We start from the raw sequence: 72,089 nt of genomic DNA on the forward strand, positions 1-72,089 counted from the left end.
CGTGTGTGTCCTTACAGTGCTGTGTGCGTGTGTGTCCTTACAGTGCTGTGTTCGTGTGTATCCTTACAGTGCTGTGTTCGTGTGTATCCTTACAGTGCTGTGTGCGTGTGTCCTTACAGTGCTGTGTTCGTGTGTATCCTTACAGTGCTGTGTTCGTGTGTGTCCTTATAGTGCTGTGTGCGTGTGTGTCCTTACAGTGCTGTGTGCATGTGTGTCCTTACAGTGCTGTGTGCGTGTGTGTCCTTACAGTGCTGTGTGTGTGTGTGTCCTTACAGTGCTGTGTGCGTGTGTGTCCTTACAGTGCTGTGTGTGTGTGTCCTTACACTGCTGTGTGTGTGTGTCCTTACACTGCTGTGTGTGTGTGTGTGCGTGTTCTTACAGTTCTGTGTGTGTGTGCGTGTCCTTACAGTGCTGTGTGTGTCCTTACAGTGCTGTGTGTGTCATTACAGTGCTGTGTGTGTGTGTGTCCTTACAGTGCTGTGTGTGCGTGTACTTACAGTGCTGTGTGTGTGTGCGTGTACTTACAGTGCTGTGTGTGTGTGCGTGTCCTTACAGTGCTGTGTGTGTGTGCGTGTTCTTACAGTGCTGTGTGTGTGTGCGTGTTCTTACAGTGCTGTGTGTGTGTGCGTGTTCTTACAGTGCTGTGTGTTTGTGTGCGTGTTCTTACAGTGCTGTGTGTGTGTGTGTCCTTACAGTGCTGTGTGTGTGTGTTCTTACAGTGCTGTGTGTGTGTGTGCGTCTCCTTACAGTGCTGTGTGTGTGTGTTCTTACAGTGCTGTGTGTTTGTGTGCGTGTTCTTACAGTGCTGTGTGTGTGTGTCCTTACAGTGCTGTGTGTGCGTGTCCTTACAGTGCTCTGTGTGTGTGCGTGTCCTTACAGTGCTGTGTGTGTGTGCGTCTCCTTACAGTGCTGTGTGTGTGTGTGTGTGTGTGTGTGCGTGTCCTTACAGTGCTGTGTGTGTGTGTGCGTGTCCTTACAGTGCTGTGTGTGTGTGTGTGTGTGTGTGTGTGTGTGTGTGTGTTCTTACAGTGCTGTGTGTGTGTGCGTCTCCTTACAGTGCTGTGTGTGTGTGTGTGTGTGTGTGTGTGTGTGTGTGTGTGTGTGTGTGTGTGTGTGTGTGTGTGTGTGTGTGTGTGTGTGTGTGTGTGTGTGTGTGTGTGTGTGTGCGTGTGTGTGTTCTTACAGTGCTGTGTGTGTGTGCGTCTCCTTACAGTGCTGTGTGTGTGTGCGTCTCCTTACAGTGCTGTATGTGTGTACGTCTCCTTACAGTGCTGTGTGTGTGTGTGTGTGTGTGTGTGTGTGTGCGTGTCCTTACAGTGCTGTGTGTGTGCGTGTCCTTACAGTGCTGTGTGTGCGTGTCCTTACAGTGCTGTGTGTGTGCGTCTCCTTACAGTGCTGTGTGTGTGTGTGTGTGTGTTCTTACAGTGCTGTGTGTGTGTGCGTCTCCTTACAGTGCTGTGTGTGTGTGTGTGTGTGTGTGTGTGTGTGTGTGTGTGTGTGTGTTTGTGTTCTTACAGTGCTGTGTGTGTGTGCGTCTCCTTACAGTGCTGTATGTGTGTACGTCTCCTTACAGTGCTGTGTGTGTGTGTGTGTGTGTGTGTGCGTGTCCTTAGAGTGCTGTGTGTGTGCGTGTCCTTACAGTGCTGTGTGTGTGTGTGTGTGTGTGTGTGTGTGTGTGTGTGTGTGTGTGTGTGTGTGTGTGTGTGTTTCTTACAGTGCTGTGTGTGTGCGTGTTCTTACAGTGGGGTGAGGCTGACTGGAGTGACATGGAGGTGACTGGACTACAAATAGCTTCTCTTTACATTTGCATCTGTTATTCCCCATGAGGTTTCAATAAACGCTGTGCCCTGCCTGGATGCTGCCTGCCTGGGCCTGGCTGTCTTCTATACTCTAGTCTTTATGCGCTGTCCTCTAGTCTATGCTCTACGTTTAATGCTTTGGCCTCAACTGCACACCGGGGGTTGGGTTGGGCCAATGTGTGTGTGATTTGTGTGTGTGCATTACGATTGGTTTGTGTCTCCACTCTTAGGGGAAAAAAAGGTGCTATCTAGAACTTAAAAGGTTTCTTTGGCTGTCCCCATAGGAAAACATTTTGAAAAACCCTTGTTGGTTCCAGGTAAATCCCTTTTGGTTCCATGTAGGATCTTTTTGGATTCCATGTAGAACCCTTTCCACAGAGGGATCTACATGGAACCCAAATGGTTCTACCTGGAACCAAAAAGGGTTTTACTTGGAACCAACAAGGGTTCTTATGGGGACAGGCGAAGAGTGTACTGCGTCTCTTCACATTAAGACTTTCCGTGCTTGTGTGTGTTTGTTTTACTCTGCCTCCACTTCTTGCTCATCAACTGTACTTGCGTGTTGTGTTGTCTATTCAGACAGGAAGAGGTGGATCGGTGCATTAGTGTTTTGCAGGCTGGGTTGTTTTAGGTAGCAACTCTAGTCTCTCCTCATCTCTCCTCTCTCTCTGCTGTCTCTCCGTTCTCTGTCTGTCTCTCTCTCCATCGCCACTCGCCGTCTGTCTCTCATCCCTTCTTTCTCTCCATCCCTTCTTTCTCTCTCCGACTCAGTGCTACTACTCTGAAGAGCCACTCTACAGCTCTGGGGCTGTCTAAGGTTTGGGATATGAATATAGCACAGTGCTAGTGCTGAGAGAGAGAGAGAGAGACCTCCTATGCACTACAGTACCACCCTAGGAACATGAGAGGACTAGTTCTGCCACACACAGATAGAGGGCAGTGTTTGTAGGTATCTTACTGTTGGGACACTTTGGCCAAATACAATGACATGTAGTTGGAGACCCCCACCCCCCAAAAACAATTTGACAGAGAGGAGAGAGAAAGTGGATATGAGGAGAGAGTGGGTCACATAGACAGTGGGTCAGATACTCTGATTCAAACACATATCGGTGTGCTTGCTGTAGGGCGGCGACACAGACCGCTAGACCACCTAGCCCACAGGAAACCTGCCTTTTTGTTTGTCATCTCATGTTATGGTAACAACATGCATTGAGGTATTGACTAGCCTATCATGCCTATATTGTGGAAGGACACTGTAGGTCCATGTATAGGGGCAGCAGGTCGCCTAGCAGTTAGAGAGGCGTGCCAGCAGCCGGAGGATTGCCAGTTTGGATCCCGGATCTGACGGGAAAGATCTGGTGGAAGTGAGCTGGCAACCGGAGAGTTGCTGGTATCAAATCCTAGATGCCATTGCCTGCTGTTGTGCCCTTGAGCAAGGCAGTTAACAACTGTTCCATGGGTGCCCAGTGTGGCAACCCCCTGCTCTTACCTCTCCAGCCTGTATATGCATGTATCTTTTGGATGGGTTGGGATAAAGCAGAAGTCAAATTTCGGTTGGACCTTGTGTACAATTGACAAATGAAGTAATCGTAAAGTACCAGAATAAATAGATAGCTAGGTGGTCTCACGAGCTGTTCACATTCAGTAAGTGATGAGTTTAGTTTCATTCAACACCCTTCTATATGACAGTGCACCCTAGATGACCAGCATTCACATAGTTAGGGTGCACTTAAACCCTGCGTCTCTCTTGCTACCTCTCTTGACTTTCTCTCTCTAGTCTAACCTGATTCCCCTGCTCTCTCTCTCTGTCTCGCTCTCGGTTTCCCTCCCCCTCAGTGACGTTAGATCAGTGCTGTGCTGTGCTGTATGATCTGACTGTGATGTGACTTGTGAGCGGGGCTCGTCTCCAATACAGCCTAATTGATGCTAATAGTCTGTTGTGATCTGCTGTCCCAAGCTCTCTTTCTCTCTCCCTTTACACCTCACTACCTCTTCTTTTCCTCCTCTCCTACCCTTCTCTCATCACTCCTCCTTTCCTGCCACCTCTCGTTTCTTTTATCCTCTCGCTCTCTGTCTCTGTCTCTCTCTTTCTCTTTCTCTCTTTCTCTTTCTCTTTCTCTCTCTCTCTCTCTCTCTCTCTCTCTCTCCCCCTCTCTCTCTCTCATCTATCTTTCTCTATCTCCCTCATTCACTCACTCTGTCTCAGTCCCTCCCTCTCTCTCAATCCCTCTCGCTTTCTTTCTCCCAATCTCTTTAACTACCTCTCTTGCTCTCTTCCTTTTTCTCTCTTATTAAGTGAGACCATTAATGAGAATGTTGTTAATATCCACTTTTATGTATTTTATGTACAAGCAGGTGTGTGTGTGTGTGTGTGTGTGTGTGTGTGTGTGTGTGTGTGTGTGTGTGTGTGCTTGTTTGTGTGTACGAACTTCTTGATCCTGAGACCACTTAGTTTCTTTCAAGAAGCCAAAAAGGTTTGTATTTTTGTTAAAAGGCCTTTTTTAGGGGGGGAACACCAGTTTGCCTAATGGCCAGTGTACATGTCAGCGGACTGTGGAATGTTTCCAAGCACATGTATTATTCAAACTAAACAATGGAAGGGTTAAAGAGGAGAGAGGGAGGAATGAGAGGAGAAAGACAGAAAGAAAGAGGAGTAAAACAACTTAGTGGAAGCACTAAGAGATAAAAAGGAGAGGTGGAGTTACCATGACGAGGCAAGAGAGAACAATAAAAGAGACCGAAAGAGAGGAATAGATGGCCATCCTACTTTAAACAAATAAACTTTGAAGCTCATTACTTTTTCTTATAAATGATTTGTGAAGCATTTGTGAAGCATCTATGGAGGCTTTTAAAGGTTTTATGAACGGTTCTTCGATTAAAGTGGGCCAGAGATGGCAAAACAGAAAGGAAAAATCAGTGTGAGGAAGAGAAGGAGAGGAATAGCGGAGGGGAGGAAGAGAACGATATGAGAGGAAGAGGAGAGGAGGAGAGGAAGCCATAGGAGAGCTGTGAGATTGAGGAGGCATCAATGAAAATGAGGTCACTTGGACTTGAGTGAGCGGTGAGTGAGGGAGAGGGCTAGATTGGAGGGGAAAGGAGAGAAAAGAAAGAGACGAGAGATTAACTTTGTGGGAGTAGAGAGAGAGAGCGAGACAGAGAGAGAGAGAGCGAGACAGAGAGAGAGAGAGCGAGACAGAGAGAGAGAGAGCGAGACAGAGAGAGGGAGGGCAAAACAGAGTGAGAGAGAGAGAGCGAGACAGAGAGAGAGAGAGTGAGACAGAGAGAGGGAGGGCAAAACAGAGAGAGAGAGAGAGAGTGAGACAGAGAGAGGGAGGGCAAAACAGAGAGAGAGAGAGTGAGACAGAGAGAGGGAGGGCAAAACAGAGAGAGAGAGAGAGTGAGACAGAGAGAGGGAGGGCAAAACAGAGAGAGCTATGGGGATGATGATGATGAAGTCTGTGCTTGTTTCAGATTTAGATTAGAAATAGTTTAGGTAAGAATGTGGGTAAAATTAGAGGCTTGGGTAGGCTTGGGTGGTATACCGTTTATAACATATACTGGGGTATTTGGAAATAGTCACGGGATGTTTTTTCAAAACCGTGAACAATTTCTTTGAAGTTTTTTTAATACATTTGAATATTTGTAGCTACTTTTTAAGTAAATACCTGCAGTCAACTTGTGCAATACATTGGGAGATAAAGCACATTGCGTTCTTCATTTCAGCTGTCACATTATTTTTCATTATGAAGCTTACCGGTAGTCACGTGGTGGTTGTTTACAAGCACACAACGACGAGAGACCGGAGCCTTGTGAATCAATCACTGTTTTGCAGAAAGCGCCAGGTGATCTAGTTACAGTATGGAATTCACAACTAAATGTTTGCCAGCTAGATACAGTATCTTATAACTATTAAGTTAACTGTCTAAAATGTGCTAAATTCTCTGCAATTGTGCATTTGGGTTGCTAATTTAGTAGCTAATTATCTAGATAAGTGGTGAGCTTCTTGCAAAAATCAAGTTTATCTTGGAAACAGCAGGGAATCCCCTCCTGAAACAAGAGCCTTGCTGTCTAATATTTGTTTTGTGCGTGCAGCAAACTGTGAGTAGCATTTTTTTGTTATTTGTAGAACTTTATGGGCTGGGATGTCTGTCCTTTAAATAGTTTTGTCAGAGACTGTATAAAAGTTTTGCAATGCGCTCCTTAGCATTTACCTAGCATTCACTATGGGATTTTACATGTACTTGTTAGCATTGCTAAACATCGGATTACTTGTTTAGTTCCAGTTTTACCGAATATCCCGCGAGGGTACAAGGTCGGTATGAAGCACAGGAAATTAGTGGCACCTTAATTGGGAAGAATGGTGGAATGGTATCAAGTACATCAAACACATGGTCTCCAGGTGTTTGATGCCATTTGCTCCGTTCCGGACATTATTATGAGCCATTTTCTCCTCAGCAGCCTCATGTTGGTATAAAGGTATGACAATCTGGATACCGCCCAAACCTGATAAGGGGTGTCTTAGAAAGGATCACATTGTCTTTCCAAATACTCTAGCTGTCCCACCTATCCATCACCGATAATATATTTTTGATAAGGACTTTCTCCTGGATGGAGTCTGAGGACAAAGTGAGGGAAATGATCTCTGAGAAATTGAAGATGGACCACAGAAAGATTGAGGTGGTGAGCGCCCACAGGACTGGAAAACCCACCACCGGCCCAAGTGATAGGCCCAGGACAATAGTGGTCAAGTTCATGAGGTTCAAGGACAAGGTAGCTGTTCTGGAAAGAGAAAAGAACTTGAGATGAACGTATATCTTCCTCAACAAGGACTATCCTGAAGCTGTGCGCCAAAAGAGGAAAGAACTGATCCCAGTCATGAAAGCTGCCAGAGTGTGTGGGGACATTGCTTACATCTGCTATGACAGGCTCATTGTTCACCCTCCCTCCCAGAAGCCTGGAAGGGATGAGAGAGCCAAGCCTATGGGTTCGTAGATTCAACCCCGCAGCACAAACACGCATCCACACACGCGCGCGCGCGCACACACACACACACACACACACACACACACACACACACACACACACACACACACACACACACACACACACACACACACACACACACACACACACACACACACACAACAATTGATTAATGGACTGCTGAATGTATTTTTTTTTCTCTTGCTTTGTTTGCTCATTGCAGTATTATGTCTCTCTGATAAGCTACCCAGGAAAGGGCTGAAAATAGACCATATTAATATATGTAGCCTTAGAAATAAGGTTCATGAAATCAATAACTTGATAACATCAGGTAACATTCATAAATGAGCTATTTCTGAGACTCACTTAGATAATTAATTTGATGATACAGCAGTAGCAATACAAGGATATAACATCTATAGAAGAGACAGAAATGCTTATGGGGGAGGTGTTGCTGTATATATTCAGCGCCGTATCCCTGTAATGCTTAGAGAAGACCTTGCAGTATGTCAAGTGTAATTGAAGTGTTGTGGTTGCAGGTTCACTTGGCACATCTAAAGCCTTTTCTTTTGGGGTGTTGCTATAGGCCACCAAGTGCTAACAGTCAGTATCTAAATAATATGTTTGAAATGCTTGATAGTCTTTGTGATGTAAACAGAGAGGTCTACCTTCTTGGGGACCTGAATATTGTCTGGTTTTCATCAAGCTGTCCACTCAAGAGGAAGCTTCTCACTGTAACCAGTGCCTGTAATCTGGTTCAGGTTATTAATCAACCTACCAGGGTGTTAACAAACTCTACAGGAACAAGATCATCCACATGTGCTTCTACACCTGCATTGCTTGCTGTTTGGGGTTTTAGGCTGGGTTTCTGTACAGCACTTTGAGATATCAGCTGATGTACGAAGGGCTATATAAATAAATTTGATTTGATTTGATGTAACGATCACATTTTTAAAAATGATTTACTAATACTGTAGAACTTTGTTCTAAAGCTGTATCCAATTATTGCTAAGCATGCACCTGTTAAGAAACGGACTGTTAGTACAGTGAAGGCTCAATGGATTGATGAGGAATTGAGAACTGTATGGTTGAAAGAGATGGGGCAAAAGGAGTGGCTAATAAGTCTGGCTGCACATCTTACTGACTGACTTACTGCAAATTGAGAAATTATTTGACTAAACTCAACAAAAAGAAGCCAAGATTGATGATATAAAGAATGATGGAAAAAACTTTGGAGTACTTTAAATGAAATTATGGGCAGAAAGACAAATTCAACTCCCATCTTTCATCGAATCAGATGGCTTATTCATCACAAAACCATTTGATGTTGACAAATATTTTAAAGGTGACTTAATTGGCAAAGTGGGCTATCTTAGGCAGGAAATGCCAACAATGAACAGTGAGCAATTCTATTCATCCATCAAAAAATAATAATGAAAGAAAAGCATTGCAAATTTGAATTTTGAAATGTTCGAGTGGGAGAGGTAGAAAAATTATTGTTATCAATCAATAATGACAGACCTCCTGCCATTGACAACTTTAGATAGAAAGCTACTGAGGATGATAGCTGACTCTATAGACACTCCTATCTGTCATATTTTTAATCTGAGCCTTACATGTCCTCAGGCCTGGACGGAAGCTAAAGTAATTCCGCTACCCAAGAGTGGTAAAGTGGCCTTTACTGGTTCAAACAGCAGACCTACAAGCTTGCTGCCAGCTCTTAGCAAACTGTTGGAAAAAATTGTGTTTGACCAAATACAATGCTACAACACAGACTTTCAGCATGCTTATAGAGAAGGGCACTCAACATGTACTGCACTGACACTAATGACTGATGATTGGTTGAAATAAATAGATAATAAGAAGATTGTGGGAGCTGTACTGTTAGATTTCAGTGGAGCCTTTGATATTATTGACCATAACCTGTTGAAAAAACATATGTGTTATGGCTTTTCAACCTCTGCCATATCGTGGATTCTATTTATCTAATAGAACTAAAAGGTTTTCTTTAATGGAAGCTTCTCTATTGTCAAATATGTAACGTGTGGTGTACCCCAGGGCAGCTCTCTAGGCCCTCTACTCTTTTCATTTTTTTTTTTACCAATGACCTGCCGCTGGCATTATACAAAGCATGTGTGTCCATGTATGCTGATGATTCAACCATATATGCATCAGCAACCATAGCTAATGAAGTCACTGAAACCCTTAAAGAGTTGCAGTCTGTTTTGGAATGGGTGGCTAGTAATAAACTGGTCCTGAACATCTCTAACACTAAGAGCATTGTATTTGGTACAAATCATTCCCTAAGTTCCAGACCTCAGCTGAATCTGGTAATGAATGGTGCGGCTGTTGAATAAGTTGAGGAGACTAAATTACTTGGCGTTACCTTTTGATTGTAAACTGTCATGGTCAAAACATATAGATTCAATGGTTGTAAAGATGGGGAGATGTCTGTCCATAATTAAAGAGATACTCTGCTTTTTTTACACCACACTCCAAAAAACAAGTTATGTAGGCTCTAGTTTTGTCTAATCTTGATTATTGTCCAGTCGTGTGGTCCAGTGCTGCAAGGAAATACCGAGTTAAGCTGCCTGCTGGTCCAGAACAGATCAGCACGTTTTGCTCTTCATTGTAATCAGAGGGCTGATATAAATACTATGCATGCCAGTCTCGCTTGGATAAGAGTTGAGGAGAGACTGATTGCATCACTTCTTCTTTTTATAAGAAACAATGTGTTGTAAATCCCAAATTGTTTGCATAGTCAACTTACACACAGCTCTGACACGTACACTTACCCCACCAGACATGCCACCAGGGGTCTTTTCACTGTCCCCAAATCCAGAACAAATTCAAGAAAGCGTACAGTATTATATAGAGCCCTTATTGAATGGAACTTCCTTACATCTCATATTGCTCCAATAAACAGCAAACCTGGTTTCAAAAAACAGATAAAGGAACACCTCACGGCACAATGCCTCGCCCCTATTTGACCTAGTTAGCTTGTGTGTAGGCATTGATATGTAGGCTACGTGTGTCTTTACATTTTTTTTATGTAGTTCTGTCCTTGAACTGTTCTTGTCTGTTGATGTCCTGTATTATGTCATGTTTTGTGTGGACCTCAGGAAGAGTAGCTGCTGCGTTTGCAACAGCTAATGGGGATCCTAATAACGTACCAAAAAGACCCCAAAAACTGTTTAGAAACACCCCCTGTCATGTCCATTGTCAAACCTAAGACCTTTCAAATGTAATTTCTAATTCTTAAGTAATCCTGCGGGTCACTTTTCCAGGCAGACAGATCTACTGATATCACACACTTATTCATAAGACATAACCACTGTAAATAATCACTTATTTATGAAAACAACAATTTATTAATCAGCGCCACCTTCATCCTACATTTTAATTGAATTCCTACTCTCTCTTAGACATCGGTCCAATCATTTCCCTCTCCTTCTCTTTCTTTCTTTCTTTCTCTCTCTTTCTTTCTTTCTTTCTCTCTCTTCCTCCCCCCTTCTCTACCCTTCTGTCTCTTTCTCCCCCTCATCTCTTTCCCTCTACCTCTCTCCTCTTGCTGTTCTCTTCCCCCCTCCTCCTCTACTCTGCTGCAATGTTGAGGGTTTTCATATTGGTGCAGTGTTTAGAGATGTCCTCAGACCTCAGACCATTGCAGTGTGCAGTATGATGTTCAGGCCATTGCAGTGTGTGTGTGTGTGTGTGTGTGTGTGTGTGTGTGTGTGTGTGTGTGTGTGTGTGTGTGTGTGTGTGAGCTCAGAACAATATAGCCTTCAAGACAACCCCATTGTCTCAGTGTGACTGAAATCCCACTACTAAGTGTTCTCCTCACAGCACTACCCTCGTCACTGTCACTCTTACATCTGGGTCAGGTAGACCAGGGCTGTGTCTGAAATGGAACCCTGTTCCCTATGTAGTGCACTACGTTTAACCGGGGCCCATGCATCCCCATTCTCCACCCTTCCCTGCATGCATTTAAAATAATTGGATTGGTGTAAGCATTGGCTGGAGGAGAGTTTCCACCATTTTTAAACCCATACTCTTCAGAAGGGGGTTGAGATTAGGCCATTCCTCTGACTTGACCTCTACCAGAAGGGCCGTCTGCCAGTCCATCTCCATCAGTAGGTGTGTTGTTAGTCTGACTGCGTCCCAAATGGCACCCGTTTCCCTATATAGTGCACTACCTTAGACCAGGACCCTGCACCCTATTCCCCTACATAGTACACTACTTTTGACCAGAGCCTTATGAGTCCTGGTCAACAGTAGTGCACTATCTAGAGAATAGGGTGCCATTTGGGACACAGCCTACAGGGTTCATTCAGCACACTTTCCTCTTGTGTCTGAAAATATTACTAGTTGTCAAATCCTTGCTTCCTCTATCATTGTTTCCTCCATTCTTCACCTCCCTCTCAAAGCGTTTTCGAAGAGGTCAGAGTGGAGGGACCTTCGATCTGTTCCTCCAAGGGAACAAGGATGGAGGAAACAAGGACTGAGGAAGTAAGGATTTTAAGGCACAGTCATGGACTAGGAGGATAGTAGGGGCCTGTGAGCTGCTAGAAAAGGGGAAAATCTCACCCTGCAACTGCAAGGGCCAGGGGAACGGCAGGCTTTTGCTCCAGCCAAGGTTACACACAGACACACACACACACACACACACACACACACACACACACACACACACACACACACACACACACACACACACACACACACACACACACACACACACACACACACACCTCTTGTTTTAGCTTGTGGACACTCAAATCATATTTTCTCTAACCCCTAAACCTAACCTTAATCCTGACCTTAACACCTAAACCTAACCCTAACTCCTAAACCTAACCTTTAACCTCAAACTCTAATTCTAAACCTAACACTAATTCAAACCCTAAACTCAATAGAATTAGCCTTTTTCCAAGTGGGGGCTGGCAAAATGTCCTCAGTTGGTCAAATGTTTGTTTGTTTACCAATCTTGTGGGGACTTCTCGCCTCACAAGTATAGTTAAACATCTCCACACACACACACACACACACACACACACAAATACTCACACCATCTATAATAAAACATGCATGTCAAGGGAGGGAACTGTTAAATGTTTGATAAAGCAACAGAAAGAGAAAGATCCAATGGAAAGAGAAACGAGATTTGCAAACACATACAAAATAAAGTGTCCCCAAAAGTGGAGCTTGAGTGCTTTAGGATGGTAAGGCGAGGCAGGTGACATCACAGGCAATGGGCTCGCCGGTGTCTCTAGTCGGCACGGAAACGGGTCTCCTCATCATCAGCGTTTCCAGGCCACAGTGAGATGAGATGAGACTTGTTAAATGAGTTCATGTTAATAGGCTGGGGGAATTAAGCAGCTCTCCCAGGAGCATCCAAGACCACTCATTTGGGCTGTTTAAAAAAAAATCTGTCATGAGAAGATTGGCCTGACTGCTGCATTTGAGAAACATCCTCAAAGACATCTATAATATAATGTAAAGGTATATATACACTGGAGCCACTGGGTTGGTTTGATATTCATAATGTCGGTTGAGTGTGTTTAGGCTTAAATATTTTGGGAAATGTTGTTGTATGTGTGTACCTGCATGTGTGTGTGCTTGTGCATGTATGTTTTGTGTTGTATGAAATGCAAGCTCCCTTTCCAGATGTACGTGTTTCTCTCTACACTGAGATCTGAGCAGGCATTTCGCAAGACGACTGCTACTCTGCAGCCAGGGCTCTGGAAGGACCCCGATACATTCAGGCAGCTTACTGCATAGACCAGGAAGAGAGGGAAGGGGAGGGAGAGAGAAAGAGACAGAGGAGGAGGAGTGTGGAGGTATGGGACAGCTAAAGATCTAGAGGTAGAGAGCAAGCAAGTGAGCGAGAGAGAGAGAGAGAGGGAGAGAGGGATTTCAGTGTGAAAGAAAGAGGAGGAGGAAGAGGATAGCGAAGGAACAGAGAGGAGAGGAGGGGAGGGGAACGCTGCAGAGGGGGAAACAGCAACACCACACACACACACACACACACACACACACACACACACACACACACACACACACACACACACACACACACACACACACACACACACACACACACACACACACACACACACACGTGTATATAAGTGACTGTAATGACGTGTTACATAAAGGGAATTCATTGGGTGGCAGAGACAAAGACAGAGGGGCAGAGAAAGAGGGGCAGAGACAAAGACAGAGGGGCAGAGACAGGGGGGCAGAGACAAAGACAGAGGGGCAGAGACAAAGACAGAGGGGCAGAGACAAAGACAGAGGGGCAGAGACAGAGGGGCAGAGACAAAGGGGCAGAGACAAAGGGGCAGAGACAAAGACCGAGGGGCAGAGGCAGAGGGGCAGAAACAGAGGGGCAGAGATGCAGAGGCGGGGGGGGGGGGCAGAGGGAGAGCCGGAGAGATGCAGAAAAAGAGAGGCATATAGAGACTGAGGCAGAGAAAGACAGAGAGAAAGGCAGAGGGTGAGGTAGAGGGCGAGGCAGACAGAGGTTGGGCGATATGGCCTAAAAATCATCTCAATTTTTTTATTTATTTTATTTATGGGCGATTCAGAATATACACTACCGTTCAAAAGTTTGGGGTCACTTAGAAACGTCCTTGTTTTTGAAAGAAAAGCACATTTTTCTTGATTTTTGAAATGTTTTCTCTAAATAAGCTTTGTTGTACAAGTAAAGGTAAAATACACTGCATTTTAAACAGTCAACAATAATTTAATGAATTCAGGGCTTGTGAAATTATACTTTGGCTATCTTCCACAATAATGACCCACTAATAATGTAATTATTTTATCAAATTAGTTTAACTGTCTATGAAAATGCAATTTTTGTTACAAATTTGACCAAAACCATGCATAATGCACAATCACTAATAATGACCAACTTCTTGTAGCAGCCGTTATAGAAAATGTACACAGGTCTCAAAAGCAATCTCTGAAGCACAATTCCATGTGCTAGTGCGTAGCCTGCTAATCTTTATATTTAAGGTTTAGCCAACTTGGATCTATTTGCTAGCTAACAAGGTAGAACAGTTGAATTTGGTATGAACACACCCTTCTGTCCATCTCCCACTGTTTGAACAGCATGCTAGCCTGTCCACTTTGTTCTTAAGTTTTCGTTTTTGCGTCTTTTACTTTTGGTTTAAGCTTCAAACAGCTTAAAATACAATATTTTTTTGTTAATCGAAAATATATTTCACAGCAGTTTAGACGGTACAATGATTCTCTACACTATACTTGCTTGTTTTGTCACACAAACTGAAATTAGGCAAACTATTATAATTTTAGCAACCAAGAAATAGCGGAGCGATTTCTGCATAGTGCATCATTAAGTTTTAGTTTATTATTGTAAAATAATGTCTCAATGTGTTTCACCGTCCATATGAGCGATTCTGCTGGACCAAACCGCAAATGGCGAGTAGAAACCGCATTTTGTCAGAGAGGAAAAAGTTATTCTTCCTATTTGTTGTTCTCAGTGGCAGGGGGATGAGGTTGGTATTTGTGTGTAAATTGGAAGTTGCACAGTCACAGCAGAAGGAGCGCGACCAAAAAGACAACACGAGAACATGTGGACATAAATACAGGCATTTGGAATATCGTACTAAAACATACTTTGAATCTAATCTAAACATGAATCTAATGAATCTAATGAATTCAATATATTGCCCAGCCATAGTTTGAGGCTGGGTTGCCGATTGGTTAGGTTGAGGCTTGGTTAGATTGAGGTTGGTTTAGGTTAAGTTTGGTTGAGGCTTGGTTGAGTTAGGTTGGGTTGAGGTTGTGTTAGGTTTGGTTTGGTTGAGGCTGGGCTGAAGTTGGGTTAGGTTATGTTGAGTTGAAGCTGGGTTGAGGTTGGTTTGGGTTAGGCTGGGTTGAGGTTGGGTTGGGTTAGGCAGTGTTGAGATTGGGTTGGGTTGAAGCTGGGTTGGGTTAGTTTGGATTCAGGTCGGTTGTGTGAGAGAGAGTGAGTTTCCGTGTGCCTGAGATGAACAGGTACTATTGATCCAGGGGGCCGAGAGAAGAAAAGGCCTGGTGCTTTAAACAGGCACGCCGGTTCAATCGATAGACATTTATCTATGTGAAGGCGAACATGACATGTCTGTTTTCATAATGGTGGCCGCGCATTGCCCACAGCGTCGTAACTCACTAACCCTCATCTCTCGCTCTCTCTTTCTCTCCCTCGCTCTCTATTCATCTCCCTCTTCCTCTTTCCCCCTCGCTCTGTCTCTACTGTACAGTCGCACTCCATCTTGAATCCCCCTCTCACCGATTTCTACCTCCGCCTCTCTTTTCCCCCAGCTCTTTCTCTCTCTCCCTCTCTCACCATTTCTCTCTCTCTTTCTGTCTCAGTGCAGTGTCAATGAGATTGCACATCCTGATGTCCATACTGTTTTAGCTGCATCCCTCCCTCTCTCTCTCTCTCTCTCTCTCTCTCTCTCTCTTCCTCTCTAATCCCCCTCTCTCTCCCTCTAGTGTGTATTTTGGGTCTGTTGTTCGTGGTGTCTGGCACCACCTATCTTCCGTCTTTTATCAGAAGCACAGGTCTGAATGCACACTACAGTACCACTGCAATGACCCAAAACGCAGCACATATATATATAGCTACATATCAGGGAACATTCATTCAGCAAATATTTTATTTACATTCACAGTCAGCTGATTGTCCAAAGCTATGTGTCTATTCTCATTGACACGAGTTAAGGCGAATTTCGAGAGATTCTAATGGTATCTATTCTCGAGAGAAACTACTGTAATGTAAACTTGCGTATTTCTCATGTCTCGAATGCTATCTCCGGAGGTCGCGCACGACACTCGTCCAACAGATGCCCCCCTCTAAGCAGGGGAGTGTAAACAGAATTGTGTCCTTGAGCCCAACATTCATACAGTAGAAATACTAATAGCAGAGTAATGTTTTTGAAACAGCTGAAATGTAGACATGTTCATTATATTTTAAACTAGTTTTATTGAGTTTTCATCTGAAATTGCATTAACAACTTGTTACATTCTCAAATTGTCGCCCGTAGCTTTAAAAAAAATGGAAGCTCAACGGTGTTGACTTATATGATATTAATAAAAATTTACTTTTATATTCGTATGAGAGGGGTGAACGTTCATGTTTGATATGCTAACATTACTAGCTAGCTAGCCCAATAATGGACGAAAGGAGCCAAGGACCATACATGTTCTGTTTAAAGGTGAATTAGCTCTGGAAACCAAAACAGCCTAACACACTCCATCTCAATTGCTGTACGGATCTAGAAACATACATCTCTCTACTTTCATATCACATCAAAATAATTTCACATATGCAAAATACGTTTTACCACAGTTGCAGCAGACAGTATTTTTCAGTGACAACATGTTTGTGGCATCCATCTTCCGTTTACACACAGGTATTCGGAGACGCAGATAAATAATTAGCACAGGTAGTCAGGCACTCTATCTTCGTCTGTTTTCCGTAAACATGCGCTGTAACATGGGAATATGGCTGTGTGTGAACCGTAACCCTATTAAGGTGTCTAGTAATTGAACTTATTTTGTATTTGTATTATTTCGCGCTGATATGAAATATATGCTACTTATGTTTCCAAAACCGTACTGCAAGCGATGCATGTTCATTTTTAGAGGAAGCGTCGGAAATCTTAACAAAACTGCCCTGGTCAGAAGATACTATCGTCAATAGGCGATAAACCAGTTACCATCTATGAATGGTGTTCTAGCTAGCTAGCTGTGTTATTGTCTTGCAAGCTACATTTAATGTGTGTACTAATGAGAAAATAAACCCTTTAATTGTTTGTACATGCGTGCACATTTTTGCATTATTCAAGAGTGTAATAAGGCTTGGTTGCATTATTTAAGATAAAATCGGAATTTAAGACCAAAAAGCACATTTTTGTTTTCATGAATTTGTACAATATAGCAGCTCAGTTAAACAACTAGTCTAATCTAATAGCTAGGCCTGTTTTCAATTTTTGAAGATCAAGGGGTATTAAATTAATTGGAATGACAGAAAATCGGACAGACTGTTGTTTTTTATGTAAAGATATAGCCTGTCGTAGAAAGCAACGGGTTAGATGAATACTACATAACCAACCCATGAAGTAAAAATGCAACATCTATTTATGGCCAGCTATGTAAACTCTAACATGGATTTATCCTGCAGTAGATGGTAAATTTGTAATATAAATCAAATCTAATTTTATTGGTCACATACACGTGTTTAGCAGATGTTATTGCGGGTGTAGTGAAATGTTAGTGCTTCTAGCTCTGACAGTGCAGTAATATCTAACAAGTAATATCTAACAGTTTCACAAAATATACCCAAAATACACGTATATCTAAGTAAGGAATGGATTAAGAATATATATATACATACAGTTGAAGTCGGAAGTTTACATACACCTTAGCCAAATACATTTAAACTCAGTTTTTCACAATTCCTGACATTCAATCCTAGTAAAAAATCCATGTCTTAGGTCAGTTAGGATCACCACTTTATTTTAAGAATGTGAAATGTCAGAATAATAGTAGAGAGAATGATTTATTTCAGTTTTTATTTCTTTCATCACATTCCCAGTGGGTCAGAAGTTTACATACACTTAGTTAGTATTTGGTAGCATTCCCTTTAAATTGTTTAACTTAGGTCAAATGTTTTGGGTAGCCTTCCACAAGCTTCCCACAATAAGTTGGGTGCATTTTGTCCCATTCCTCCTGACAGAGCTGGTGTAATTGAGTCAGGTTTGTAGGCCTCCTTGCTCGCACACGCTTTTCCAGTTCTGCCCACAAATTTTCTATGGGATTGAGGTCAGGGCTTTGTGATGGCCACTCCAATACCTTGACTTTGTTGTACTTAAGCCATTTTGCCACAACTTTGGAAGTATGCTTTGGGTCATTGTCCGTATGGAAGACCCATTCACGACCAAGCTTTAACTTCCTGACTGATGTCTTGAGATGTTGCTTCAATATATCCACATAATTTTTGTTCCTCATGATGCCATCTATTTTGTGAAGTGCACCAGTCCCTCCTGCAGCAGAGCACCCCCACAACATGATGCTGCCACCCCCGTGAAGCCCCTTTTTCCTCCAAACATAACAATGGTCATTATGGCCAAACAGTTATATTTCTGTTTCATCCGACCAGAGGACATTTCTCTAAAAAGTACATTCTTTGTCCCCATGTGGAGTTGCAAACCGTAGTCTGGCTTTTTTTTATGGCGGTTTCAGAGTAGTGGCTTCTTCCTTGCTGAGCGGCTTTTCAGGTTATGTCGATATTGGACTCGTTTTTACTGTGGATATAGATATTTTTTACCTGTTTCCTCCAGCATCTTCACAAGGTCCTTTGCTGTTGTTCTGGGATTGATTTGCACTTTTCGCACCAGAGTATGTTCATCTCTAGGAGACAGAACATGTCTCCTTCCTGAGCGGTATGACAGCTGCCTGGTCCATGGTGTCTATACTTGCGTACTATTGTTTGAACAGATGAACGTGGTACCTTCAGGCATTTGAAAATTGCTCCCAAGGATGAACCAGACTTGTGGAAGTCTACAAAAAATGTTTTGTTGTCTTGGCTGATTTCTTTTGATTTTCCCATGATGTCAATCAAAGAGGCACTGAGTTTGAAGGTAGGCCTTGAAATACATCCAGAGGTACACCTCCAATTGACTCAAATTATGTCAATTAGCCTATCAGAAGCTTCTAAAGCCCTGACATCATATTTGGGAATTTTCCAAGCTGTTTAAAGGCACAGTCAACTTAGTGTATGCAAACTTCTGACCCACTGGAATTGTGATTTTTTTAAATGATAAATGACATAATCTGTCTGTAAATTGTTGGAAAAATGACTTGTGCACAACATGCACAAAGTAGATGTCCAAACCGACTTGCCAAAACTATAGTTTGTTAACAAGAAATGTGTGGAGTGGTTGAAAAACCAGTTTTAATGACTCCAACCTAAGTGTATGTAAACTTCCGACTTCACTGTACATATGAACTGGGTGATGCAAATCAAATCAAATCAAATCAATTGTATTTGTCACATACACATGGTTAGCAGATGTTAATGCGAGTGTAGCGAAATGCTTGTGCTTCTAGTTCCGACAATGCAGTAATAACCAACAAGTAATCTAGCTAACAATTCCAAAACTACTACCTTTATAGACACAAGTGTAAGGGGATAAGAATATGTACATAAAGATATATGAGTGAGTGATGGTACAGAGCGGCATAGGCAAGATACAGTAGATGGTATTGAGTGCAGTATATACATATGAGATGAGTATGTAAACAAAGTGGCATAGTTAAAGTGGCTAGTGATACATGAGCGTCTGCTAAATGACTTAAATGTAAATGTAAAGATGCAGTAGATGATATAGAGAACAGTATATACATATGAGATGAATAATGTAGGGTATGTAAACATTATATTAGGTAGCATTGTTTAAAGTGGCTAGTGATATATTTTACATCATCTCCCATCAATTCCCATTATTAAAGTGGCTGGAGTTGAGTCAGTGTGTTGGCAGCAGCCACTCAATGTTAGTGGTGGCTGTTTAACAGTCTGATGGCCTTGAGATAGAAGCTGTTTTTCAGTCTCTCGGTCCCAGCTTTGATGCACCTGTACTGACCTCGCCTTCTGGATGATAGCGGGGTGAACAGGCAGTGGCTCTGGTGGTTGTTGTCCTTGATGATCTTTATGGCCTTCCTGTGACATCGGGTAGTGTAGGTGTCCTGGAGGGCAGGTAGTTTGCCCCCGGTGATGCGTTGTGCAGACCTCACTACCCTCTGGAGAGCCTTACGGTTGTGGGCGGAGCAGTTGCCGTACCAGGCGGTGATACAGCCCGACAGGATGCTCTCGATTGTGCATCTGTAGAAGTTTGTGAGTGCTTTCGGTGACAAGCCGAATTTCTTCAGCCTCCTAAGGTTGAAGAGGCGCTGCTGAGCCTTCTTCACGATGCTGTCTGTGTGGGTGGACCAAATCAGTTTGTCTGTGATGTGTACGCCGAGGAACTTAAAACTTACTACCCTCTCCACTACTGTTCCATCAATGTGGATAGGGGGGTGTTCCCTCTGCTGTTTCCTGAAGTCCACAATCATCTCCTTAGTTTTGTTGACGTTGAGTGTGAGGTTATTTTCCTGACACCACACTCCGAGGGCCCTCACCTCCTCCCTGTAGGCCGTCTCGTCGTTGTTGGTAATCAAGCCTACCACTGTTGTGTCGTCCGCAAACTTGATGATTGAGTTGGAGGCGTGCGTGGCCGCGCAGTCGTGGGTGAACAGGGAGTACAGGAGAGGGCTCAGAACGCACCCTTGTGGGGCCCCAGTGTTGAGGATCAGCGGGGTGGAAATGTTGTTGCCTACCCTCACCACCTGGGGGCGGCCCGTCAGGAAGTCCAGTACCCAGTTGCACAGGGCGGGGTCGAGACCCAGGGTCTCGAGCTTGATGACGAGCTTGGAGGGCACTATGGTGTTAAATGCCGAGCTGTAGTCGATGAACAGCATTCTCACATAGGTATTCCTCTTGTCCAGATGGGTTAGGGCAGTGTGCAGTGTGGTGTAGATTGCATCGTCTGTGGACCTATTTGGGCGGTAAGCAAATTGGAGTGGGTCTAGGGTGTCAGGTAGGGTGGAGGTGATATGGTCCTTGACTAGTCTCTCAAAGCACTTCATGATGACGGAAGTGAGTGCTACGGGGGGCGGTAGTCGGTTAGCTCAGATACCTTAGCTTTCTTGGGAACAGGAACAATGGTGGCCCTCTTGAAGCATGTGGGAACAACAGACTGAGATAGGGATTGATTGAATATGTCTGTAAACACACCAGCCAGCTGGTCTGCGCATGCTCTGAGGGCGCGGCTGGGGATGCCGTCTGGGCCTGCAGCCTTGCGAGGGTTGACACGTTTAAATGTTTTCCTTACACGTCGGCTGCAGTGAAGGAGAGTCCGCATGTTTTAGTTGCGGGCCGTGTCAGTGGCACTGTATTGTCCTCAAAGCGGGCAAAAAATGTTATTTAGTCTGTCTGGGAGCAAGACATCCTGGTCCGTGACTGGGCTGGTTTTCTTTTTGTAATCCGTGATTGACTGTAGACCCTGCCACATACCTCTTGTGTCTGAGCCGTTGAATTGAGATTCTACTTTGTCTCTATACTGACGCTTAGCTTGTTTGATTGACTTGCGGAGGGAATAGTTACACTGTTTGTATTCGGTCATGTTTCCAGTCACCTTGCCCTGATTAAAAGCAGTGGTTCGGGCTTTCAGTTTCACGCGAATGCTGCCATCAATCTGGTTTGGGAATGTTTTAATCATTGCTATGGGAACGACATCTTCAACGCACGTTCTAATGAACTCGCTCACCGAATCAGCGTATTCATCAATGTTGTTGTCTGACGCAATATGAAACATATCCCAGTCCACGTGATTGAAGCAGTCTTGGAGTGTGGAATCAGATTGGTCGGACCAGCGTTGAACAGACCTCAGCGCGGGAGTCCAGGAGTCCAGTAATGTGTGGGCAGACCGCACCACCCTCTGGAGAGCTTTGCGGTTGTAGGCAGGGCAGTTGCCGTACCAGGCGGGGATACAGCCCGACAGGATGCTCTCAATTGTGCATCTGTAAATGTTTGTGAGGGTTTTAGGGGCCAGGCTCCACTCAAATGTATTTAGGCTCTTGAGGTTGAAGAGGCGCTGATGCGCCTTCTTCACCACATTGTCTGTGTGGGGGGACCATTTCAGCTTGTCAGTGATGTGTACGTTGAGGAACTTGAAGCTTTCTACCTTCCCTCATCTCCTCCCTGTAGGCTGTCTCATCGTTGTTGGTAATCATTAGAAGAAGACGATGTTTGTCTTCTTCTAATGGCCTCTTTTGCAGTTTGACATTTATGAGTCTTGTCCTTGAGGCAGAACTGAGTGATTTCAGCTAGTTTTGTGTGTCATCATATTGGTCTCCCACTTGTGGTCACTCGCTCAGGTGAAACAAACTTACATTTGCGCTGAAAATGTAATTGAAAAAACAGAAAGGTGTCAAATAATTTTGGTGCAAATGTCTTTTCTGAATGTAAAAGTAATCCTAGAAGTAATCATTTAGTTTTTCAAAAATCTCTGTAATCTGATGACAATATTTTTGCTGGTAACATAACGAATTACAGTCACCATTTTTTTGTAATCCGTTACTCCCCAATCCCCAATCCTGACTGTATGGTTGGTATGTGGTTTGTTCACTTGAACTGTGAGTTCATCAGAGTGCCTGTGTAATCGTTGGCTTTAGACCTAAAACTGTGTAAAACAGATCTATTCATGCAAAGTGGGAACCATTGGTGTTTTTTTTGTTGCAGTTTAGGTTAACCTCTGTTGCTGCATGTTTTCTGTGATACAGTTTGTGAATGACATCATCTGTAAATCCATGTGATCCTTTGGGTTAGGCTTCAGTGAGAATTCAATGAGCCCAAGAAACATAATCCTGTAAAAGGCAACTATGTACAAAAAACTTGAACCTAACCATCTTTCTCCCTCTCTCCTCTCCTACAGTACTGTGCGTTCCTCTCCCTTCTGTTCATCCTCATCTCCATCACCACCTTCTGCCTGGAGACGCACGAGGCCTTCAACACCATCTACAACAAAACAGAAAACGTGACGGTGGACAATGTGACAACTCAGGAGATCGTCTACGAGGTGGTGACCGACGGCTGGCTCACCTATGTGGAGGGAACGTGCGTCATCTGGTTCACCATCGAGGTCATGATGCGCGTGATCTTCTGCCCATGCAAGAAGGAGTTCTTCAGTAGCACCCTCAATATCATTGACTTTATTGCCATCATGCCCTTCTACCTGGAGGTAGCGCTGAGCGGTCTGGATTCCAAAGCCGCCAAAGACGTGTTGGGCTTCCTGCGAGTGGTGCGCTTCGTCAGGATCCTGCGTATCTTCAAGTTGACTCGTCACTTCGTGGGTCTGCGGGTGCTGGGCCACACGCTCCGCGCCAGTACCAACGAGTTCCTCCTCCTCATCATCTTCCTCGCCCTCGGGGTGCTCATCTTCGCCACCATGATCTACTATGCCGAGCGCATCGGTGCCGACCCTGACGACCCTACGGCCGCCAAACACACAAACTTCAAGAACATCCCCATTGGCTTCTGGTGGGCCGTGGTCACCATGACCACTCTGGGCTATGGGGACATGTACCCCGAGACGTGGTCGGGGATGCTGGTGGGCGCACTGTGTGCCCTGGCGGGGGTGCTGACCATTGCCATGCCTGTTCCCGTCATCGTCAACAACTTTGGCATGTACTACTCACTGGCCATGGCCAAGCAGAAGCTGCCCAAGAGGAAGGGCAAGCACATCCCTCGGCCCACCATGCCGGGCTCGCCCAACTACTGCAAGCCAGACGCCCTGGCCATGGCCACTGCCGGGCCGGGTATGGTGGGCTCAGGCAGCCTGGGGGGAGGGGACTGCCCTCTGGCCCAGGAGGAGATCATCGAGATCAACAGAACAGGTGAGTAGAGCAGGGGAGGGAGGAGATGGATGGAGGGAGAGAAGGGGAGGAGAGGCATGTGTGTGCGTGCACGCGCCTGTGTGAGTGTTTGTGTGTGTGGATGAAGTATATTTGGAATCTATCTAGAGTGACTGACTGCTGGTGACCTGCAGCATCCCACACTAATATTCCAATATTATGATCAAATTACCCCGATCACTCTCTCTACATGATGTGGTGTCTCGGCTTGTCTCTGAGTCACATATAACTAACCCAATGTACCACAACATATACCCCAAGTCTGAATCACTGTACTGAACTTTAGCCAATGATGAACACCCATAAAATACTGGAACAGTCTTAAATAGCACTTTGTCAGATTATGGTTCCCAACCATCACAATCCTCCCTTTCTACCGCATGTGTGGGTATGTGGTGTGTGTGTTTCCATCCCTCTCCAGTCTGTAGAATTAACCCGATTAGAGAGTGTGGGGAGAAATTAAGTGGATCTGTAACCATGTTAAATAGGGAAGCTGAGGCCGCACGCACGCACGCACACATACACACACACACACACAAGCTGATGAGGTCAGATAGACACCGTAGCTCTGTATAGAGCAGGGTGATCCCATAATCTAGCCCCCCCCAGCCACCCCTCCACCCTCATCCTTCTCTCTCTGCTGGGTAGCTCTCAACACGTCGGCTTTAACGTTTATAAATATTTGGTTGGGAAGATTGGCCTGTCAAAACGCTGTTTGACAGTGGACAGAAATGTAATTAAACTTGAAGAGTAGAGCGGGTGATGGGTGGAGGGTTGGGATGGGGGTGGATTGGGAGAAGGATTAGTTATGACAAGAGAGAAGTTGAGAAGCATGTAAAATGGAATTCTAGAGGGCCCCTCAATTTACATATGTAGGCTACTCAGAGCCTGATACCTGATCGCACGCGTGCACTCACCCAAGCACACACACGCACACACACGTGCATGTACACACACACTCGGGATGTGCGCGAGTACTCAAGTACTGGAATCTGTGTTTGTATTAAATTAAATTATTGAGTACTCAACATTTTCAAATGCAACTATTTAGCAGGTTACATTTAAAAGCGCTGACAACATTTCTGCAAGATGTGAGTATGTCAAGGGCAGTGAATGTTAAAGTTGTGTATCAGAACAACCAGCAGTGGGCCACTGCAGCTAAATAAATATATGGAGGAAACACTGCACACTGAATTGACAAGTAATACATTACACACACACTTACATACATTTGTACATCATATAGGCCTATTTCCCTCTTGCACTAGCAAACCCCCACACTAGTAATAAATAGTATTTTTTTGTGTGTGTGTGTTTGTAGGGACATGCCAGTCCCGATCAGCTGGTGAGTTCACACAGCCAAAAGAGCTCCTTCTGTCAACACAGCTTACAGCCCAGGAGGGGAGACAAGTGTAGCTCAGGCTGTAGAGCATGGCTGCTTGCAGCGCTAGGGTTGTGAGTTCAATTTCCACAGGGAACTAGTAGCAAAAAAAGTATTAAAATAATGCATTCACTACTGTAAGTCGTTCTGGATAATAATAAATGTAAATAGGGATTGGTGTGGAGTAACCAACTAGGCTCTGTTTGAAAGTTGTAGGGCCAGGATCTGGGAAACAGTTTAAGCCTAGAGTAAAACATTATTTAAATCAAGAATTTCCATTGAACATGCTTTTTAGTCCTGGGATCTTTTATTTCAGGTCGTGAGGCATGGACCAACACATTTCTACAATCAAGATGGCGGCAGGGCAGTTTCGCTAAGCGTGTTGTGTCACGCTGTTTGTTTGTTTCAAGTGTTACACGTTTGTATTACTTTGCAAAACCGTTATAGGCTGTGAAAGTTAAACAACAGGCAAAATCTAAAATCCTACAGGATCAAAGCAATCGAAGTGTTAAAATCGCTAGTAAACCAAGCAGGGACATCTGCTGGTTTCGACATGAGGAGATAAGCCGGTGTGGTGCCCTCCCTGAAAGCCGAGAGAGGATACATCTGTGTTGTGACTGACTGTCTAGACACGTTTGGGCCGACTAGCCTTGGATACTCCTCGACGGTCAGGTTTTTCATCTGTGTTCCAGCAATCTACCAGAGTCTTCTGACTCCTTTCCTGTCTTGCTGTGCTGTGTGCTTAGGGTTGCCAACTGTCCCGTATTAGCTGGGATGTCCCTTATATTGGGCTAAATTGGTTTGTCCCATAGAGGACATCCCTTGTCCCGTATATTCATCCAATCACAGTATAGCCTAAACGCGCCAATTCCTGCAAAGTAATTTCTGTTGTTGTTCAGTCAGTTTGGCATATCAAGGAAATATGGATAAACCTGCAAAAAAAGAAAAGACTGTGCAGCTACAACAAACAATGGGAAGCAAAAAAGATGTGGGATAAGCCCCGTCAGTGGTGACTGGATGAAAGCTTTCTGTACTTTATGCCGTCGGGAATTCTCAATTGGCCATTGGAGGGGAGAATGACCTAACTCAGCATGCATCCACAGAAATGCACAAGAAGGCCATGCTGGCTAAAGGGGCTAGCAATATCAGTGCATTCATCGCGACGTCTACTGCAGAAAATGACAAAGTCGCGGCAAGTGAAGCCTCTCGTATGTGTACCATACAGTTGAACACGGACTCAGCTACAACAGCACCGACTGCCTTGTTAAGCTCAACGGTGCTTTGTTCCATGACTCAAAATGTTGTGAAGAAGTTGCACTTGGGAAGAACGAAAGCTGAGATGATTACAATGAATGTTTTAGGACCAAAGTCTGTGTGGGATATTTTGGATGATCTGTCCCCGACCGAAGGTGAGACGGTGTATTTCTCAGTTGCCAGTGATGCCTCCAACAAGGGAAATAGAAAAATGTTTCCAGTGTGCGTGAGATATTTCTCTGTGACTGATGGAATGCAGTGCAAGTTACTTGACTTTCATGAAGACAGTGGTGAAACTGCAAATGGCATACATCAAGCTCTGATGAGCTGTCTGGAAAAGCATGAACTGGATATTAGACACATCCCAGCCTATGCAGCAGATAATGCCAATGTCAACTTTGGAAAACACCACTCTGTTTACCAGCTATTGAGCAGTGACAACAATCGCATTCTGAAAGCTAATGGCCCAGCTCAAATAGCTCATAATGCCTGCAAGCCTGCCTGCGATCAGCTGTCAGTGGGTATTGAGACAATTGTTTTAAAGACCGACAGCCACTTCTCAGTATCTGCTTCCCGAAGAGAGGAACTGCGAGCATTTTTTGCCTTTGTTGACATTGAGTGGCGTGAAATTCTGAGACATGTTTGCACATGATGACTCTCTCTTCATCCAGCTGTCGATCGTCTCCTGCAAAGCTGGCCAGCTCTTACATCATACTTCAGGTCCCCTGGGGAGACAAAGAGTATTTTTGAGTATGAAGAAAAAACGGAAGCTGCTGAGATTTATCTGTGCTTTTTCCACAACGTTGGGGTGTGTTTTTGACCAACTCGTAAAAAAGCTGGAGGAAACAACGCTCTGCATGACAGATGTTTACAAGGAAGTCCAAAAGTTTAAAATGAAGATGCTTCAGCGGAAACAGGACAGCTTTTTTTGGATACCAGACCAAGCAGCTGATGGACAAACAATTGTCAGCACAAAGATCCAAGCAGCAACAGGACTTTGAAGTTCTATGACACTGTCATTACATACATTGACAAGTGGTTTGATTTCTCACCAGAACATGTAATGGTGAAACTGAAACGGATCGGCCTCTATGAGGAGCTCTCCTTCACTGACCTGGAGCAGGTGGTGGTTGCCCTCAAAATGACAGAGACCGTCAGTATGGACCAACTCTATGAAGAGTTTTGCACTTGCTGGGAGGAAATACAGAAAGCCAGACAGGATACCACAAAATCCACCAGTGAGAAGTGGGTGGCAGTTTTCCAAAACCTAGGGAAAGCCAACTTGATCAACATGTTCAGGATTGGTCTCATTTGTCCTCAGTGTGCCAGGCTCAAATGCCTTTGTAGAGAGGATTTTCTCTCTGATGACCATTTAAATGGTCAGACTCAAGAAACAGATGCAGCACAGAGCTGATCAAAAATGAACTTTAAATATCTGCGAACTGTGACTTGTCATGTGAGGACTTCTCTCTGGCTATGCAAAAGGACAAAGGACTGCTTCAATCAGTCAAGAGCAGCAAAGAATATCCATGGAAAAAGTAGACTTGGTGAGTGACTCATGCCCCTCTTTTCCTCTTTTGCATTTGAAATGTTTTTCTTTTCTTTTTTTGCTGTAAAGGTCAAAATGGAGATTTCTTTGATAATTTATTTTGAGGTTTATTCACATAAGTTTACATAATGATACAGTTTTAGTCAAGCTATAGACTAAATGGAATATAACCATGTTTTGCTTTTCCAATTTAATAAGAATATGAATATACACTGTATATTCATTCACACAACACCATACCTACACCGCCGTGGCACCGTGCTCTGGCACGCCACCTTTTGTCCCTTATTTGGTAGTGAGAAAGTTGGCAACCCTATATGTGCTGGAAGCCGGAGGTTGGTATCTGCGCTGTGAGATAACGTCTTGATGCGCTGGGCTGTATCCCGGCTGGGTGAACTTGCCACCTGTGATTGGCTGGTCTACTGGGCACAAACGCTCTGGCATTCTACGGGCATGAAACACTTAGCACAGGGTGTCGCGCGGTGAAACTCCGCTTCCCATTCATTTCAATGGAAAGAAAGCGGAGAGGGCGGGGGACCTTTGGGCGGTGCGAAAGTGGCATGGGAGGTGGTGGAAAAAGAATATTTTCCCAAGTTTATGCAAATCACCAGTGGCAACCGTTGTGCGATGACCAATCATATCGAGTGGTTCTTATGACGGATTTGACACTATGCCACCCAAGGCTGGAGACTTTCTTCAGCAAAGATGGTTGATAAAATACTAGGATGGAAGCAAATGTAAGTTATTATAACGTCATAACGAATCATGCAAAAAATGTACAGTTGACAGGAATATGTTAGTTAATGTAGAGACAAACGATTTATGCATATTTTTTTAATCATAAAGTTAATTTACGCGATTTAGCAAGCTAGCTGACAAGCTAACATTAGCCAGCTAGCTGGCTAGCTTTATGGGTGTTGTGACATGAGTATGAAATCGTAATTCGGGTTTTGCTTTAGGGACTCCTGAAACAACCAGCAACCCAGGCTGTCGTCTTGTGAAACAGTGGATTTAAAGAATCTAGCTAGCTAAAGCATTTACTACAAATTGAATGTACAATTTTGTAAGCTTGCCTTGCTGATATTTGCCATGCAATGCAGATAGATGAAATAACGTAGCTAGCTATGTTCTTGCTTATTGTGCAATGGAGGATAACAATACATGTATGCCTATGAATGTGTAACGTTAACTAACTCACTTTTGTACTGTAGTATCTGGGATCTACATCTGTTTATATTAGTTACTATGCAGTTACTAAGCAGTAACGTATTACGGCAGTGTTACGTTACTACGCCTAATAGGAAAATGCACATGCGCACTAGGGTGCCGGGAACTGTAGAGCACGAGGGGTTTTGACTAAACGAAAACTAACTGTACTCCCGTCTCCTGCCTGGTCATTTCTCCACAACACAAATATTACAGTGGCGATGAGGTGATTAAACTACATAAACGGACATTGCTTGAAGGGAAGAATGTTGCGTGAGTAATGAAACTCAAAATAATTATGTAATTCGTCAACTATTTTTTATTTTCTTTCGCCAGTAGAGAAGGCTAAGCACTGCTAGTATGTACAGTATTCAGGAGCTGCCAAGAAGCAAGACTATTGGAGTCCAGAATAGCGACACTGCCCTCTGGTGGTTAAATTTAAAAAATGTCATTGAACCCATTGAAATTAGGCGATCTCAGTGGAGAAATATTGTCAAGAAAAAAAAGGAAGAATGAACGTAACACGGTGTGTACATTATTACAAATGAGTGCAGTGAATGAAGTAATTGCAGAAACTTCTGAAGTGAAGAACTAGATGAAAATTAAGGAATACAAGGAATAAGGAAACTGATCAAATAACTGTGAAAATGGCAACCATTGGTCAAGTACCAGAGTTTGAGGCTACAAAAGAGGATTTTATTCCTATTTTGAGCGTTTTGAGTGTTGGCTGGCTGCAAATGAAATCAAAGATGAAAAGAAAGCAGATGTATTTCTCAGTGTTTTGGGTCCAACTGAGTATGGATTGCTGAAATGTCTCATTGAACCAATAAAAGCAGTGGAGGTGAACTATGCAGAACTGACTGAAACTCTTTCAAGGTATTTCAAGCCTAAGCCAATTCTCATTGCAGAACGTTTCAGATATTACCAACGTCACCAGAGTCTAGGGGAAACCGTGGCTGACTACATCCTTGCTTTAAAAAGGCTGGCAAATACATGTGAGTTTGCACGATTTCTTGATGATGCTCTCCGAGACAAGTTTGTATGTGGTCTCACAGGTGAAGCATATCACAGAAGGCTTCTGTCAGAGAATGACCTGACCTTTAAGAAAGCCTGTAATATAGCACTTGGACTCGAGCTTGCCCACAGGGATACTATTGAGCTATCGGGACATGCAGAACGTCAGAAAGGTGTTCACAAGGTCAGTGATGCACGTGGTGAAAAAGGCTCACAAAAGTCACACTTTTCTCAGTCCTGTCCTCAAGGTTACACAAGAACAAAGCAGCCCACATCTCAAAGGTCTAAGCCAAGTTGCTACAGATGTGGGGGAGATAATCATCAGCACAGTGAATGTCGATTCCAAAATGGAAAGTGCCACAATTGTGGAAAGGTTGGACATTTACAGAGAGTGTGTAAATCCTCAAAACGCACAGCAAGAGCGCACAAAGTGTCAGACGCAGCACAAGAAGAGGAAGGCACAACTGAAACAGTAGTGGAACTGTTCAGTGTATACAGCTCAACAACAAAAAGATGGAATCTATCTCAACATGGAGTTAGCGGGAAAACAGGGCTCGCCTCCCTGCGGACCTGGCATCCTTTCACTCCCTCCTCTCTACATTTTCCTCTTCTGTCTCTGCTGCTAAAGCCACTTTCTACCACTCTAAAGTCCAAGCATCTGCCTCTAACTCTAGGAAGCTCTTTGCCACCTTCTCCTCCCTCCTGAATCCTCCTCCCCCTCCCCCCCCCCTCCTCCCTCTCTGCAGATGACTTCGTCAACCATTTTGAAAAGAAGGTCGACGACATCCGATCCTCGTTTGCTAAGTCAAACGACACCGCTGGTTCTGCTCACACTGCCCTACCCTGTGCTCTGACCTCTTTCTCCCCTCTCTCTCCAGATGAAATCTCGCGTCTTGTGACGGCCGGCCGCCCAACAACCTGCCCGCTTGACCCTATTCCCTCCTCTCTTCTCCAGACCATTTCCGGAGACCTTCTCCCTTACCTCACCTCGCTCATCAACTCATCCCTGACCGCTGGCTACGTCCCTTCTGTCTTCAAGAGAGCGAGAGTTGCCCCCCTTCTGAAAAAACCTACACTCGATCCCTCCGATGTCAACAACTACAGACCAGTATCCCTTCTTTCTTTTCTCTCCAAAACTCTTGAACGTGCCGTCCTTGGCCAGCTCTCCCGCTATCTCTCTCAGAATGACCTTCTTGATCCAAATCAGTCAGGTTTCAAGACTAGTCATTCAACTGAAACTGCTCTTCTCTGTATCACGGAGGCCCTCCGCACTGCTAAAGCTAACTCTCTCTCCTCTGCTCTCATCCTTCTAGACCTATCGGCTGCCTTCGATACTGTGAACCATCAGATCCTCCTCTCCACCCTCTCCGAGTTGGGCATCTCCGGCGCGGCCCACGCTTGGATTGCGTCCTACCTGACAGGTCGCTCCTACCAGGTGGCGTGGCGAGAATCTGTCTCCTCACCACGCGCTCTCACCACTGGCGTCCCCAGGGCTCTGTTCTAGGCCCTCTCCTATTCTCGCTATACACCAAGTCACTTGGCTCTGTCATAACCTCACATGGTCTCTCCTATCATTGCTATGCAGACGACACACAATTAATCTTCTCCTTTCCCCTTCTGATGACCAGGTGGCGAATCGCATCTCTGCATGTCTGGCAGACATATCAGTGTGGATGACGGATCACCACCTCAAGCTGAACCTCGGCAAGACGGAGCTGCTCTTCCTCCCGGGAAGGACTGCCTGTTCCATGATCTCGCCATCACGGTTGACAACTCCATTGTGTCCTCCTCCCAGAGCGCTAAGAACCTTGGCGTGATCCTGGACAACACCCTGTCGTTCTCAACTAACATCAAGGCGGTGGCCCGTTCTTGTAGGTTCATGCTCTACAACATCCGCAGAGTACGACCCTGCCTCACACAGGAAGCAGCGCAGGTCCTAATCCAGGCACTTGTCATCTCCCGTCTGGATTACTGCAACTCGCTGTTGGCTGGGCTCCCTGCCTGTGCCATTAAACCCCTACAACTCATCCAGAACGCCGCAGCCCGTCTGGTGTTCAACCTTCCCAAGTTCTCTCACGTCACCCCGCTCCTCCGCTCTCTCCACTGGCTTCCAGTTGAAGCTCGCATCCGCTACAAGACCATGGTGCTTGCCTACGGAGCTGTGAGGGGAACGGCACCTCAGTACCTCCAGGCTCTGATCAGGCCCTACACCCAAACAAGGGCACTGCGTTCATCCACCTCTGGCCTGCTCGCCTCCCTACCACTGAGGAAGTACAGTTCCCGCGCAGCCCAGTCAAAACTGTTCGCTGCTCTGGCCCCCCAATGGTGGAACAAACTCCCTCACGACGCCAGGACAGCGGAGTCAATCACCACCTTCCAGAGACACCTGAAACCCCACCTCTTTCAGGAATACCTAGGATAGGATAAAGTAATCCTTCTCACCCCCCCCCCCCCCTTAAAAGATTTAGATGCACTATTGTAAAGTGGCTGTTCCACTGGATGTCTTAAGGTGAACGCACCAATTTGTAAGTCGCTCTGGATAAGAGCGTCTGCTAAATGACTTAAATAAATGTAAATGTAAAACCAGTAAAAATGCAGCTGGACACCGGAGCGTCTGTATCTATGGTTCCAGAGAGACTCTACAAAGAAAAACTGAAAGAGTGCCCTTTTCAGCCCGCGTCCATCCGCCTTTCTTCATACACTGGTGACACTATTCCTGTGTTAGGGCAGATCCAGGTACCAGTCCGGTATGAGGGGGAAGGAGTGGACGCTACCGCTTGTCATTGTTAAAGGAGAAAAATCAGCCTTGCTAGGCAGAAACTGGCTACAAAAGATCAAGTTGAACTGGGGAGAAATCTTCAGTCTGAGAAATGACAAACCAGTGAGTCAGGCTACACTCACTAACATGCTGGAGACGCACAAATAACTTTTCAAAGATGGCTACGGTGAAATACAAGACTTCACAGCAAAAGTCAGAGTGCAAGAAGGAACCAAGCCTACGTTTCACAAACCATGCCCAGTTCCCTATGCTCTTAAGGAAGCAGTAGAGAAGGAACTGGACTGCCTACAGAAGAATAACATAATCACGAAAGTATCGAGGAGCAACTGGGCCGCTCTGATTGTTGTAGTCCCAAAGAAAGACAAGACTGTCAGAATGTGCGGTGACTACAAGGTCACAGTAAATTGCTGCATACTACCAGAGGAATATCCACTACCAAACGCTGTTTGCCACTCTAGCTGGTGGGAAGGTTTTCAGTAAGCTGGACCTGGCATTCGCTTATCAGCAACTGAAGCTGGATCCGGAGTCAGAACAGTATCTGACCATCAATACACACAAGGGGCTATTCAGATTCAATCGCTTGGCCTATGGAATCTCGACAGCTCCAGCGATATTCCAACACACAATGGATCAGATCTTGGACGGTATAGACAATGTTGTGTGCTTCATGGACGACATCCTCGTGTCAGCACCAACCATTGGAGAGCACCTTGTAGTGCTGGACAAAGTGATGTCAAGACTGGAGAAATACGGAGTGAAAATGAAACGCAGCAAGTGTGAGTTCCTCCATGTCTCAGTGGAGTATCTCAGATACAAGATTGATGCACAAGGCCTGCACCCAACCAACCGCCAGGTGAAGAACACCCTATTGCATTTGCATCACGGACTCTGTCACCAAGTGAGAAAAATTATGCTCAAATTGAGAAGGAAGCCCTGAGCATAATATTCGGAGTGAAGAAGTTTCACAAATACCTCTACGGATGGAAGTTCCAACTGCTGACAGATCACAAGCCTCTGTTGGCCATCCTTGGACCAAAATCGGCTATACCAACCCTTGCTGCACTTCGAATGCAACGTTGCGCTCTGATATTGTTAGCCTACGACTACGAGATTGAGTACAGACGATCCAGTGATCACGCAAATGCCGATGTACTATCAAGACTACCATGCAATAGTGACTCCGACAGTGAAGATGATAGAGCAGTCTTCCAGATCTCTCTCATTGACGAACTGCCCATATTTGCTTCAGACATAGCAGAGGAAACAAGGAAAGACCCAGTGCTTTCCAAAGTCTTGGACTTAACATTAGGCGGTTGGCCAACCTTCGTAAATGACGATAACCTTCGTCCATTCATCGACAAGAAAGACCAGTTGTCCACTGATCAAGGATGTGTTCTGTGGGGATCAAGGGTGGTGGTACCTCACAAATTCCAGAGGAGATTGCTATCTGACCTGCATGAGGGACATCCAGGGATCACTCGAATGAAAGCACTCGCTCGCAGTTATCTGTGGTGGCCTGGACTGGATCAGGACATTCAACAGCATGTAGGCCACTGCTCACCTTGTGAAGCTGTTCGCAAAAAGCCTGCTGCTGCACCTCTTCATCCATTGTCCTGGGCTGTTACACCTTGGGATCTCATCCATGTGGATTACGCCGAGATTGACAAGCAACATTTCCTTGTTGTCGTCGATGTCCATTCCAAGTGGATGGAAGTGTTCCCTACTCAACTGACCACAGCTGAGAAGACCATCAATCTTCTCAGACACCTGTTCGCATCCTTTGGACTAGTCAAGGAGCTCGTATCGGACATTGGCCGTCCGTTCACGTCAAACAATTTTGAAATGTTTCTCAAGAACAACGGAGTAAGGCACATCCTGTCACCATCTTACCATCCAGCATCAAACGGAGCAGCGGAGAGAGCCATGCAAAGGCCTGGACTTGCACAATTGGTGGCTGACTAAATACTTTTTTGCCCCACTGTATGTACTACAATTATACACTTCAACAGTGTTTACCAATCTTGGTCCTAGAACATCAATGGTTACACATTGTGACTAATAGACTAGAAACAGGATTTAACTAGTTAAAAGCTGATTTGTAATTAATATATACAGAAAAATAACTGAAAAAACAGTACACTACACTTCCTATGCATCATGTAAATACTCTAAAACCGATTTGTCGTGTCTTTACTATGGATTAAATGATATAACATGCTATTTTATAAAATAATTCTCTATAATTAATATTACCTGATTAAACTAATCATGTAAATGTAATTAACTAGGAAGTCGTGGCACCTCAGAAGAATGTTTATAGAGCTGTTGTCTTCCGAATAAACTCTAAAAGAACAGGTAATCTTTTATATCAATAGCAGTCAATTATTAATCGTCACCTTATTCAGTCTCATCTGAACGTCGTAAAAATCTTGGTTATCTTCACGAACATGGCTAACAAGTTGAATCAGCAATACAACATTTGGTTTAGTAATTTATTTACTAAATACCTAAATAGTCACACAGAATTACATATACACAGGATGGATCATACATTGATTACTAATTATGTCATAAAAGAAAACGTCACTAGCGGATGAAACCGATATGACGGCTGAATGAAAGAGCGGGAAGACTGAGGAACAAAAGGATTGGGTCTCTATCGGACCTTATGAAGCTATGCTATTGTAAATACAGAAACATATGCATTCTAAATAACTGCCCATTCGGAAAAGGAAAATGCAAAAAATATATTTATCCCTGAGCTGCGCTTCGATAGATTGGTCGAAGATGGTCAGGTTAAGCAGATGCTAAACTACAGGACTGTTTTGCTATCACAGACTGGAACATGTTCTGGGATTCTTACGATGGCATTGAGGAGTACACCACATCAGTCACGGCTTTATCAATAAGTGCATCGAGGACGTCGTCCCCACAGTGACTGTACGTACATACCCCAACCAGAAGCCATGGACTACAGGCAACATTCGCACTGAGCTAAAGGGTAGAGCTGCTGCTTTCAAGGTGCGGGACTCTAACCCGGAAGCTTATAAGAAATCCTGCTATGCCTTCCGACGAACCATCAAACAGGCAAAGGGCTAAGATTGAATCGTACTACACAGCTCCGACGCTCGTCTTATGTGGCAGGGCTTGTAAACTATTACAGACTACAAAGGGAAGCACAGCTGCGAACTGCCCAGTGACACAAGCCTACCAGACGAGCTAAATCACTTCTATGCTCACTTTGAGGCAAGCAACACTGAGGCATGCATGAGAGCATCAGCTGTTCCGGATGACTGTGTGATCACGCTCGCCGTAGCCAACGTAGGTAAAGACCTTTAAACAAGTCAACATTCACAAGGCTGTGGAGCCAGACAGATTACCAGGACGTGTACTCCGGGCATGTGCTGACCAACTGGCAGGTGTCTTCACTGACATTTTCAGCATGTCCCTGATTGAGTCTGTAATACCAACATGTTTCAAGCAGACCACCATAGTCCTTGTGCCCAAGAACACGAAGGCAACGTGCCTAAATGACTACTGACCCGTAGCACTCACGTCTGTAGGCATGAAGTGTTTTGAAAGGCTGGTAATTGCTCACATCAACAACATTATTCCAGAAACTGCAATATCGAGAGCATCCTGACTGGTACGGCAACTGCTCGGCCTCCGAACGCAAGGCACTACAGAGGGTAGTGCATACGGCCCAGTACATCACTGGAGCTAAGCTGCCTGCCATCCAGGACCTCTACACCAGGCGGTGTCAGAGGAAGGCCCTAAAAATTTGTCAAAGACACCAGCCAACCCAGTCATGGACTGTTCTCTCTACTACCGCATGGCAAGCGGTACCGGAACACCAAGTCTAGGACAAAAAGGCTTCTCAACAGTTTTTACCCCCAAGCCATAAGACGCCTGAACAGGTAATCAAATGGCTACCCGGACTATTTGCATTGTGTGCCCACCCCAACCCCTCTTTTACTCTGCTGCTACTCTCTGTTTATCATATATGCATAGTCACTTTTAACTGTACATTCATGTACATACTGCCTCAATTGGCCCGACCAACTAGTGCCCCCGCCTCAATTGGCCCCGACCAACTTGTGCCACCCGCCAACCCCTCTTTTACGCTACTGCTACTCTTTTTTTTAATCATATGCATAGTCACTTTAGCCATATCTACATGTACATACTACCTCAATCAGCCCAACTAACCGATGCCTGTATATAGCCTCGCTACTATTATTGCCTGGCTACTGTATATAGCCTCACTACTGTTATTTTCATTTTTCATTTTTTACTGTTTTTATTTCTTTACTTACCTATTATTCACCTAATACCTTTTTAGCATTTCACTGTAAGGTCTACACCTGTTGTATTCGACGCACATGACAAATAAACTTTGATTTGATTTAAACTGACATCATATTCTTTAAGTACCATTGGATACTTTCAACTGGTTGGATTACAGAAATATTGTTCCGTTCCCAACCTTTTGATGACACCATACTCTCTCTATTTTAACAAAGGGCTTTCCAAGAGTTCATTCTGTAGAGTAGAGAGAAAGGGGGGAAAGGTATTTATGGGGGTCATAAACGTCATGACAGGTTTATCTCAATATCTAATATCTAAGCCGTCATTGTAAATACGAATTTGTTCTGAACTGACTTGCCTAGTAAATAAAGGTTAAATAAAATAAAATTAATGCCCTTCTTCTGCATTGATCTGGTAAACACAGGATAGGTGTAGTATTTAATCAAATGAGGTTTCATTTCAACCAGTAGAGAATGTGAAATACTTTATTGAAAGAAGTTTATTATCCAAGTGTTATAAATACATACATTATAAATATTATAATTGTAAGATTATAAATACAAGTGAAATCTGTACTTCAATGCACATCTGTTGTGCATTATAAAAACAGAGGAAGAAAGAGGAGGCTGCGAGAGGTGTAAAAGACAAAGGGAAAGAGGTAAGAACATAGGAGCAGAGAAGGCAGCATATGATTAATGAATCACTGCTACCCAAATATTCTCTCAGTTCATCACAATTATATAAGTGTCTCGATTAGGCCCGAAGGTTATCTTAAGAGCGGGTGAGGTGGCAATGATGGGTCTGGGGGTTGGCATCTTCTCATCCGAACATCTGCAGACGAGAGAGAGAGAGCATGTTTAATCCTTGTGTTTTAATTTTTTATTCTAACATTGTTAGTCATAATCATCAGGAGGTGACATGCAAAACTGACCATGGATCATTAACTCTGAGACTACTGCATCTCTATCTGTATTTCAAAGTAAAGCTTCTCTTTAATAATACTTCCTGGTGTCCTGACCAAGTGACCTCTCACCTCTGATCATGCTGTGCCCTCTATGTAGCCAGTTCAGATGCGGGAGGGGTTCACCGACACAGCTGATATAACCTAGAGGATTTAGGGAGAAGAGGAGAGAGGGATGAAGTGAAGGAGAGGTACTGTTATTGAGAAAACAAGGTAGTTAAAGAGACAGTGTTCAACAGGGTAGCCTAGTGGTTAGAGCGTTAGACTAGTAACCGGAAGGTTGCAAGTTCAAACCCCCGAGCTGACAAGGTACAAATCTGTCGTTCTGCCCCTGAACAGGCAGTTAACCCACTGTTCCTAGGCTGTCATTGAAAATAAGAATTTGTTCTTAACTGACTTGCCTAGTTAAATAAAGATAAAAAATATAAAAAAAACAGGAATCTGTGTGTGTGGCTTCACCTGGTGTCCACACCACACTAAGTGGCTGCAGAGTACTTTATGCTGAAGAACATGAACGGACACACAAGGACAAACAATAGAGTGTAGTGAAAAAAATAATGTCTTACTATTCTCCATTGTTGGCCCTCTTGACAATTCTTTGAAGGTGGAAGGATCCACAGTTATATACCTGAGCCTGCTTACTGCACAACACAATCCATCAATCAGATTGATACATGAGTGTGTAGGTATGAGTTATAGGGTGTCTAATTGTCCTACATTTTTTCAATATGGGTGATTTAAAATAGCCTGTTTTGTTTTTGTACAGACATTACACCCTTACCTAAACAGCACCCTCAACTGCAGTTGACATAGCTAAGCAAATGGAAGAATACTTTTATTGCAATGTGAATGGCTCTTAAAAGAGCCTTTGGTTATGCATAGTGTAGTCTGGTGTTGCCAGGGAACAGCACCCTCTTCGAAGAAGTAGGTGAAGATCTCCCGCACACAGATTGCCTCTCTTGCTGCGTTGTTGGACCCCATCCTTGAAACATCCTGCAGAGCAGCAGACTTCTTCTCTGGCACACGGCGGCGAGCTGTAAATCCCCTCCTGGTCCATCCTCATGAAGTTATGCAGAACACAGGTAGCCTTCACACACCTGAATTCCTCCAGGAGGCAGTCCCAGATGCCCCTGGTCACACAACCTTGCAGTGCCCTACAAATTAACTGTAGGCAATCGTTTAGAGGAATCTCCAGTTTACAAGCTACCTGTAGGAATATGGAAGACAATGTAATTATTAGACTTTTACATTACCAGGTCATTGGGGATTACTAAAGTATAATATGCAGATGCCCGAGATGGCATAGCAGTTCAGACGTCTTTTGTCCTCGTCTTGTCGTGTCGTGTATATATATATATTTACAACTTTTTTCACATACATTTTATTTTTATTTTCCATCAACTCATCTTCAATACACTCTCCTGCAACCTGCCTCACCAATTGATATGTATAAATACGTATTATTTACCTCAAATCTGCAATCCTCCAAGAAGCTAGCCAGAAGCTAGCCAGAAACTCCAAGAAGCTAGCCAGAAGCTAGCCAGGAGCTAATCAGAAGCTAGTTAGCTTCTTTACTGGCAACTCGTTAGTATTCAGCTAACCACGGTTTGTGGTCATCAGCTATCCTTTAACTCGAAAATCTATCGCCAGTTTTGTACGGCGCAGCGCGCTCGGAACGGAACATACCGGACCGATTTTTCTCTCCATGTCCCTGGATTTCAACTGCTCTCTGGACATTCACTCCGGATCTCACAGCTAGCTGGCTGCTATCCGTGTGTCTATCTGCTTTCGCGATTCCGGAGCAAACATCAATTACTCCGAGCTAGCCAGCTCCGTCAATCACTCCTGAGCTCCGTCAATCACTCCTGGGCTGCAGTCACCTATCCGGACCCGTTTTACTGCTCTACGCGGAGCCCCACCGGCCTTCACAACTGGACTGCCGACGTTATCTACCCGAAGGAGATCCGGCTGGCTCCTCCGTCGCGACGTTACCTGAATGCCCATCTGCGGCCTGCTAACCGTTAGCTGTCATACCGGCTGCTCTCAGAATAGACAATCGGACAATTTATTTATTTTTATTATTATTATGTTTCTTCTTGGGCCTCTATAACTATATCTATTGTTTTTATTTTTTTGTTGTTGTGTGATTTGGACTAATCCCCTCTACAACACGGAACTCCACTAATCTACTGACGGAACGCAAGAGGTGGCTAACAACAGACCTCCATCCTATGCTAGCTTGCTACCGATGTCCTGGCTAGCTGTCTAAATCGCCGTGACCCCCAAACCAACCTCTCCACTCCCTGGACCCTTTTGATCACTCGACTAAGGATGCCTCTCCTTAATGTCAATATGTCTTGTCCATTGCTGTTCTGGTTAGTGTTTATTGGCTTATTTCACTGTAGAGCCTCTAGTCCTGCTCACTATACCTTATCCAACTTATTAGTTCCACCACCCACACATGCAATGACATCTCCTGGTTTCAATGATGTTTCTAGAGACAATATATCTCTCTTCATCACTCAATACCTAGGTTTACCTCCACTGTATTCACATCCTACCATACCTTTGTCTGTACATTATACCTTGATGCTATTTTATCGCCCCCAGAAACCTCCTTTTACTCTCTGTTCCAGACGTTCTAGACGACCAATTCTTATTGCTTTTAGCCGTACCCTTATTCTTCTCCTCCTATGTTCCTCTGGCGATGTAGAGGTGAATCCAGGCCCTGCAGTGCCTAGCTCCACTCCTATTCCCCAGGCGCTCTCTTTTGATGACTTCTGTAACCGTAATAGCCTTGGTTTCATGCATGTTAACATTAGAAGCCTCCTCCCTAAGTTTGTTCTTTTCACTGCTTTAGCACACTCTGCCAACCCGGATGTTCTAGCTGTGTCTGAATCCTGGCTTAGGAAGACCACCAAAAATTCAGAAATTTTAATTCCAAACTACAACATTTTCAGACAAGATAGAACTGCCAAAGGGGGCGGTGTTGCAATCTACTGCAAAGATAGCCTGCAGAGTTCTGTCCTACTATCCAGGTCTGTACCCAAACAATTTGAACTTCTACTTTTAAAAATCCACCTCTCTAAAAACAAGTCCCTCACCGTTGCCGCCTGCTATAGACCACCCTCTGCCCCCAGCTGTGCTCTGGACACCATATGTGAACTGATTGCCCCCCATCTATCTTCAGAGCTCGTGCTGCTAGGCGACCTAAACTGGAACATGCTTAACACCCCAGCCATCCTACAATCTAAACTTGATGCCCTCAATCTCACACAAATTATCAATGAACCTACCAGGTACCCCCCCCCAAAGCCTTAAACACGGGCACCCTCATAGATATCATCCTAACCAACTTCCCCTCTAAATACACCTCTGCTGTCTTCAACCAAGATCTCAGCGATCACTGCCTCATTGCCTGCATCCGTAATGGGTCAGCGGTCAAACGACCTCCACTCATCACTGTAAAACGCTCCCTGAAACACTTCAGCGAGCAGGCCTTTCTAATCGACCTGGCCGGGGTGTCCTGGAAGGATATTGATCTCATCCCGTCAGTAGAGGATATTGGATATTTTTTAAAAATGCCTTCCTAACAATCTTAAATAAACATTCCCCATTCAAGAAAATTAGAACCAGGAACAGATATAGCCCTTGGTTCTCCCCAGACCTGACTGCCCTTAACCAACACAAAAACATCCTATGGCGTTCTGCATTAGCATCGAACAGCCCCCGTGATATGCAGCTGTTCAGGGAAGCTAGAAACCGTTATACACAGGCAGTTAGAAAAGCCAAGGCTAGCTTTTTCAAGCAGAAATTTGCTTCCTGCAACACTAACTAAAAAAAGTTCTGGGACACTGTAAAGTCCATGGAGAATAAGAACACCTCCTCCCAGCTGCCCACTGCACTGAAGATAGGAAACACTGTCACCACTGATAAATCCACCATAATTGAGAATTTCAATAAGCATTTTTCTACGGCTGGCCATGCTTTCCACCTGGCAACTCCTACCCCGGTCAACAGCACTGCACCCCCAACAGCAACTCGCCCAAGCCTTCCCCATTTCTCCTTCTCCCAAATCCATTCAGCTGAAGTTCTGAAAGAGCTGAAAAATCTGGACCCCTACAAATCAGCCGGGCTAGACAATCTGGACCCTTTCTTTCTAAAATTATCTGCCGAAATTGTTGCCACCCCTATTACTAGCCTGTTCAACCTCTCTTTCGTGTCATCTGAGATTCCCAAAGATTGGAAAGCAGCTGCGGTCATCCCCCTCTTCAAAGGGGGGACACTCTTGACCCAAACTGTTACAGACCTATATCTATCCTACCATGCCTTTCTAAGGTCTTCGAAAGCCAAGTCAACAAACAGATTACCGACCATTTCGAATCTCACCATACCTTCTCTGCTATGCAATCTGGTTTCAGAGCTGGTCATGGGTGCACCTCAGCCACGCTCAAGGTCCTAAACGATATCTTAACCGCCATCGATAAGAAACATTACTGTGCAGCCGTATTCATTGATCTGGCCAAGGCTTTCGACTCTGTCAACCACCGCATCCTCATCGGCAGACTCGACAGCCTTGGTTTCTCAAATGATTGCCTCGCCTGGTTCACCAACTACTTCTCTGATAGAGTTCAGTGTGTCAAATCGGAGGGTCTGCTGTCCGGACCTCTGGCAGTCTCTATGGGGGTGCCACAGGGTTCAATTCTTGGACCGACTCTCTTCTCTGTATACATCAATGAGGTCGCTCTTGCTGCTGGTGAGTCTCTGATCCACCTCTACGCAGACGACACCATTCTGTATACTTCCGGCCCTTCTTTGGACACTGTGTTAACAACCCTCCAGGCAAGCTTCAATGCCATACAACTCTCCTTCCGTGGCCTCCAATTGCTCTTAAATACAAGTAAAACTAAATGCATGCTCTTCAACCGATCGCTACCTGCACCTACCCGCCTGTCCAACATCACTACTCTGGACGGCTCTGACTTAGAATACGTGGACAACTACAAATACTTAGGTGTCTGGTTAGACTGTAAACTCTCCTTCCAGACCCATATCAAACATCTCCAATCCAAAGTTAAATCTAGAATTGGCTTCCTATTTCGCAACAAAGCATCCTTCACTCATGCTGCCAAACATACCCTTGTAAAATTGACCATCCTACCAATCCTCGACTTTGGCGATGTCATTTACAAAATAGCCTCCAATACCCTACTCAACAAATTGGATGCAGTCTATCACAGTGCAATCCGTTTTGTCACCAAATCCCCATATACTACCCACCATTGCGACCTGTACGCTCTCGTTGGCTGGCCCTCGCTTCATACTCGTCGCCAAACCCACTGGCTCCATGTCATCTACAAGACCCTGCTAGGTAAAGTCCCCCTTATCTCAGCTCGCTGGTCACCATAGCATCTCCCACCTGTAGCACACGCTCCAGCAGGTATATCTCTCTAGTCACCCCCAAAACCAATTCTTTCTTTGGCCGCCTCTCCTTCCAGTTCTCTGCTGCCAATGACTGGAACGAACTACAAAAATCTCTTAAATTGGAAACACTTATCTCCCTCACTAGCTTTAAGCACCAACTGTCAGAGCATCTTACAGATTACTGCACCTGTACATAGCCCACCTATAATTTAGCCCAAACAACTACCTCTTTCCCAACTGTATTTAATTTATTTATTTATTTTGCTCCTTTGCACCCCATTATTTTTATTTCTACTTTGCACATTCTTCCATTGCAAAACTACCATTCCAGTGTTTTACTTGCTATATTGTATTTACTTTGCCACCATGGCCTTTTTTGCCTTTACCTCCCTTCTCACCTAATTTGCTCACATTGTATATAGACTTGTTTTTTTTTACTGTATTATTGACTGTATGTTTGTTTTACTCCATGTGTAACTCTGTGTCGTTGTATGTGTCGAACTGCTTTGCTTTATCTTGGCCAGGTCGCAATTGTAAATGAGAACTTGTTCTCAACTTGCTTACCTGGTTAAATAAAGGTGAAATAAATAAAATAAATAAAATAATATCCCTGATAACATTGGATTGAATACAAACAGTGGACTGAATACAAACAGTGTAGCTATTCCCTCCGCAAGGCAATCAAACAAGCTAAGCGTCAGTATAGAGACAAAGTAGAGTCGCAATTCAACGGCTCAGACACAAGAGGTATGTGGCAGGGTCTACAGTCTATCACGGATTACAAAAAGAAAACCAGCCCCGTCGCAGGATGTCTTGCTCCCAGACAGACTAAATAACTTTTTTGCCCGCTTTGAGGACAATACAGTGCCACTGACACGGCCCGCAACCAAAACCTGCGGACTCTCCTTCACTGCAGCCGACGTGAGTAAAACATTTAAACGTGTTAACCCTCGCGAGGCTGCAGGCCCAGATGGCATCGCCAGCCGCGTCCTCAGAGCATGCGCAGACCAGCTGACTGGTGTGTTTACGGACATATTAAATCAATCCTTATCCCAGTCTGCTGTTCCCACATGCTTCAAGAGGGCCACCATTGTCCCTGTTCCCAAGAAAGCTAAGGAAACTGAGCTAAACGAATACTGCCCCGTAGCACTCACTTCCGTCATCATGAAGTGCTTTGAGAGACTAGTCAAGGACCATATCACCTCCACCCTACCTGACACCCTAGACCCACTCCAATTTGATTTACCGCCCAAATAGGTTCACAGACGACGCAATTGCAACCACACTGCACACTGCCCTAACCCATCTGGACAAGAGAAATACCTATGTGAGAATGCTGTTCATTGACTACAGCTCAGCATTTAACACCATAGTACCCTCCAAGCTCGTCATCAAGCTCGAGACCCTGGGTCTCGACCCCGCCCTGTGCAACTGGGTACTGGACTTCCTGCCGGCCGCCCCCAGGTGGTGAGGGTAGGTAACAACATCACCCCGCTGATCCTCAACACTGGGGCCCACAAGGGTGCGTTCTGAGCCCTCTCCTGTACTCCCTGTTCACCCACGACTTTCTGGCCATGCACGCCTCCAACTCAATCATAAAGTTTGCGGACGACACTACAGGGATAGGCTTGATTACCAACAACGACGAGACGGCCTACAGGGAGGAGGTGAGGGCCCTCAGAGTGTGGTGCCAGGAAAATAACCTCACACTCAACGTCAACAAAGGAGATGATTATGGACTTCAGGAAACAGCAGAGGGAACACCCCCCTATCCACATCGACGGGACAGTAGTGGAGAGGGTAGTAAGTTTTAAGTTCCGCGGCGTTCACATCACGGACAAACTGAATTGCTCCACCCACACAGACAGCGTCGTGAAGAAGGCGCAGCAGCGCCTCTTCAACCTCAGGAGGCTGAAGAAATTTGGCTTGTCACCAAAAGCACTCACAAACTTCTACAGATACACTTCTACAGTATCACCGCCTGGTACTGCTCCGCCCACAAGCGTAAGGCTCTCCATCACCGGGGGCAAACTACCTGCCCTCCAGGACACCTACACCACCCGATGTCACAGGAAGGCATAAAGATCATCAAGGACAACAACCACCCGAGCCACTGCCTGTTCACCCCGCTATCATCCAGAAGGCGAGGTCAGTACAGGTGCATCAAAGCAGGGACCGAGAGACTGAAAAACAGCTTCTATCTCAAGGCCATCAGACTGTTAAACAGCCACCACTAACATTGAGTGGCTGCTGCCAACACACTGACTCACTTCAGCCACTTTAATGATGGAAATTGATGTAAAAATATATCACTAGCGACTTTAAAAGATGCTACTTAATATAATGTTTTACATACCATACATTACTCATATGTATATGCATATACTGTACTCTATATCATCTACTGCATCTTTATGTAATACATGTATCACTAGCCACTTTAAACTATGCCACTTTGTTTACATACCCTACATTACTCATCTCATATGTATATACTGTACTCAATACCATCTACTGCATCTTGCCTATGCCGTTCTGTACCATCACTCATTCATATATCTTTATGTACATATTCTTTATCCCTTTACACTTGTGTGTATAAGGTAGTAGTTTTGGAAATGTTAGGTTAGATTACTCGTTGGTTATTACTGCATTGTCGGAACTAGAAGCGCAAGCATTTCGCACTCGCATTTCGCTACACTCGCATTAACATCTGCTAACCATGTGTATGTGACAAATATTTGCATGTGTAGCATGTGACAATAACAGGATCATATCAAGGATAGCATCACAAATGAACACAAATACCACTTGAAGCTTGATGATGAGTTGATCATTTGAATCAACTGTGCAGTGCTAAGGCAACAACAAAAGAGAACCACTGCTCTTCATATGTTGACAGGCTTTCATAGCTCTCTTTATCCGAGGACAGAAAACCTCACAAACAGACTTCATTATAGCCAAATTACACCGTGCTGAATATTATGTTATATTATCTCCGTTCTCACTTCTAGGGACAAGAACTACACAAAAGTACCTGCCCTATCCAGAATAGCCTACTCACTTTGACAGTTGGGGCTGCTGTCCTTTCACCCTCCTCCAAGGCTGTTAGCTAGCTACCTACAAATGCATTTGAAGGTTTTACAGTGACAAATCCATCAAGATAGCTAGCTAATATGAAGTTAGGTAACGTTAGCTGGTGATATTTAATTCACTTGGCCTGCAATCTATACAGTATATGAAGTTGGCTAACTAGCCAACTAGCTAGCTCATTTAGCAGCTCATTTGAGTTAGCCTGCACAGTAACGTTAGCTAGTTAGCAAATAATACATCATTGTTGTTTTTTTACATTATCGAAATGTATTTACTTACTTGAATAGGTTCTCCCATACATGTGGACAATTGGAAACAGGGCAGCAAAGTTTATTTGTCACCAGAGCGTTTTAGAGGATATTACTATTGAACTATCTACCCATTTAATAACCAGACCTTCATACAAACTTGCTATGCTGAATTCTTGACGCACAATCGAGCATGTTGCCATATGCTGCCAGCACGCCCACAAGAAGGTCACAATGGGCGGCCTAAGCAGCATGCTGCAATTTGCCGCTATCTAGTGTACATGCACCGCTGACCATACCGCTCGCATGTGCCATCGCAAGCAGGCACGCATGTTGATTTTGTCCAACCACACCAGACGCGATCAGGACACACAGTTTGAAATATCAAAATTAACTCTGAACCAACTATATTGATTTGGGGACAGGTCGAAAATCATTCAACATTTGTGGCAATTTAGCTAGCTCGCTAATTTGTCCTGGGATAAAAACATTGGGTTGTTATTTTTATCTGAAATGTACAGGATACTCTACTCAATTAATTACAGATAAAATGATAAACCGAGTTTGTTTCTAGTAATCTCTCCTCCTTCAGGCTTCTTCTTGTTCTTTGTACTTTACTTCTGATTCCAAATTATTTTAAAACTAAATCAGGGTTGGGACTGACTCATATTAATGTGAGGAGTCTGATGCTGAAAATGGACATGATAAAAGTTTAGGTTCACACTGCTGACACAGATGTCGTAGTTCAGTCCGAAACCTGGTTTAAGAAATCTGTTCTAAATCAGTCTATAGGCTTGGATGGTTATAATGTTTATCGATGCGACCAACAAAGGGGGAGGTATAGCCATCTATATTAGACAGATATGTGGTTACTGAACTAAGGTCTTTATCTAAACCAAAACAGTTAGAGTTTTTAGCATTGAAACTGCAGTTAATCGAAAGCTGTCAACTTAGATGTAATAGGATACTATAGATACAAAAGTAGAATCCCTGGATTCTCTGGCTGAACTGATGCGTGGTTGGGGGGAAAATGAAATGGTCCTCATGGGCGATTTAAACTGGGACTTAAACTGGGACTCCAAACTGTGACGCAATAAGAGGACTGTGCAATACACCGAATTTGACTCAAATTATAAATGCAGTCACAAGACTCAATCCAGAAGACATCCCTAAATCAACACTTATTGATGTCATTCTAACTAACAATCCGCATAAATACTCGGCCGTTGGTATAATTTATGTGATCATTGTGCAGTTGGTTGCATTAGAGACACCAAAATCCTCACTTGCAGATTTTAACAATAAAAGGCCAGCAAATTGATAGGGGCACCTCTTATAAGTATCTATGGATTTGGTTAGATGAAAAGTTTAATTTTAAACAGCACATTGATAACCAAGAAACTGATGTTGAAATTGGATTTCTATTTTAGGAACACATCTTGCTTTTCAATGTTAGTCAGAAAGGATCATGTTCAAAGCACTTTAAAAAAAATCAGTGCTAGATTGTGATATTATCTAATTGCAGGCCTCAGCAAGTACCTTAAACTCTGGACACAGTGTATCATGGTGCTTTAAGATGTATTACAAACACTACATTAGATCACCCATCACTGTGATTTGTATGCTATGGTGCAATGGACCTCTCCACCATTAGGCTAAAGCACTGGTACACCTTTCATCCCGTTCATCCTAGAATAAAGTTAGGGGAGGTTACTGTCCTTGCCTGTTTTTAAGACTCTGATCGACGCCACTGTTTGTGATAGCTGTAGTTGTTTCTAATCTTCAATTGTATCTGTAATTTGTGACTGTCTTTTGTGTGTATTTAGTATTTTTCTGTAATATCTTATGTACACGCTGCTATTTCCCTGTTTTGCCTTTTTAATCTCAATGGGTCTTACCTGGTTAAATAAAAGGTCAAATAAATACAAATAAATAGTCTAGGACTAAGCTTAATATGTGTCTAGGAAACCGGCCTCTGAAGTCTAAGGCCGTGTCCGAAAATAGTCCTAAATAGTAGGTATTTTGATTTTGTGAAAAAATAAAGTTTTATATAGGGATGCGCGATATATCAGTAAGCATGTCAGAATCGGCTGATATTTGCTAAAAATGCCTACATCAGCCCGATGTCTAGTTTAACGGCGATGTGCAATACCTATATAACGTAGGTACATGATGTAATGATGCTATGAAGAATTTAGCGCTACATGTGCAACACAGCATTCCTAACCTAGCCCACAATGTCTGCTGTGTGGATCGAGCAGTCAACAAGTCAAGCAGTCATTTGAAGGAGTAAGAACATTTCAGCGAGACAACTCAAAGGCGAAATCCATTAACGCCAAGATAATGGTATTCATTGCCCTTGACAATCAACCGTTCTCTGTCGTGGATGATGTTGGCTTTTGCAGACTGGTCGAGCACCGGTACACACTACCAAGTAGGCGCAATTTTTCCAGATGTTGCCCTACCGGAGTTGCACACTATTGTTGAAACTCACATTCATGAGCTACTTGCTAGAAATAATGAAACGGTTCTCTTGTAGTGAAGGAGAGCCGGACCAAAATGCAGCGTGTAGATTGCGATCCATGTTTAATAAACAAACGTAAAACACGAATCAATTATAAACACTACAAAACAAAGAACGTAATGAAAACCGAAACAGCCTGTACTTGTGTAAACTAACACAGAGACAGGAACAAGGACTAAGGACAATCACCCACGAAACACTCAAAGAATATGGCTGCCTAAATATGGTTCCCAATCAGAGACAACGATAAACACCTGCCTCTGATTGAGAACCACTTCAGACAGCCATAGACTTAACTAGAACACCCCACTAAGCTACAATCCCAATACATACACACCACATACAAAAACCCATACCACACCCTGGCCTGACCAAATAAATGAAGATAAACACAAAATACTTCGACCAGGGCGTGACAGAACCCCCCCCCTAAGGTGCGGACTCCCGAACGCACCTCAAAACAATAGGGAGGGTCCGGGTGGACGTCTGTCCATGGTGGCGGCTCCGGCGCGGGACGTGGACCCCACTCAATCACTGTCTTAGTCCCTCCTCCTCGCGTCCTTGGATAGTCCACCCTCGCCGCCGACCATGGCCTAGTAGTCCTCACGCAGAACCCCACTGGACTGAGGAGCAGATCGGGACTGAGGAGCAGATCGGGACTGAGGAGCAGATCGGGACTGAGGGGAAGCTCGGGACTGAGGGGAAGCTCGGGACTGAGGGGAAGCTCGGGACTGAGAGGAAGCTCAGGACTGAGAGGAAGCTCGGCACCGAGGGGAAGCTCGGCACCGAGGGGAAGCTCGGCACCGAGGGGAAGCTCGGCACCGAGCACCGAGGGGAAGCTCGGCACCGAGAACCGAGGGGAAGCTCAGCACCGAGAGGAAGCTCAGCACCGAGAGGAAGCTCAGCACCGAGAGGAAGCTCAGGCAGGTAGCTGAATCCGGCAGATCCTGGCTGGCTGGCGGTTCTGGCAGATCCTGGCTAACTGGCGGATCTGGAAGAGTCTGGTTGACTGGCGGATCTGGAAGAGTATGGTTGACTGGCGGATCTGGAAGAGTCTGGTTGACTAGCAGATCTGGAAGAGTCTGGCAGATCTGGAAGAGTCTGGCTGACTGGCGGATCTGGAAGAGCCTGGCTGACTGGCGGATCTGGAAGAGTCTGGCTGACTGGCGGATCTGGAAAAGTCTGGCTGACTGGCGGATCTGGAAAAGTCTGGCTGACTGGCGGATCTGGAAGAGTCTGGCTGACTGGTGGATCTGGAAGAGTCTGGCTGACTGGTGGATCTGGAAGAGTCTGGCTGACTGGCGGATCTGGCTGCTCCATGCTGACTGGCGGCTCTGGCTGCTCCATGTAGGCTGACAGCTCTGGCGGCTTCTTACAGACTGGCAGCTCTGGCGGCTCCGTGCAGACTGGCAGCTCCTTGCAGACTGGCAGCTCCTTGCAGACTGGCAGCTCTGGCTGCTCCATGCAGACTGACAGCTCTGGCTGCTTCATGCAGACTGGCATCTCTGGCTGCTCCATGCAGAATGGCAGCTCTGGCTGCTTCATGCAGACTGGCAGCTCTGGCTGCTCCATGCAGGCTGGCAGCTCTGGCTGCTCCATGCAGGCTGGCAGCTCTGGCTGCTCCATGCAGGCTGGCAGCTCTGGCTGCGCTGAACAGGCAGGAGACTCCAGCAGCGCTGTAGAGGAGGAAGGCTCTGGCAGCGCTGAACAGGCGGGAGACTACAGCAGCGCTGTAGAGGAGGAAGGCTCTGGCTGCCCTGAACAGGCGGGAGACTCCGGCAGCGCTGGAGATGAGGAAGGCTCTGGCAGCGCTAGATAGGCGGGAGACTCTGGCAGCGCTAGACAGGCGGGAGACTCCGACAGCGCAGGAGAGTAGAAAGGCTCCGGCAGCGCTGGAGAGGCGAGGCGCACTGTAGGCCTGATGCGTGGTGCTGGCACTGGTGGTACTGGACCGAGAACACGCACAGGAAGCCTGGTGCGGGGAGCTCCCACCGGAGGGCTGGTGTGTGAAGGTGGTACTGGATAGACCGGACCGTGCAGGCGCACTGGAGCTCTTGAGCACCGAGCCTGCCCAACCTTACCTGGCTCGATGCCCACTCTAGCCCGGCCGATACGAGGAGCTGGAATATGCCGCACCGGGCTATGCACCCGCACTGGGGACACCGTGCGCACCACTGCATAACACGGTGCCTGCTCGGTCTCTCTAGCCCCCCGGTAAGCACAGGGAGTTTGCGCAGGTCTCCTACCTGGCGTAGCCATACTCCCTGTGAGCCCCCCCCAAGACATTTTTGGGGCTGACTCCCGGGCTTCCTTGCCAACCGTGTTCCCTCATATCGCTGGCTCCTCTCTCCGGCTGCCTCTGCTCTCCTCGCTGCCTCCACCTGTTTCCATGGAAGGCGATCCCTTCCCGCCAGGATCTCCTCCCATGTGTAGCAACCCTTGCCATCTAATATATCGTCCCATGTCCATTCCTCATTGCGCCGCTGTTGCTGCCTTTGTTGCTTCTCCTGCGGCTCCTGGCTGTTGACACGCTGCTTGGTCCTGTTGTGGTGGGTGATTCTGTAACGGTTCTCTTGTAGTGAAGGAGAGTCGGACCAAAATGCAGCGTGTAGATTGCGATCCATGTTTAATAAACAAACGTAAAACACGAATCAATTATAAACACTACAAAACAAAGAACGTAATGAAAACCGAAACAGCCTATACTTGTGTAAACTAACACAGAGACAGGAACAAGGACACTAAGGACAATCACCCACGAAACACTCAAAGAATATGGCTGCCTAAATATGGTTCCCAATCAGAGACAACGATAAACACCTGCCTCTAATTGAGAACCACTTCAGACAGCCATAGACTTAACTAGAACACCCCACTAAGCTACAATCCCAATACATACACACCACATACAAAAACCCATGCCACACCCTGGCCTGACCAAATAAATGAAGATAAACACAAAATACTTCGACCAGGGCGTGACAAATAAGCTCAACTGCATTTGCAGCAGACGTTATAACTTGTCATGGCATTGAAACGCCTGCTCAACAAAAATGCCAACACAGACAGTTGAATTAACTTGGAAAAGTATTCTACTAGAGGCCGTGAACAAGCAATTCTGTGACATTCTCACTTAGCCTCTACTGTGTCGCCACCATGCTCGATGCTAGGTACAAGGACCGCTACTTTGATGCAGACAAGAAACAGGGTTTACGTGAAATGTTACAGACACACCGGGACAAGATGGAAACAGACACAGTGACAGTTCGCCACGAGGAAGAGAGGCCACGGACAGACAGAGCTGAAACTTCACTGCTGGACATTTATGATGAAATCCTGGTTGAGACTGAACAAAGGAACAACGAAACAGCACAGCAAGTAAGTGAAAGAAATAGGTTTTGATTATGTTTTACTGGTAATGAGGACATACGTAAAGGCCAACAAAATATATTTTTGGTCAGTGTGGTGTGTGTGTGTGTGTGTGTGTGTGTGTTTCAACTATTTAACTACTAGAATGATTAAAAGGCAGCTAAAATTTTAAATATCAGTTATTGTGGCATCGTTTTTCTTTGGCAAGGAGCACATCGGGTATCGGCCAAAAATGTAATATCAGTGCATCCCTAGTTTTATACTATGTGAAATTTCAAAAATCAATTGTACATTAAATGCCGGATGTCATACGCATTTTGGCTTTTTTTCCTAGTAGAATTCTCTACACACTATTGAGGAAGAGAATAGTCTTTTCACACCCATGTGTGTTCGACAACAGCTGAAAATTAACTATTAGAACGAGAAAGTAAGTAAGCTATATACAGGGTCAGTTCCAGGGTTTAGTACCAATAGCATATTTACAATGAAAAATGTAGCCTGACATGTAGCTTTTGTATTGTTTTGAAATGTCCCAACAGTCTATGCTGCTGAGAAGAGCAGAGCTACCTCCTCGAGTGCATCTGGTCTCCATGTTGCCTCCACACAATAGTTAGTCAGATGTACTAAACCTGCCATCAAAAACAACAGCATCAAGGAAGATAAAATATGGCCTTTTCTTTTTTCTAATATGCTGTCAACTGGTGTGTGGCTGTATCCTAATGCAGGTATAAACAGGCAAATACAACCGATATTTACAGATTCATCCAGAATATCAGTGTTCTAACATGTAGCTATTTGGACATGAGCGAGAGGAAGGTAAGAAGAGGTAAGGAGGGACAGACTGTATAGTGATCTTCGAACTTCAGTTTTGTAGTTGGTAGAGTGAGTGATCTTCATGAAGCCTCTTACTTTAATGAATCTTTGACCTCTTAATGTTCCGACGCCCCCTGGCTCCACTACCAGGTGTTGCCACAACATCGTGTAATAAAGCCTGTTTGAACACACACGGTCTTGTTTCGAACGCTTTTGTACAAAATAATAAAAGGCAGTACGACAGGATATTTCTTAACGCAGATCTTTATTAGCTAGTTATAAGTGGCATGTTCACGTATCTCATACAATGATCAACTGACCATGACCTCACCACCTGGGTGGTCTTAACCAATCATAGCGCAGTATGATACTGCGGTAAAATGCATCCAATTACAATTCACTATGTTTACACATATGGATATTACATCCCCTTTCTTTTATAACAAAAATATATATTTTTCCATATTCTAAGCGGTTCTTTTGAATACACGCTCTGTAGTTTGAACTCAAGGTAAGTAACAATTTATACTGCATACTGCACCAACTGAATCAACATAAAACAAATGATTCAGCATACTGTTACTTTTAGAACAAAGGATTCTCAGCAACTCAGCTTTCTCGGTAGCAATAACGTCTTAAAATTTCAAACAAATACAATACCAAAGCATTTCAAGTCAACTTTTCAATAACAAGTTTACAGTCTAGAACTGTTTTAGGGCAGCGATCCGCCTACACCTTTTGACATTTCACAGGTCTAGGACTGCTCTGGGCTTGACCTCTCTTCCTGACCTTGTGCGATATGATGCTGAGCATGCTTCTGTGTCAGTCAACAGTTCTTGTGGTGTTGCAGGTAAGTATGGTATATGTTGTGTTGTGTGTGTTTAGTCCATCACTTTCTCTTTCAGGGGAACGGTTCACCTCGTCAGTGTATTGTTATTTTGTGTTCAGTAGGTGACGACGATTGCCTCGGTACACCGCTCCTTCTGCGGTGCGGACGTGATATGAATGTTCAGTGTCAGCTGGCTGGATGACGACTGCTGGTTTCCAGAGGCCATGCTCCTGGATTCTAACTGACTGTGGTCTAGCTGACCTGTCATAGTATCGCTTTTGTTGTTGTTGTTGTCTCTGTGCACGTTTTTCATGCATTTCCTTGTAGCCTACGACCTCAGGTTGCAGCTGCTGGTTGGTGCTGGGAAGGACTGAGCGAAGTCTGTGGCTCATCAACAGCTGGGCTGGTTTTGAGGTTGTCAACTGGAGTGTTGCGGTATTCAAGGAGACTGAGGTAGGGGTCTCTCGTCTGCGTTTGCTTTGTCCATGAGTGATTTAGCAATCTGCACAAATTTTTCGGCAAGGCCATTACTTTGAGGGTAATGTGGGCTTGTGATGACGTGTGAACTCCCATGCTTTTATGAAGGATTAAAACTCATTGTATTTGTAACCGGGGCCGTTGTCAGATATTAAAGTCTCTACAATGCCATGCCTGGCAAAAAATTGCTTTCAGCTTGTGTATCACAGCTGCAGATGTGGTGCAGATTGGCCCTGGTTCAATCGTGATCAAGTCTTTCACTTTCTGGAAAGCAATGTCGTGTTGCTTGTCCCAGAGAAATTCACTGGACTGCTTTAGCAGCTGACGCAGGTGTGCCTTAGCATTGGAAAGGCTGGGAGCGAACTTGGCTAAGTAGTTGACCATGCCAAGCACTGTTTCCAGCTCTGCACAGTTCTTTGGTGGCTCCATTTCTTTTATGGCTTCTATGGATCTGTCTTGATTCCATTCGCTGTGAGAAGATGTCCGAAATAGCTGACCTCTGTAGCGCCGACTGTGCTCTTCTCGGGGTTGAGCCGGACTCCTCTCTCGAGGGACCTTTGCAGCATCGCACAGAAGTTTCTGTCGTGTTCCTCTTTGGTTTGACCGTAGACAAGGATGCCATCCACAGTTGCCCCAACTCCGTCTAGGCCTTTGTACACTTTGCCGATCTTTCGCTGAAACTTGTTTTGGGCTGAGATAATCCCAAAATGCAGGCGACGGAACCTGTACCGTCGAAATGATGTGTTGAACGTTGTGAGCTTAGATGACTCTTCTGTGAGCTTGATAGCCCAGTAACCTGATCTGGCGTCCATGACACTGAAGTAGCGTGCTCCCGCTAGCTTGTGTGTGATTCCATCTAGCGTCAGTAAAGGGTAATGGGGGCGTTTGATAGCCTTGTTCTTGGGTCGAGACATACTCTGAGCTTGCCTGTGCGTGGTTTCTCCACCATCACTAACGTCGGTTCTGTAACCTTGGTGACTATGTCAGATTGCTCCATGCTCTACACCTCTTTCCTCAGACGGGCGCTGAGAGCAAGGGGAATCTTTCTCGGTGGGTAGACCACAGGGGTTGCGTCTGGGTCAAGGTGAATGGTACATTAATAATCTTTGGTACATTAATAATCTTATTCCTGTAAAATCATCAGCAAACATAGTCTGTCTCTACTGGTGCTGTCACTGATAAAACTAGCTTGATGAGGTCCATGTCTAAACATGCTTTAAGACCTAGCACTGCAGGTGCTCTAGTGTCAACAACGTAAAAGTCCAACATCTTGTCACTTTCCTCGTATTTGCATTTGAAAGTGTATGTGCCTTTTACTGGGAGCTGTTCACCACCATAACCAGTCAGTCTGCGCCTGATGAGCTGTAGCTCTCAGATGTCAAGCTGCGGTACTTATTCAGAGGAATAATGTTTACTTGTGCACCAATGTCTAGTTTGAACTTTAGCTCAGTGCCTTGTGTTCCTATCTCAATGTCAGCAAAGGCTTGTTCTGTCTCTGATATTCGATTTTTCTGTGTCACTGAATCAATAAACAGTTCATCAGCATTTTTCTCTTTAATTGACATTATCTTCACTCACTGTGTGCACTGTTTTTCCACGGTAAGCTCAGCACACTTTTGCAAAGTGACTCCATTTTCCACATTTTGTACACTGTTTGCCTTTAGCTGGGCAATTTCCCTGTTGGCCATGCACTTTGTATCCACAGCATCCACATGTTTTGGGGCGTTTTGAGTCTGTGTCGCTGTTTTTGGAGTTATGTCTCTCTATGTTCTGAGGAGCGCTCTCTGTGCACCGGAGGTGTGCTTTGATGTCTGCGCGCACTGCTTGTTCACGTGATGCGCTTGTGCTGCCGCGCGAAACGGTTTTCATCTGAGCCAGTGCTAGCTCGTGAGATCTGGCTATGTCCGGCGTTAGCTCAGACCCAATATTCAAAAGTTTCTCTCTCATTGACGGTGAGTAATCTTATTCGCGGTTTGCATAATCACAGCCTTTCACAAGCAGACGCAGCTCCGTCACAAACTGTTCAGACGATTCGCTAACTCCCTTGTACTTTCTCATGGAATTTGTACCTAGCGAAAATCGTATTGGTCTTCGGCACAACATATGCTTCAAAACGATCGTAGTATGTTTTCAGTACCTTTGATTCAGCCTCGGTAAGTGTCCATGTTGTAAATATCTCTCCCTTTTTCACCGATACAGAGGAGCAGGTAGCTGAACTTTTCCTCTTCTCTTTCCCTCAGAGGACCCGCGAACATTAGCTCCACATGCTGTTTGAACTTACTCCAAGCATCGGGTAAGTTTGTAGACTCCCAGTCCATTCGAGGTGAAGGAACTCCAGCAAAAGCCATATTTTAGTAATTTTACCCTGACACCATGTCTTGTTTTGCACACAAAATAATAAAATACAGGATATTTCTTAACGTAGCTCTTCATTAGCTAGCTATAAATGGTATGTTCACATGTCTCATACCATGATCAACTGACCATGACCTCACCACCTGGGTGGTTTTAAAACTTCTTCAGGATTGGTGGGTCCCCGGCTGGACCTAATGCGACTAGCATGAGGTTGTAAGTAACAAGAACATTTCCCAGGACATAGACATATCTGAAATTGTCAGAAAGCTTTAAATTCTTGTTAATCTAACTGCACTGTCCACTTTACAGTAGCTATTATAGTGAAAGAATACCATGCTATTGCTTGAGAGTGCACAGTTTAGAACATGGAAAGTTATTAATAAACAAATTAGGCACATTTGGGCAGTCTTGATACAACATTTTGAACAGAAATGCAATGGTTCAGTGGATCAGTCATACACTTTGCACATACATTGCTTTCATCTAGTGGCCAAAATCTGAATTACACCTGGGCTGGAATAATACATTATGTCCTTTCTCTTGCATTTCAACAATGATTGTACCAAAACAAATACCAAAGAACGGTTGGTTTTTTCTTTGTATTATCTTTTACCTGATCTATTGTGTTATATTACCCTACATTCCTTTCAAATTTCCACACATTTCAAATGGTACCAAAAATATGCATATCCTTGCTTCAGGGCCTGAGCTACAGACAGCTACAGACAGTTTTCAGGGGGGCGAAAATTGAAATAAAGGGGTGAATTCCTATTAACCAATCATACGGCAGTACGGTGGTAAAATGCATCCAATTACAATTCAGTATGTTTACACATTAATATTACACACACATGCTCACACACACTCGCTCAATGACATATACTGTACACATACTTACATATACACACATACACACCTCTCTCCCTCTCTCACCACTTTCCCTCTCTCTGTAATATGCTATTTACTGAATTTCTCTCTCTCGCTGTCCCTCTGTGTGTCATTGTAAGATTTGGCCCGCTGGGTTATTTCTGTAAATTGTTGAGCAGTAACTCAAGTCTAATTAGATTTGACAGCTGTGTCGGAAGCTATAAGCACAAGTTACCCCACAGCATCTCACCGCGAGTGTGTGTGTGTGTGTGTGTGTTTGTACGAGTGCGCATGTATGTGAGTATCTACACTCTGTTGTATCTCTCAGTTCCCCTTCTCTTTCTCGCCCTCCCCCTTCTCTCTTTCTCTCACTCTCCCTCTCTCTCTCTTTTGTAAATGTGTGTGTTAATGTAATGATGCTCAACTCAGTGTGTGCTTGTGTGTGTGTGGACTTGGAGACGCTGGGCTCCTGCCTCCTCTCCTCCACTGCAGTGTTTTGGTCACATGATAAGCAGGGCTATCACAGGACACTGATGTTCTTCTCCCCCCTCTTTGCCTCCTTTCCTTCTTCTCGCCTCACCGTCTTCACCATGTACAACCCGCACTCTCACTTTTAACAATCTCATCTCGTCTTATATTAATTTAACCCTCTATCTTCCTACCCCTCTCTCGTTCTCACACATCACCCTCCTCTATGTCTCCTTCTTCGTTCCTGTCCTTCTCTACTTCCTTGTTCTTATTATCTCACCTTAAACCTAATTGATCTTGTTGTCATACCTTTCCCCACCCCCCCTTTTCCTGCTACTTATTTATTTCTCTGCCTTCTCTCCTCTCCATTTATCCCCCTCTTCTTACACATTCTTCCTCCTCCCCTTCTCCTCTTTCTACCTCCTCTTCACTTTATCTCTCCTGTCTTCCACATATTTTCTCTCTTTCGCCTCTCCATCCATTTACCTCTCCCTTTATCTCTCTCCCACCCTTCTCCTTCCCCCATTCCTTACACCCCACCCAATCACCTTATCTTTCTTCTTTCCTACTAATTTCTCCCTCTGTCCCTCCCTACCCTTTCTTCCCTCTCCCACCTCCTCACCCTTCTCTGTCGACCCTCCTTACATTTTCTTACATGCCTCCTTGTCTCCCCCCTCCCTCTGACCCATCCCCCCCTATCTTTCTCCTCCTTCCCCTCTCTCCCCCCTCCTCCTCTCCCCTCCAGATTCCAAGCAGAATGGCGATGCGGCCAATGCAGCCCTGGCTAATGAAGACTGCCCCACCATAGACATGGTGCTTGGGGAGGAGAGGAGTCCTGCTGCTGGGGGTCTGGGCACCGGCGGGAGCCGTGAGCGCTATCCCCATGACCGCGCCTGCTTCCTCCTCAGTACCGGAGAGTTCCGTGCTACAGACGGCAACGTGAGGAAAGGTATGCCCAGGACAGGGTCAGGGCCGGGGTCAGAGTCAGGGGCTGCGCTCCGCCATACCCAAGGGTTCAGTAGCTCGACACTCAGCAGCTCAACACTCACTGTGTGCTCATGACACTCCCATACACACATATTCACACACACACAAACGCGTACAGAGCTATACACTTCAGAGCTGGTTCAAGTACCTTAGGTCAAATACTTTCATTAAACTTAACAGTATTTGAGGTGCGTTTGATTCAGCTTTTTGTTTGCTTTTGGAACTATTCCATTGGTTCCATCGTACCAGGCAAATGTAATCAAGTGCATCTCTTAGAATTATTTGACTTCCAATTCACACTTACATAAACACACACACACACTACGGAAACACTAGGTATTGCCCTACCACCTCTCCCCTGACCCCTCCCCCTTCTCATATTTCTCATAACCAATCATTTTGACTGACAGTCACAGACCCCGCCCACAATATCCACAGGCTGTTTTGAGCTGTCTCACGCTCCAGACATTCCTATATGAACTGGGTTATGACACATTATGGCATAAGTGAAATATCAATGGATTGATATTTTGTTGGACCAGTTCCCACATGCTGTATTCAATTACATTGGCACCCCACGTCTACTACTGTATATGTAAATGTGCTGTGGTGCTTTCTAATGCCGTTCTGGACACTGGAGTTGTAAAATATCATATAGGTATTATTGCCTGAGTTTGGTACATATCAGTACATATCAATAGTGCTCCATTGTAGCTCAGTTGGTTGAGCATGGTGCTTGCAATGCCTGTATAGTGGGTTCAACCACCCATACGTAAAATGAATGCACACATGACTGTATGTCACTTTGGATAAAAACATCTGCTAAATGGCATTTATTATTAATTATATCGTTTTTCGACATACATGCACTTACAGGTACTCTATTTCAACCCACCGGTTTAGCTCTGCTTTTTCTTTCTTCAGCTTTAATGCACATTTTCACAGCCTGTTCTGAAATCTGTACGGAACGATCGCTGACTGAATAGCTATCACACTGCATCTGGCTGTCAATCTGTCTTCTACTGCCTGTAGTCATGCTATCTATCTATCTACACTATATATACAAAAGTATGTGGACACCCATTCAAATGAGTGGATTTGCCTATTTAATAAGTCACACATTGCTGACAGGTGTATAAAATCGAGCACACAGCCATGCAATCACCATAGACAAACATTGGCAGTAGACTGTTCTTAATGAAGAGCTCAGTGACTTTCAATGTGGCACAGTCATAGGATGCCACCTTTCCAACAAGTCAGTTTCCTCAAATTTCTGCCCTGCTAGAGTTGCCCGGTCAACTGTAAGTGCTGTGATTGTGCACTGGAAACTAGGAGCAAGTGGTAGGCCACACAAGCTCACAGAATGAGACTGCACAGTGCTAAAGAGCATAGCACATAAAAATAGTCTGTCCTCAGTTGCAACACTCACTACGGAGTTCCAAACTGCCTCTGGAAGCAACGTCAGCACAAGAACTGTTCATTAGGAGCTTCATGAAATGGGTTTCCATGGCCGAGCAGCCGCACACAGGCCTAAGTTCACCATGCCAATGCCAAGCGTCGGCTGGAGTGGTGTAAAGCTAGGCATCATTGGACTCTGGAGCAGTGGAAACTCGTTCTCTGGCAGAGGGGCTACCTGCCCATATGCTTAGGAATAATGGTCTGGGGCTGTTTTTCATGGTTCGGGCTAGGCCGCTTCGTTCCAGTGAAGGGAATTCTTAACACTACCCCATACAATGACATTCTAGACAATTCTGTGCTTCCAACTTTGTGTCAGCAGTTTGGGGAAGGCCATTTGCTGTTTCAGCATGACAATGCCCCGCCCCTGTGCACAAAGTGAGGTCCAAACAGAAATGGTTTGTCGAGATCAGTGTGGAAGAACTTGACTGACCTGCACAGAGCCCTGACCTCAACCCCATCGAACACCTTTGGGATGAATTGGAACGCAGGCTGCGAGCCAGGCCTAGTTGCTCAGCATCAGTACTCGACCTCGTTGTGGCTGAATGGAAGCAAGTCCCCACAACAATGTTCCAGCATCTAGTGGAAAGCCTTCCCAGAAGAGTGGAGGCTGTCCTAGCAGAAAATGGGGGACCAACTCCATATTAATGCCCATAAATGTTGGTATGATATGTTCGAAGAGTAGGTGTCCACATACTTTTGGTCATGTAGTATTTATCTGTATCTATCATCTATCTATCTATCTGTATTGTGGCTCTCATTCTGGCTCTCATTTATTGGTCATGCTTTCTTCCTCTTTGTCTCTCTCTCTCCTCTCCACACCCTGTCTGCTTGCTATCGCTCCACCCATCCATTCATCCTCCTCCCCCTCCTCCCCCTGCCCTCCATTTCTCCATGCTTTCTCACTGGACATCTTTTTTATTTACCTTGTACCACTCACCTGCTTCTTCTTTCACCTGACATCCCCATGGTTCTACCTCCAACAATTCAACCACTTCCACCTGCCATTTTGAACCTGAACCTAAAACTAACCCGGCCTGCCCCCGACGTCCCCAATCCCAAATACACTCCTCTACAAACCCCACTCCAACACTCCCCTCACAACAAACACCAGACGCTGCAGCGGCCAGCCCGGCATCCCCTCCAGGAGAGGAGTGGTTCAAGCCGGAGGGGCCTCTGCTACAGCAGGACCTCAATGCAAAGTCAGCCTCCTCCTGGATCAAACCATAGCGAATCAGAGGTAACACAAAAGACACATACAGAAGTTGAAAGCACAATGAGCAAACACACAGTAACACAGTAACATGGCAAGCGTGTGCATGCCCACACATCCGCACACACAAACCACAGCAAAGTACACACACACATGAAGTAACATGCCCCCCCCACACACACACTCTTAAAAAATGTTATGTTTAAGAATGCATGACAGTTAATTGCTTCTTCCTTTAAAGCTTTAAGGTTTGGTTCAGCATTTTCATGGTATATTATGGTGCTAAGTGTAGGGTGGGAGGGTAAATGTATGTGTGTTCGTGCTCGGGTCTGCGCGTGCGTATGTGTTTGTGTGCGTGTTCGTGCGCGGGTGCGTATGTGCATGTTTGTGTGTATGCATACAGTGCCCTCGTGAATTATTGGCACCCTGGGTGAATACTGTATGAACTCAAGAAGGCAGTGAAAAAATGTAATTGTTGTTTATCAGCTTGATCTTCCACTCAAAATATCATATGAATCGAACCTTTGAGTTCAAATTGATCAAAGAAAAACAAATGGTCATCAATAAGTAAATATTTTATTAATAAACATGCATGTCACAATTATTGGCTCCCCTGCATTTAGTACTTGGTGCACCCTCCCATTGCCAAGATAACAGCATGATCCCCAATCAGAGACAATGATAGACAGCTGCCTCTGATTGGGAACCATATCCGGCCAACAAAGAAATAGAAAAACTAGAATGCCCACCCAAATCACACCCGACCTAACCAAATAGAGAAATAAAAAGGCTCTCTAAGGTCAGGGCGTGGCACTGAGTCATCTCCTATAATGTTTGATGAGGTGGGAAAACACAGGAAGGGATTTGAGACTATTCCTCCATACAGAAACTCTCCAGATCCTTCAGGGTCCTTGGTCCTCGCTTGTGGGCTCTCCTCTTCAGCTCACCCCACAGGTTTTCAATGGGGTTTAGGTCAGGGGACTGGGATGGCCGTTGCAAAAGCTTGATTCTGTGGTCAGTGAACCATTTTAGTGTGGATTCAGACGTATGCTTTGGATCGTTGTCCTGCCGGATGACCCCGTTTTAGCCTCCTCGTAGAGGCAGACAGGTTTTGGCCTAAAATATTCTGGTGCTTGATGGAGTCCATGATGCCATGTATCCTAACAAGGTTCCCAGGGTCTTTGGAAGTAAAACATCCCCACAACATCACAGATATATAGCAAATATAGCAAACTCCAGGCACTTACGTTTGTAGTTTGGTGACAGCAGAGGCGGCAACCCTTCCAAATAACTTGTTGGCATAGAGGTGGCATCTAATTGTAGTTTTGGAGAGTTGGTGTCCCCAAGATGTAGCCAACTTTGGCAATTCTCCAACTGTGATCCTTGGAGATTTTTGTGCCTCTTGAACCGTCCTTCTCACTCTGTGTGGGGTCAAAATAAACTTGCGTCCTCTTCCAAGCAGGATTATCACTGCATCAGTTGTTTTTCATTTCTTAATTATTGCCCTAATAGTGGAAATGTGTATTATCAGGGTTGTAGCTATCATTTTATAGCCATTGCCAGATTTGTGAAGGTCAACAACTTTTTCTTTTTTAAATCTAATATCTTTGGGGGGTTCTCTGGCCTTTCCCATGTTGATGGATGACTAAGGGAGTTTAGCTGGTGTGTCGCCATCCCAGTGAAATAGGAAGTCATGGAAGGACCACTTAAGAGTTCCCAAAGAGTCAGATGAACTTTAAAAAGTAATATCTTAATCGGAATATTCCTTACATTAATTAGATTTTGTTCCTAAGAATTTCTAGGGCTGCCAATAATTGTGACAAGCATGTTTTTGAATAAAATTATTATTTCTTGATGAATTTTTATTATTATTTTTAAATGTTTAAAAAAAAACTCAATTACAGGTCAGATTCATATGATATTTTGAGTGTAAATTAAAGCTGATAAACAATGACATTTTTTCACAGTCTTTTTCCTTCATATTTGCCTAGGGTGACAATCATTCAGGAGGGCAGTGTACATCAACGTATGTTTGGAAATGTATGTGTTTACCCACATTTAACACAGTTCAACCCCAACTATGGCTTAGCCTTTGGTCAATTTCATTCAGTTCAACTTCTGCACTTAACCTTACATTACACACACAGACAGACGCACAACCTTTAACCTCCATTTCTGCCCTCCGGATGACCCCAAACCCCCTCTCAGTTCCTGCAGACCAGTGTAGTCCTCTCTCTCTCTCTCCTCCACTCTCTATTCTCTCTCTCTTCTCTCACTCTTACTCAACCTTCTCTTCTCTCTCTCTCTCACCACCAAAACGCCACAACCGTTTTCCACTGAGGGGTGAGAGAATGTGCCCTGAGCGAATGGGGCCGATTAGACCTACATGACTCATTGGATCCAATAGAGGGAGAAAGAGAGGAAGAAAGAGAGGAGCCGGGCTTAATTGTGCAATGGGAGGCTAAATGGCGTTATGTAACGTGATGTGAGCGATATGATGGCCACCCCCTCCTCATCTCTTCCCTCCCTCCATCCTTCCTTCCCTCCTTCCCAGAGACCTCGCCTGCAATCTCAGCCCAGGCCTCCATTCAAATTCACCCTCTCAGAACTCCTCCACACACACACACAACACACAGGATTTCTCACCACATGTACTTGTAGCCTACCCCTCGACTCCCCGTCTTAGAGCCCTGTTACACACCATAAACTGAGCCCTTCATGACCCATTTGACCAATTAAACCACTACGCAACGCTACCAACATAACACAAGATTCTGATCGGGAGTCTGTGGTTGTGAATGAGCTACGGTACATGTGTTTGGCTGTGGATGTCCCTCTGTCCATCGGTTAGCGCTGTGTGTGTGTGTGTGTGTGTGTGTGTCGGCTGCGATGCTAGCCCTCTGTTCTCTGCAATGAGTGTGTGCGTTTGTGAGTATGTGTGTTAGGACCACCATGGAGAGGAGGGTGGGGTTGTGAGGGGGGCCATGTCTTCTGACGTGTCTGTTGTTGTTGTCTCCCTCTTCAGGTTGTGTCGTGTCATGCGTTTGTATGTCGGCTCTTGTTGCTCTGTGTTACACTTGTCTGTCTGTCTGTCACTGTCCTCTCCCCGGTCTCTGTCCCTCCCTCTGTCCGTCCGTCTGTCCGTGGTGTGTCCTGTGTTTTCCTTTGTGCTCCCTTTGTTTTTGTTGTCGTTTTTGTTTTGTGTTGCCGTGTCCTCTTCTCACTCCTGTGGCTCTTTACTCTGGTGTCTCCTCTCGCCTTACTCAGAGACACCATGTACAACTGCCATGTTTAGCCGTGTACAACCAGTCACACAAACAATACACAAATCCAAGATACTGTATAATCCATACACAATTGGAGAATTCTGAGAGAAAAAACTGTGACTCATTTAAATCCAGATGATTAAACCAAATCAGTGTTAACATGTTTGTGTCTATATAAACTGGTAGCAGAGTAAAGGCCACTGGTGTGTTATGGTTCATTTCTTGAAGTGAAAGCTGGTTACTTCTCTCTCTTTCTGGAATTGCCCTCCACTCTGAGGTGACCAAAACATTGTTTCATCACAGTACCAGGGGGGTGCCCAGGTCCTATGTGCTAGTCCAGAGTCAGTCCTCTCCATTCTCCTTTACAACCCTAAACCAAGACTCTGGATCAGATCTTATGCCTGCTCCCTGCTCACCACAAATGTCCCTATACGAGTGGCATTGACTCAAGCTGACATAGTCTATACAGCAGTAGACCTATGAATGTTAGTGACTGGAGTGGGGGATGCATTTGGCTGTGCTGAAACACTGTTCACAAGTTTTAATTTTTTTATTATTATTATTATTTTAACCTTTATTTAACTAGGCAAGTGTGTTAAGAACAAATTCTTATTTTCAATGACGGCCTAGGAACAGTGGGTTAACTGCCTATTCAGGGGCAGAACGACAGATTTGTACCTTGTCAGCTCGGGGTTTGAACTTGCAACCTTCCGGTTACTAGTCCAACGCTCTAATCACTAGGCTATCCTGCCGCCCCATCTAGTGCTTTTTAAGGTGTGCTTCAGTCTTTTAGTGGGAGAGCACTAAGGCCAGGCTAGATCAAAACATATAGGTCTAGTCTAGATACTGTACACACTTTGGGAATGAATGGCTTACCGGCACTGGGCAGGTGTATAGCGCACCCCTCCACACACACAGTGTTACACATAGACACAGACAGACTGGCAGACAGACAGACAGACTGGCAGACAGACTGATTTACAAGCAGACAGACAGACAGCCAGACCGACCCACCAACCAACAGACAGACTTACAACCAGACCGACTGACGGACGGACAGACAGACAGACAGACAGACAGACAGACAGACAGACAGACAGACAGACTGCTACTTGCAGTGCTAGGTAAGTGACGGTAATAGCCGTACGGTCTGTGGTGACTAGCTGACTGGTGTTAGTGGTGGTTAGTGTGTTGAGCCACAGCCGCTGACGGCCCTGTAATAATAATAATAGAAGCTTCATCCACACTCTAAAAGCAAAAAAAGACATCCTCCAAAAGCGCCCCAAAATGGCTGCCGGCCTTCCGCTTTTAAAGTGGGATATAGTGCTTTAAACCTCCCCTTCTTCTTCCTCCTCCTCCTCCTTCTGGCGCTTCTCATTTGTTTCTGTGCCCAGAGTGGTTCTGCTGGTTAATGGCTTTATTTTATTGTGGTTTATTTTATAACACGTGCAGCTTTGACCTCTGTTGACAAATGCTAAAGTGCAGAGGACAGGAGAGGTTAAAACTTGGAGGCTTGGGCTCCTTACGTATATACCCTGCATCCCAATATCTTTCCTGACTCCTGAAGTGTGCACTTGTTCACTCCCTCTCATGGATTTAAAAGAAAAAGATTGGTATGCCTCAAACATATGGTGGAAACTCTGTCCAATGCTTTTCAAATGCGCTGGGGGAAGCACAAGCTTACACTTCAGGAGAAAGGACATATTGGGAAGTAGCCTTTCTCTCCCTCTCTATTTAATACTTTCCTCTGATAAATATTGTATAGTTGTAATAGTATAATTGGTGTGTTTGAGGGTGTGTGTGGATATTGTGTTGTGTTTTATGTACAATGATATGTGTATAATTTGTTTATTGGTGGTTATTAGTTTCCTGTCTGTAATGTACTGTGGGGTTTTCTTGTGAGTTTTATTTTATTTTCCCCTCCTTTCCTCTCATACTCTCTCTCTCTCTCATTCTGTGTCTCCCTTTTCTCCTTATTTCCCACTGTTGCCAAGGAAACAGTGGAAGAGAGCATTCTGGGACGTTTGTGCAAAGCATTCTGGGTTAGATTATTAAAATGAATGATTGCATAATTCTATAATTTTTAAAATATGTAAATATGTTGTACTAGTAAGTAATCAAATCAGATAATACTACATGTAGTCATCAAACCATGCTCCCACAATGCACTGAGTTCAAGTTGTATTATTATTTATTCTACAGTGTTTGTTTATCATTTGACTATTTTGCTTTTTATTCTCATCAGGTACTATTAATTATAATGTATTATTTGGCGAAAGACAAATCCTATCCCTATTAACCCTAAAGCAGACAGCAGACAGCAGTGCAGCATCAGCCCTCAGGACTCTTATTGGAGCAAAGTGGCTTTGTCCTGTAAGAGCTGATCCGGGACCAAGGTGAATCTCCTCCCTAAGGTTTCCTAGTGGAGCAGAGTGCCTTTGTCCTGTAAGAGCTGATCCAGGACCAAAGTGTTCCCCTGAGAGCAGCTTGAGTGGCACTTACGGTCTGTCAGGCTCTGCTTTTAAAACACTGGAGTAGTCCAGGAGTGCTTCCAAAATGGCACCCTATTCCCTATGCAGTTAACTACCCTCAATGTGCACTGGTTAAAAGTAGTGCACAATATAGGGAATAGGGTGCCATATTTGACTGGAGTGGGTTTGTTTAGAATTAGTGGTCTGTTCAATTAATCTCTCTCATGTGCGCTGTTCCAGTTGATCTCTTCTACCATTGATTTCCCCCCGTAGACACAAAGCACCACCGCCATTAGGCTGCTGCACTCTCTGTGCTGCACTCGGAATCATTGATGGACAGAAGGAGATGCCGTTCCACAATGGTGTTCTGTCTCTCTCTCTTCCCCTCTCCCTATTTCTCTCTCTGCTTCTCACTCTCCCTCTTTGTCTCTTTGCCACTTTGTACCCCCCTCTCCCACTCCCTTTCTCCCCTGGAGGTCTATATAGCTGGGTATGTGCTGCAGTGAGGTTAAAACTGCAGATCAAAGACAAAGATAATATTGCACTTATATTGCTAATATTGACCATTGAACAACAGCTAATCTAAAAAAAAAAATGATGCTGTACATGACAATATGCGCTCAACCCCCCTCGATCTAAACCAATAATATGTCTTTTAGAATCAGCAGGTGAAAATACTGTATGCAAAATCAGGCAGGCACGATTATGCATAATGTCAACAAATAGACTTGGATATACTTTATTTTATTTAACCTTTATTTAACTAGGCAAGTCAGTTAAGAACAAATTCTTATTTACAATGACGGCCTACCAAAAGGCAAAAGGCCTCCTGTGGGGACGGGGGCTGGGTATAAAAATACAAAAAATAAGTAATAAATATAGGACAGAACGCACATCACGTCAAGAGAGACAACACAACACGACGCTACATAAAGAGAGACCTAAGACCACAACATAGCAAGGCAGCAACACATGACAACACAGCATGGTACGTAGCAACACTACATGACAACAACATGGTAGCAACACAACATGGTAGCAGTACAAAACATGGTACAAACATTATTGGGCACAGACAACAGCACAAAGGGCAAGAAGGTACAGACAACAATACATCACACAAAGCAGCCACAACTGTCATTAAGAGTGTCCACGTGAGTCTTTGAATGAAGAGATTGAGATAAAACTGTCCAGTTTGAGTGTTTGTTGCAGTTCGTTCCAGTCGCTAGCTGCAGTGAACTGAAAAGTGGAGCTACACAGGGATGTGTGCTCTTTGGGGACCTTTAACAGAATGTGACTGGCAGAACGGGTGTTGTATGTGGAGGATGAGGGCTGCAGTAGATATCTCAGATAGGCGGGAATGAGGACTAAGAAGGTTTAATAAATAAGCATCAACCAGTGGGACTTACGACGGGTATATAGAGATGACCAGTTTACAGAGGAGTATAGAGTGCAGTGATGTGTCCTATAAGGAGCATTGGTGGCAAATCTGATGGCCGAATGGTAAAGAACATCTAGCCGCTCGAGAACACCCTTACCTGCCGATCTATAAATTACGTCTCTACGTAATCTAGCATGGGTAGGATGGTCATCTGAATCAGGGTTAGTTTGGCAGCTGGGGTGAAAGAGGAGCGATTATGATAGAGGTACCAAGTCTAAATGTAACTTTAGCCTGCAGCTTTGATATGTGCTGAGAGAAGGACAGTGTACCGTCTAGCCATACTCCCAAGTACTTGTATGAGGTGACTACCTTAAGCTCTAAACCCTCAGAGGTAGGAATCACACCTGTGGGGAGTGGTGCATTCTTCTTACCAAACCACATGACCTTTGTTTTGGAGGTGTTCAGAACAAGGTTAAGGGTAGAGAAAGCTTGTTGGACACTAAGAAAGCTTTGTTGTAGAGTTTTTAACACAAAATCCGGGGAGGGGCCATCTGAGTATAAGACTGTATCATCTGCATATAAATGGATGAGAGAGCTTTCTACTGCCGGAGCTATGTTGTTGATGTAAATTTGAGTAGAGTGTGAGGCCTAGGATCAAGACTTGGTGTACTCCCTTGATGACAGGAAGTGGCTGAGACAGTAGATTTTCTGACTTTATACACTGCACAGAGGTAGTTAGCAAACCAGGCCAAAGACTCCTCAGAGACACCAATACTCCTTAGCCGGCTCACATGAATGGAATGGTCTACCGTATCAAAAGCTTTGACCAAGTCAATAAAAATAGCAGTACAACATTGTTTAGAATCAAGGGCAATGGTGACATCACTGACGACCTTTAAGGATGCAGTGACCGATCCATAACCTGAGCGGAAACCAGATTGCATACCAGAGAGAATAATATAGACAGCAAGAAAGCCAGTCAGTTGATTATTGACAAGTTTTTCCAACACTTTTGATAAACAGGGCAAAATAGAAATAGGCCTATAACAGTTAGGATCAGCTTGATCTCCCCTTTAAATAAGCAATGGGAACCTCCCCAGAAAGGAGAGAGAGGTTAAAAAGGTTGGAGATAGGCTTGGCGATGAGTCAAATAGGAATCCTGACTTAATGAAGTGGTGATTAAAGAGCTCAGCCATGTGCTTCTTGTCAGTAACAACCATATCATCAACTTTAAGGGACATGGGCAGCTGTGAGGAGGTGGGTTTATTCTCTAGGTCTTTAACCGTTTTCCAGAATTTATTGGGGTCAGACCCACAGAGAGAGAACTGCTCCTGAAAGTAACTAACTTTGGCCTTCCGGATAGCCTGAGTGCACTTATTTCTCATTTGCCTGAACGAGAGCCAGTCAGCTTGAGTAAGCGTGGGCTGAGCCTTTAGCCAAATGCAATTCTTGAGGTGGAGTAACTCTGCAAGATCACTGTCGATCCAAGGGGCTGATCCTTTTTTGAATTCTCATTTTCTTTATGGGGGAGTTTTGTTAAGAATACTACTGAAAATATTTAAAAAAGAAGGTCCAAGCGTCTTCGACAGAGGGGATCAAGCTGATTCTATACCATTTTACAGAGGCCAGTTCATGAAGGAAGGCTTGCTCGTTAAAGATTTTTAGCAAGCGTCTATGACAAATCAGGACAGGTCGTTTCACTGAGCAGCCATTACAAACACAGGCTATAAAACAGCGATCACTAAGGTCATTACAGAAAACACCAGACTGATGCCTGTCAGGATTATTTGTGAGGATAACATCAAGAAGAGTAGCCTTTTCTGGGTGTTTGGAGTCATACTTTGTGGGATTGGTAATAATCTGAGAAAGATTTAGGGAGTCCCATTGCTTTAGGACTTGGTCAGGTGGTTTAAGCATGTCCCAGTTTAGGTCACCTAGCAGTACAAATTCAGATTAAGTGTAAGGGGCCAGGAGAGAGTTTATGGTACAGGCCGGTGCTGATGGAGGACGGTAGCACCCAGCAACAGTCAACAAAGAGCTATTTGAAAGTTTAATACTTAAAACCAGCAAATCGAATTGTTTGGGGACAGACTTGGTGGAGACAATCGAGCACTGAAGGTGTTCCTTGGTAAAGATTGCCACTCCCCCAGCTTTGGAAGATCTGTCTTGCCGAAAAAGGTTATAACCAGAAAGGTTAACATCAGTATTCAAAACATTCTTCCTTAGCCACGTCTCAGTAATGACCAACACATCTGGATTGGAGCTTTGAACCCACACTTTCAATTGATCCATTTTAGGTAATAAGCTTCTAGTTTTAACATGCAGAAGACACAGGCTTTTAAGAGAGCAGAAATCAGTGAAGCAGATATCAGAGCACAAGTCAGAATTGGGGCTAGCTACAGTAGATGGGCCAGGATGTACATGCACATTTCCAGATATCATCAACAGTAATACAATCAAGGCACAGCATAGGACAGGGAGCGCTCTGCAGTGCTAATTTATGATATCTGAATGTGCATCAGATGGCAACAAGATCATATTGTACAACAATTTCATCAGGTAACATGAATACAAAGCCAGCGAGAGGTGGTTCGAATGGGATGGGAGGCCAAACGTCTGTGTAACCAATAGAGATTAAGAGTCTATAGAGTGTGGGAACAAACATTGTTCGTAGTCAACAAAGCATGCAGGAGTCATGAGGCAAATAGCAAAATGCACAATCATAAAAAAAATATATACAACGACATGGGGCTAGCCATTGTGAGTTACCTGTACCAGACAGGGGGAGACAGTAAACAGATCGCATGTGACAGTGACATAGAGTCTGCATTATGTCAACAAATAGACTGGGATATACTGCATGTGACAGTGAGTCCTGGGGTGTGTGTGTGTTATTTATTGTCATATCTCGGTCATTGACGCCAACATGGAATAATTTCTACTGTATATTCTCTGGTCATCCTGTGTATATACAGAACATATATGTGTAACATACATCTAAGGGCTATGTTCAGTGTACCAGTGTCAGTATGTCGAATATTCCCATAATAATGAACTAACCCTTTTCACATCAGGGAATATTTCTCTGTCT

The 72,089-nt window shown here is 44.6% G+C and overlaps 1 protein-coding gene across 1 annotated transcript; it reads left to right on the forward strand.

Annotated features, from left to right (window-relative positions):
* The first annotated feature begins 6,407 nt into the window (after positions 1-6,407).
* Positions 6,408-59,287, forward strand: LOC115145271 (potassium voltage-gated channel subfamily C member 1-like). The gene is made up of 3 exons (XM_065002801.1): positions 6,408-6,569; positions 22,328-23,288; positions 58,971-59,287. Exons 1-3 carry the CDS (start codon positions 6,408-6,410, stop codon positions 59,285-59,287), a joined length of 1,440 nt encoding a protein of 479 aa, XP_064858873.1.
* The last annotated feature ends 12,802 nt before the right edge of the window (positions 59,288-72,089 follow it).

Source organism: Oncorhynchus nerka, linkage group LG17 (genome assembly GCF_034236695.1).
Source record: "Oncorhynchus nerka isolate Pitt River linkage group LG17, Oner_Uvic_2.0, whole genome shotgun sequence".
Taxonomy (NCBI): domain Eukaryota; kingdom Metazoa; phylum Chordata; class Actinopteri; order Salmoniformes; family Salmonidae; genus Oncorhynchus; species Oncorhynchus nerka.

Coding starts and splice junctions, on each gene's coding strand:
- LOC115145271 (XM_065002801.1), top strand. CDS start 6,408: ATGGAGTCTGAGGACAAAGTGAGGGAAATGATCTCTGAGAAATTGAAG. Junction 6,570..22,327: donor TCATGAGGTTCAAGGACAAG/GTAGCTGTTCTG, acceptor CCTCTCCTACAG/TACTGTGCGTTCCTCTCCCT. Junction 23,289..58,970: donor CATCGAGATCAACAGAACAG/GTGAGTAGAGCA, acceptor TCTCCCCTCCAG/ATTCCAAGCAGAATGGCGAT.